The following is a 72,089-nucleotide window of genomic DNA, read 5'->3' as shown; positions in this document are numbered from 1 at the left end:
CTCATATCTTCTACTGTAAGGTAATACTACATATCAAATACTAGCAGGGTCTGTTCAGTTCTTAGTCTGCTTCAGCTTTTATTTTCAATCTTTTAACTGACAGGTTTGTGTTAACCAAGACCAAGTCTTTCAAACTCTCGGGCTATGTCAGGCACACTCACTCTATCTTTCCTGTGTGCATTTGTCGTATCAGACCTTTGGCTGCAATCTCTGCAGTGAGGGCAGACCCCCGTGCTGGCACAGACACAGCACTTGCTGATGCAGGATCTCGTCACTTCTACTCAGCCTGTACTCTGCCAGCACTGCCAGCAAACCCAAGAGGATTGCCTTCAATTGACTGAAGGATTTAGCTGTAAAGAGAAGGCATAGGCCTTTGAGACAAATGGTTTGTCACACCTTCCACTAGGCAAGCCTTCCACATCTACAGCACTATACAAAGCAGGAACAGATCAACAGCAAATGAAGAACTCCCTCAAAACAGCAAAGAGTAAAAAATAAAGTAGTAAGTCCTGGGAAAACTCTACTTCCTTTATAGGGAATTAAAGGGGGGAAAAACATGAGTCATCTTCATAAAATGGATAACTGGTGTGCATTTCAAATGTAACCCCAATTTGACTTTCCATCCCATATCATGCCTTTGCAGAAAGATCTATCACACACAGGTGCCACTTCACCCCCAGCTGATCCCAAGTGTACAGGTGCCCTGAAATGTTGGACTTGCACAATGAGTGTTGCTGATGTTGCTATTTTACTCTTTAGGTCATCTGTGACCTATTTTTAAGCCTCTCCAATAGCCAGTACTTCCAGCACCTTCTACATGTACACTATTTTTAGAAAGCGCACTTTATACTTACACTTACATCTGTCATCAGGAGATCTACGGCCAACATCTTATTTATGTTACTGTACTTTCACACATTGTCAGACCTGCATTTCAGCTGAAGTTTGATGCTAACGTTGGAGGTCATGTCTTTGGTAGCATTTGGACAGGCAGTCTTCTAATGCAGGCCCTGAACACTGATCCTACCCAGCTCCAAGTGCACTGACTAGGGAAGGAGCCACCACTACCCTGCCACCCTCACAGCACCAGGAGGAGAGGTGAAGGAAATGACCAAGTACTCTCTTTGAAACAGTGAAATGTGATGGGAAGGGCTAGAGCAGTATAATTTGAGAGAACTAGAACTCACCTTGGGTAGCCTTTGAACAGCTAATGAGAAATGACCGGACATAGAGATTTTTCTTTGTAATTAAAAGTGTATTTTAAAAACTCAGAACTAAAAAAGCAAACCTACGGGAAGGTTACACAAAATTTGTCAGCTTTAAGTAGAACATTGTCCTTTCCAGAGAAAGTGCAGTCCTTCACAGAAGTCTCCCAAGAGGCAAAGGGGGGCACTCATCGCAGATGAGTAAGAGACACAAATCTGACTTTCCTTCAAATAACATTGATGCAATGTGGCCATCCATTGTTATTTGTGTAATTCAGAGAGGATCTGTGCTCCTTCCTTTATATTTTGCCTTGAGATTTGTATATAAGGCTAGACATAGGCCAACAGGTAATACAGAAAACCAAGAAGGGTCTTTCATTTGCTTCATCCCTGTAAGCAAGCAGCTGAGTGCTGATTGAGACAGAGATGTGGCTCTAGGATTGAGTTCTGCCTCTGTGAGGGAAAACAAGGGGTGGTAAGAGCAGAAGTCTAGCCCAAACCCAGCGTATCTGTCATAGCCATCATCTCCTTAGCCAGGAAAGGAAGCAGCAGTCCCAAATTCCTCCCACAGGGAGACGTCCCTCATCCTGCAGCCACCACAGTGACACTGCTGCCTTACACCCTGTCGAGGCCAGCAAATAAAGGACAGTGCCACCTATGGCTGCTGGCCCATAAGACATACAGAGACCAGAGGTGTATGAGCCTTTTGAGTGAGAAGGAGCTCTTCTGAGTCCTGGTTCAAATTCAATCACTTGTGTCAGGCTATGTCAGTTGACTCACCTGTTTGGGATGGGCTGGCCATCAAAAAGCATTTACCTCCACCCCCTCCTTGTTAAGGACATTTTGTCTAACTTGGATATTAGGAAAAGGTTCTTCCCCTAGAGGGTGGTTGAGCACTGGAACAGGCTGCCCTGAGAAGCAGTCACAGCACCAAGCCTGACAGAGTTTGAGAAGCATTTGTACATCGCTCTCAGGTATGTGGTGTGATTCTTGGTGTTGTCCTGTGCAGGGCCAGGAGTTGTACTCGATGATCCTTGTGGATCCCTACCAATTTAGGGGATTCTATCATTCTGTGATTCTTTGGTGAACCTCAGTGCATTTCCTAACAGAACTCTGACCTGGTCCACACTGAAGGACAGAGGACAACCAGGTCCTGGGACAAACTGGGACCTGGGATAAGGACTACAGGCATGGGTAACCCAATCCCAGGAGACTCCTGCAACACATAGAGTGGATAAAACCACATCTTCATCTTAAGAGCAAACACAGCCATTAGCCCCATTTCCAAGAGGAGGAGGCAGAGGCAGAGAATAATGGTAAGGAGAGCTATCATGGATCAGACCAAGCATCCATCTAGCTTTATTTGCTACCCTCTACATTTCTGGTTTTGGGAGTTACACAGCAGCAATAAACCTACCAATAGGATTTGTAACCATACCGATAATTCCAATTGTCGGGCTTAGGAATAGTACAGAAAGTACATCAGGACCTGCATATGAAAGACCAGTTTTGTTGCATTGCCCAGGATTTCAGAACAAGTTCTTTAAAAACATGCAGACTTAATGCCTGTTCATTGCTATGCAGGTCTTTAATTTAGCTCTGTCCTGTGCATAGAAACAACTAGATAGGATAACTAACCCACAGTATAAATCACTACCACGAGCTCGGTGCTGCTGATGTCCGGCAATCAGTGTATCTGGCTGAAGGAAGGCGGCAAGATTTGCCTCTAACCACTTATCCCTTTTCCTGGTAGTCACTGCCGAACCCTTATCTCCCCCTCAGACGACAAGCTATGGAAACTACCACATGCAGGACTCTGTAGCCTGGGAGCTAGTGTGTGTGGCTGCTCTCCCAGTAAGAAATTTAACAGCTGCGGGCTTACATGACTATCTACATGTAAATCATCCTGTGTAAAAATAAGGGTGTTTCATCCAGTTTTTGGAAACAATGCAGCACATTTTAGCCATGGCAACTGTTTGGATGGCTGGGCAGGTTTCTTGTGTCACGCTCGTGGGTGGAAGTGTGGGCAGAGGTGAGATTACAGGGCATTGTTTCCACTGTTCCTGCCTGCCATATAACCTCACCATGGCCATCCCCCTGTGTGGGAAAGCTTGGCTGAGCAGCATCTCATTGGGATCTTGGTTCAGTCTCTCTGTAATGCTGATTAAACACAGCAGGCACGTGTGCTGGATCAACCACTTCTCCTTTGTTCCAGATAGCCAGTCTTCATCAAAAGCTATTCCCCCAAAATTCACAGGCAGGGCCCTGTACACAGCAAACCATGTCCTGCCTCCACACTCGTTCCTCAGGGTTCAGCCCCAGGAACAGCTTTTCACCATTTTCTGAAGGACAAAATGTTCAGGTGCTAGTAGACCAGGAAAAAAAATGAGAGTGACAGAGCTGAGCATAAGAACTGTGTTAAAGCTCATCAGAACTTTTCCCCTTCCCCCTTTCCATGGCATCCAACCTGCAAGGGCTACATCATCCCCAAACACGTTTTGCAGGCAGGAGGAATTCATGTCATTGTAGCACCAAGCAGGGCCCCATGAATTACTGCCATTTTATGACACAATGAGAATTACATCATACCCCTGAGAAGCATTGTATTTTCACAGATTCCTTTGTCTAATTTGAAAAGCCAAACTATACAAATATTCACCTGCAAGAGATGTCATAGGAGAGAGGGGCAAAATCTGTCTGCCTGGTTTAAAGCCTGGGTTTCCCTTGAGATGGAAACCCTTTTTGAAATGGAATTGCATCATGCTAGAGAATAAACATTAGGGGATTCAAAGGCCAAGACACGGGGTTACCAACTGGAGATCCTTTTGTGAATCCCATAAATGCTTTACAAGGTGAGAACAAATTATTGTCCTCTTCTGTTGTACGGAATTCCATAGCTACATTACATCCTCAAATATCCACCAAAAAGCACTGAGGCTAAAAAGCCAAGTACTCAAAATTTGGTTGGAGAGAGAAATTAAAGTAATCTTATCTATTGTAAGAATCTTTAATTGCATGGTGCCATGTTACTTTTTTCCCAAGCCTCTGTTTTATTCAAGAAGGAGCTATTGAGGCAAACCTTCCCCTTCTCCCACAGACCGGATGTCCCATATCTCATCTACCAAACGTTGTGACTGTTTACCTGTGGTACCCTACACCAGGTCTCTTCACTGAGATTCAGCAGGATACAGGAACCCAAAAGAGTTCTCTGCCCTTCAGCTGCAGAGAGGCTCAGTGGGTCATCCCATAGCATTCAGTGAGCAGAGTATGCTGAGGCCCAGTTCTTCACTCCAGACTCTGCAGCTGCTTTATGGCAGCAGAGGACAAAGGCTTAGCATTTCAGACCCTGTGCAGGCCATGCTTTAGTGCTCAGGTCATTCTGTCTTGTTCTTTCCTGGACTCTTTCTAGGCCAGGTTTCTTTACTCTCTGCCTCTCACTTGCTGACTCCTTGCTTATGTTGGGGTTTTTTCCAGATTCAGTTCTGCCTCAATGCACTCAGATCCCTCACAAGCCCCTCCATTTTCTCTAAGTTCACTGTTCCTGTACCATTGTCCTCCTTCCCCCAGCGTATCCCTGTCTCAGTGCTTTCCTCACCAGGTCCTTGCCCCAGACTACCTCAACCATTCTTCTTAGAGGAAGTCTTTGCCTTCCCTTAAATTTACACTTAGCCTATAACTTTGGTTTATGAAAAGAGAAAAGAAAAATGTTGATTTGGGGTGCTTTTTTTTTGAGAATCCTTTCTTAGGTAATGTAGCAGGCACAGGCAGCTGCAGCTGTCCCTCAGCCAGCACTGCATGAAGTAGTCTTCCCTTTATCCTCAAAGGTTCACGTGTGGGATACCCTGGTTTCTCTTCAAGTCACCACCAATAATAGGTGTAGTGTATTCCCTTTCCCAGGGCACTACGCATGGGAGGTGGATCTGAGTTCGGCCATCCCCCAGACCAGGGGGTTCTCCTTTTAGCAGCACCAGCCAGCGCTCCCGCCGACTGCAACAGCTGCAGAACGAGCCTGCGGGAGCAGCGCTGAGCTCTGACAGGCACAAAAACCATCACCCAGAGCAACACCCTCTGCATCACATATCCCAACCAACGCCATGTACGTGCCGGGTGAATGCTGAGCATTTGGGGAATCTACCGCCACACAAAACCTGAGCGTTTTCTAACCTGTCTGTCTGGCGCATGAAATATTGGCTTTACAATTTATCACTTAAAACCATCTCAGGGGCCATGAAGCAGCTGTGAAGGCACCTGGCTGGACTGAGCAAGCCCATACATGAGATGTTTGTTTAGCTTCGAATCCACAATATGAAACAAGCAGTTGAGGATTAGAAGGAGCAGACAACTGCAGACAACAGAGAATTTCCCTGAAGTAGCCAGATCACAGCCCTTTCTCTGTCCCTTCACCCAGTTTCCTTGTGCAGGCAGAAACAAAAGGCCTCACTTCTCCAAGCTCCAGTCTCACCTATTTCTGGCTATGGCAGAACACACAAGTAAGAACCTATATAAGCAGACAGTTCTTTCCCCAAGACTGATGTCTTTGGAGGTTTGACTCCCAAAGCCCCCAGAGTACTTCCTGCAGGCTAGAGTGTCTTGAGAAAAAATTGGGGTTTTTTTTGAGAAACTCCTACAAGCATCTACAAAGTATCTCAATTGCAGCACTCTCTTGCCAAGTTACCCAACAACCTGACAGCTTGTAGGTTGCCCTAGGTCCTCTGTAATACTGATTACCATTTTGTTATTCCCTTGTGATCTCCTGCATGTCTTGAACTATTTTGTCTTGTACTGTGGAGTTTCTTAGTGGTGAAGTTTCATCCCCACAGCACCTACTGTGCTCTGGGGGGAAGTAGACAGTGATATTACATCTCCTCCCCAGGTTTTGCAAGGGAAAACTCCAAGGGAACATCGCAATTGTTCACTATTGCAAAACTGACACCTCTCCATCAATATATTTCATCTTTTGTAGTTGTTCCAGCTGAGAGCTCACTGACACAGAGGAGCAGGTAATAAACCACTGTCTAAATGTCAGATGATGCAGCAAAGAGCTGGCTCCCAGGAGGGAGTGTTACACAAAGCAGCTCCCACCTTACCTGCACTTTATTATCAGAGCAGTCTGCTGACACTGCACCTGCTGCTTCTAAAATGTGTTAGAGGAAATCTTATAATATACCCAGCTATTACATTACAACCCACGTGGCACGTAGCAAAGAATTGCACAAAGCCCCCAGCGACAGATTGCTAGGTTATAAATAGGTACAGGACCTACATAACTGGAGTGACTTGTAGCTGCAGAGCAGGGCTCCAAATTAATGACATTTATGAAGTTTCTGGCTGCAGCTGGCCTGCTGGCTGCGAATAACTGGCTCTGCAGAGTGGGCAGCAGCAGCTTCCCTCCAAATGATGGCAGAGAAAGAGACAGTAACGGGTACATCCAGTCAAGGCAGCTTGATGGAACATGCGCAAACCAAATTGAGGGCCTACAGGTAGGGGGAAAATATTTTATGCGATACATTTCTCTTTCAGGGAATGTTACATTCACAGCACAGCCTGCATGCAATGCCAAAGCTTGTACTGTTTCTACACATGATGCCATACAATGAGATAGTCCCAAGAGCAACATGGATAGAAAATGAAGGAGTTTGATCTATTTGCTCAATCCAATCCTCATCTCTTCTGCCTGCTCAAATGGTTCTGACTACTTCTCATAAGTAATTTAATTTTAAAAAGGGAGAAAAAACAAACGAAGTGATTTCTTCATAGCATTTTAGCAATGCTTACACCTGAGATCAGCTCAGTTGGTTGGGGCATGGTGCCAATAACACCAAGATTGTGGGTTCAATCCCTGTAGGGGCCATTCACTTCAGAGTTGGATTTGATGACCCTTGTGGGTCCCTATCAATGCAGAATATTCTATGGTTCTTTGATAAATATGCATGACCCATGTTCAGGGAGCATATTCCCTGAATCACTGCTCTGAGCCGCAGCCGCGTACCCCTCTTCAAACACTCCTGGGAAAAGCACACTGGGCAACAGTTGTATCCACCGGATTCTTTTTTTTTTTTCCTGCCAGAATTACAAAAATAGAAAGTTTTTTTAAATACCAGCACTGTCACATTTCAGAGTTTATAATCTGCTAAAATAGGGATTATTTTATGGCTGATGAGTTGTTCCCAAGTCTGTGGACTCCAACACAGGACAGTGTGGCATGCCAACTAATTGGTAGTAACTTTCCTTGGGCACACTCCTTCCTCGAACAGTACATAGTAACTGAACTAGTTAAAAAACCAACCAAACAAACTAACAAACAAAAAAAACCAAACCCCAACCAATACTACAACCTAAAACCCCACTAAACTAACTTAAACCAGCTTGTATTTGCTGTGAGATAAGAGCAAGCCAGCAGATGGCTATGACAGATTAGCAAAGAAGAGGCAATCTGCACTTTTCCAAACTTTATGTAATACAGCTTCATATTTTGGCTGAGGTTTTAACACCTTCCTAGCTCCAAGAGTTTGCAGCAGCATTTTGCCTTCATGGGATACATCCTTTGAAGCCAAGTCTCTGACTGAGGGAAGCAGACATTTCTATAGACATAGTACTGGGAAGTCTCAGATGGGATTCAGTCACATTGTGCTGTGGCCATATATATTTATCTTCCTGGCTGCAGTCCATACCTCTATATTCTTATCCTGAAATACTGGTTATCTAAATAGCATGTCAAGTATACTCTGGTTTCTAAGAAAGTCTTTCTTTGGCATTTAAATTTTACATGTTACGTAGGAACTATAGATAGCTGGATTGCTCGGAGAGTTCCCATATGCCATGGATACCAGCACTGGAAAAGGCGGGTAAGAGTACTTGAGTCTCTCTAAGATTATGGGCCTAACTGATCCAGCAACAACCATTGCAGGACCTTTATACTCCCTAAATGTTTGTATAGTATTTTATGTAATCATAGGTATTACATCTTGCACATGCAGTCTCATTCTTTTTTTTTTTTTTTACCCCAAATTCTTGACTGCAAGTCTCTCCTTTGGCAAAAAGTGCCCTACAATGGACAGTGTCTTAAAAACAAATAAAACAAATTCCTGTTTTCCCAATAGTCAAATCCTAAGGAGGCTGAAACCAAAATTAGTCTCACATCTCCAGGCTAGCAGAGACATTGTGTTTATTTTCCTTTTCACAGCTTCCCCCCCCACCTTTTCTGGTTTTTGTTTTTTGGGGGGCTTGTTGGGGGAGAGAGGGTTTGTTTGTTGGGGTTTGGGAGGTTTTTCTGCCTTTTAGCTCTCTTTTGATGTAAAAGCCCTTCCTCTCTACAGCCCTCCTTGCTCATAGTTAATCCTTTTACCATCTCTTGATCCTCCCAGCACTAACCTATCCTATTTCTTTCTAATTCAAACTCAGGAACAAACATGTGGTCCTCTCTCTTACTCTATCCTTTACTTTCCCTCCTGATAACCCCTGAAATGTTTTTCCTCTCAATGGCCCCACTGCTTTCAGCTTCCCGATCATCTCCCTAAGCCCCTGTCACACACAGAATCGGAATCACAGAATGGCCTGGTTCGAAGGGACTATTAAAGATCATGTAGTTATAACACCCCTGCCATGGGCAGGGACACCTTCCACTAGACCAGGTTGCTCCAAGCCCCATCCAACCTGGCCTTGAATGGATGGGGCAGCTACAGCTTCTCTGGGCAACCTGTGCCACTACCTCACCACCCTAACAATAAAGACCTTATTCCTAATATTTAATCCAAACCTACCTTCTTTCAGTTTAAAGCTATTACTCCTTGTCCTATTAGCCCTTGTAAAAGGTCCCTCTCCAGCTTTCTTGTAGGCTCCTTTAGGTATTTGAAGGTTCTAGAAGGTCTACCCAGAGCTTTCTCTTCTCCTGCCTATCCCAACCCACCTGCCCTTGCTTACTGAAGGCCATGACTATTTTATTGAGTGTTTTGAGTTCCCTACCAACTTTGGCATTGTCTAGCAGGCTATGCCAGAGGAGATGGAGCAGAGCTTGGCATTGCAGGCAGTGAGGGTGCCTGGAGGAGCCGTGCAGTGTGCATGCTTGGCTGATCAGCCCAGGAGCTGGGCACACCAAGCCAAATACATCACTGGGCTTGTGAAGCTAACACACAACCAGTTTTCAGGAAAGCTTAAATGCCTGCTGGAGAGCTGACAGGCTAGAGCTCACAGTGTTAATGGCAGGCCTAAAAATACTCCCCTCTGGGAATCCAGAGTGCATGGCATAATCATTAGGACTCCTCATTTCCAATAGAGTCATAAGGTGTTTTATCTATAAAAAACACCTGATCTCATGAAAGTTTTCAAAGAAATCTTCCGGCAGTTCCAGCTGTTATTGAAGTGCTTCAGATTAGGTTTCATGCAGAATGTAAGAATAGAAATACACAAACAAGCACAAACCCTTCCCCACGGAAATAGCACCTGCAGTGTCCTGTGATAAATGTTGTCCTTCAGCAGCCTGGGCTTCTCATTCAGTTATTGCACATACAACAAAAACTGGAACTAGGAATTGTGAAAATATAACACAAAGCAAATTTTGGAAAGGTTAGGATGGGGCAGATAGAGTTTTGAATCCCAGCTCTCCTCGTAGCTGGTAACATTACCTGGAGGCAGCCAAGCACATCCTCCAGTGGATGGACCTTTACCTCCCTGTAGCTCACTGGAGAGCAGCTCTTGGTAGCTCTCCAAGGAGCTGAAGACACCAAAACCATAGGATATACATTAGGTTAGAAAAATGCCTTTCAGCCTGCCAAATCATTGTAAGGCATCAAGGAGCATTTTAGATACTGGGATTAGAAAACACAGCCTTATTTCCAGTTCTGCCACTGATTTGCCGTCTAAAATTGGTGACTTGGTTTCCCCATTGGTGACATTTCTCTTCTCTCTTAAAAGCTCTCAAGTGCTGATAAAAGCATGTGATGAGAGCTAGTAGAGAGAGAGAGAGAAAGAGAGAGAGAAAGAGAGAGAGAAAGAGAGAGAGAAAGAGAGAGAGAAAGAGAGAGAGAGAGAGAGAGAGAGAGAGAGAGAGAGAGAGAGAGAGAGAAAGAGAGAGAGAAAGAGAGAGAGAAAGAGAGAGAGAGAGAGAGAGAGGGAGATGGAGAGGGAGAAGGAGAGAGAGAAGGAGAGAGAGAAGGAGAGAGAGAAGGAGAGGAAGAAGGAGAGGGAGAAGGAGAGAGAGAAGGAGAGAGAGAAGGAGAGAGAGAAGGAGAGAGAGAAGGAGAGAGAGAAGGAGAGAGAGAAGGAGAGAGAGAAGGAGAGAGAGAAAGAGAGAGAGAGAGAGAGAGAGAGAAAGAGAGAGAGAAAGAGAGAGAGAAAGAGAGAGAGAAAGAGAGAGAGAAAGAGAGAGAGAAAGAGAGAGAGAGAGAGAGAGAGGGAGAAGGAGAGGGAGAAGGAGAGAGAGAAGGAGAGAGAGAAGGAGAGAGAGAAGGAGAGGGAGAAGGAGAGAGAGAAGGAGAGAGAGAAGGAGAGAGAGAAGGAGAGAGAGAAGGAGAGAGAGAAGGAGAGAGAGAAGGGGAGAGAGAAGGGGAGAGAGAAGGGGAGAGAGAGAGAGAGAGAGAGAGAGAAAGAGAGAAAGAGAGAGAAAGTGAGAGAAAGTGAGAGAGAGAGAAAGTGAGAGAAAGTGAGAGAAAGAGAGAAAGAAAGAAAAATTTCTTTCATTACTATTTGCCCTGTTGCTTTTAAGGCAACCTCATCTCACACATCTCGAAAAAGATGCAAAGCGGTTGAAGGGAAATTGTTGTCTTAATTTTCAGCTAAAATATTTAATGGGGAAAAAATCCAGCTCTTTTAGGAGTGATTGCTGCTAACATCTCAGTGAAATCTAAAGCAGATGGGTCTCAGTGAATAGTCCACCTCAAAAATACAAATTTATAATCATTTGGGCCTCAGGCAATGCTGGCTACAAAATTTGTTGCAGGAGCTGACAGAAAATGTCATGTTGCTCTGGGTAGGGAGGATAACTAAAAATAAAGTAATATCAAAGCTGAGACTAGTGCGTCATGCTCTTTGGACATTGTTTTGATCTTTCAGTGCACTGGAAGTAAGGCTTATAAATTATAGATGTTATTGGGAAGGGCATGTAAATATCACAAGACAGAAACAGGTTATTAGAGAGAAAGCAAGGAACAAAAATTTGAGACAGCAGGGGGAAAACAGCAAAATCTGTCCTCGGCTACAACTGTGTATACAGAAAGGTTTTAATTGGAAGAAGTAGCTTTTCCTGTCAAATACAATGTTATGTCGTCATTGACATCCCACCAACAAATACAAATGCATGAGTCAATGTTCTGAAAAACATGCAGGACAGATTAATGTGTCATTATCTTCTACAGACCTCCAAATCATGCAAGTAGTCAGAGGTGATGAGCTCTTGAAGCATCCCCAACACAGCCTTCTCATTCAGCACTACAGCCGTGATTTTAGCACCAGGATCTTGTTTTGGAGATGTCAAACTGCCAGAACTAAAATATACACCCATGTTTTTTAAATTATCAGCAAGAATTTCAACTATTTCCTGCCTCAAAGAGGTTGAATCTTGGCTAGATCTAGCAAATAACATGGAAACACAAAATCAAAATGAAAACTAAGTGGTGACACTTTGATACGTGCAAGTGCTTTGACTATTCATTTTGGACATCACAAATGGACAGCCCAAAATGCTGATCTAACTCTACCTCCTACCATTTCACACACCTAAAGATATTTGATAGTGAGATGAAAAAAAGACATGTAAAATTATGAGCTATCATTATTTAGGAGCATTTTATTAAGTAACCTAGTAATGGAGACTCCACATTACAGAAAAAAAAATAAAATTCAATAATTTTAAATGCCCTTGGCTTGAAGAGAAGTGAGCAACTGTACACTTGAAACAACATCAAAAACCCAAGCTGTAACACGCAGCCAAGTGCAGGAGTTGTTAACTAATAATACAAATTTAAATCTAAAATAATAGATTTTAAAAAGAAACTAAATCAAGTACTAAATAAAGAGGATTGGAGTTTTCTGAAGATGCTAAGAAAGGGAAACAATAAAGAAACTGTAGAGCTATCCGTAATAATGAAGAAAATACAGTAGTAGTTAATAGATATTTTCCTGCTACTGAAATAGGTAAAAGAACATCTGTTCATATCATGTGGTGATGAAATATGGTATCACATGGTGATGAAAGACCTTGTGTTATAAAAATAACAGGCAAAGGTTAATGAAAGCTAAAGTTTTAAAATAGTTGTTCAAAGAGTTGTTTAGATCACTGAAGCTGAATCTTTAAACCTTTGAATGTTGGGGAAGCTCCAGGAGAGGAGAAGAACACGTATATTGTACCAGAAAGGCACAATTTTGAGCAAGACATGGCTGGTGTGGGACTTCATAACAGAAGGTTTTTACCCTTCTGCAGTAGTTTGCCTTCTGGACCAAAGAATGACAACAATACCAATCCATGTGGCACTCACCAGGTGGCTCTCAACCCGGACAGCCATCAGATCTGCAGCAGCAGTAGTCAATAAGGGACCATTTCCAAACACAGGTGGGTTTTTGTAGGCTTCCGTACCAAGCAATCCTCACCCGGTTTTATTTACTACTTTTCATCAGTTGCAGCACAAACAAAATCACTCTCGATCCAGGTTGACAAATGACAGAGAGATCTGAAGACCAGCAAGGAAGGAAGACAGGCAGTGATGCCTGTTGGCCTGAATTGCTGGTGTGCCTAGAATAGGAAAACAGCTTCTGTTCTAGGAGAGGCTCCTGAGCGGCTCTGTATCCCTGAGGGAGTAACCCAGGCCGTGCTCACCAGGGAACCAGCAACTATTAAAAAAGGCTTATGTTGATAGCACTTATCAATCCTCTGTGACTTACTGTGATCAGAATAATTAAAGCATGCAAACAGGGGAATATCAAGAAGCCAAACAACCTCTCATTTGGCTCTGTTGCAACTACTGCTGTGCTCCATTCTGGTACCCACATGCCTAGAAAGTAGCTGAGAAACTGTAACGGGTTCAGTGAATAATGAAAATAGTTAAAGAACTAAGAATGTACAGAACTCACTCTGTTCCATCTATGGAAAAGAATATTACAAATGTTTTCTTCACAGTTTAATCACCAATTTCTGGCACCAACTGCCATAACTAATAGCTCTTACATTCAGCAACCAAAAATCTAGCAGGAATCAATTGATGGAAGTTGAAGTAGGCAAATTCATCCTCAAAGCAAGAGTGGAATGACTGATCATTTGGATTATGTATCCCATCCCTCTCCCTCTCCAGGAATCTTAAATCAAGAAAAAAGAAAAAAAAGTAATCACCTGAAAGCCATGCTCCAGATCAGCTCTGAAGTGGACTTTGTGTTACAGTCAATTCTGGGGAATTGTTATGACCTTTGCAACACGAGAGCTAATCACTTGCATTCCTATGTATTTTCCAAACAATTCTGCTTGTAACTCTGAATATCAAAAATGGAAATCAATATAGTTCCCCTCAATTTTGTACTTTTAATCCATTTTGAGGCTTCTGTGCTATCCCATTACCTCATTTAGATATATATTTGTACACCTGTGTGGTGGTTTGGGCTAGGCCTTCCTTGGTGACCAGTCTGTAACCAAGGAAAGGTCCAGATTTACCCAGTATTCCCTACGATTTTTACGTAAGCCAGATTATAAGAGGAAAGGAGGAGAGGCCTTCGCTCTCTTTCCTTCCGGCGGCTTGGAGGTGCAGGTTCCCTGCTGTTGAGTCTGCCGTGTTGGGGAGCGAGGCCTGGTAGGGCCTTGTCGACCTTGGGAGGCGGAGGTTTGCCGGCGATCGTACCAGAGCGACTCTCGGTTGTCCCAAGGAGAGTGGTGGGATATTTTCTTTGCTAACTCTTAGTTACTAGATCTCGGGCTACTGATTGGGATATATATATATATATATATATATATATATATATATATTTTATTTTGGTTTTGTTCCCTTTCCCCTTCCCCTTCCCTTGTGAAATTCTATATATATTTTTAAATTGTATATATATTTCAATTGTAACATAAGTGTAAATATATTTATATATATCACTTTAGCTGTCTTTCTCTCGTTTCGGGTTTTCTTAGTTGGTTGGTTTTTTTTTTCTCTCCCTCTTCTCCCTGAGGTTTGGGGGGGGAGGGGGCTTCTGGTGGTAATGTTTGGAGACTTGGCAGGGAGCCAGCTTCAAACCATATCAACCTGTTATGCTGATTGCTGAAAGAGTAGTTTCTTGGAAGTAGCAGATATCAGCATTAAAAGTCAATATTTGGCTCAACTCCATCTCAACAACAATATCTGAAAAGACATGAAAAGAAAGAAATGAAAGAAAAAGGTGAATTCAGACAAACCAAAAAAATGGCCTTTCTACCCATCTTTGTTATATTTTGAGAGCAAGTGGGGCAGATTTTTGAAAGAACAATGGGCTACTCCATCTGAAGACAAGAGGCAGCTGTGTGTCTAAGGTTCTTCAGAAGTGACACTTCAGTTGGACCATGCCATGAACATCAGCAGAGTTAGTCCCAGCACTCTCTGAGCTGCTCTGTCCTGCTTCCCCACACCACTGTGCCACGAAGCTGGGTGCTTGTGGCAGCACTGCCATCCATTTCCCCAGCTCTCCCATGTTTTAGCTGCCAAAAAGGCTGCTGGCCACATTTCCATTGCTCCCAGTAAGAGTGTAACAGAACACCTAAGCTGGTAGACCCATTTTGAGCTCTGAAACCCTTCCGCTTTTCTTTGTGTTGGTGGATGAAGCACAAAGAGGGAGACATCTGACTTCGATTGTGGATTTTCCCAGGAAAGTAATTTTTAAGAACAGAGATCTTTTGGTGACTGAGGAGTACATGAACAACAAAGCATACACCTGTTTGCCATAGCCTGGTCACACTTAACTTACAGTCCAGCAGATTGGGATGTGTCCTTTCCTCCAGAGGGAATCCAATCTGCCAAAGCTCAAACTGGCTTTATCATGACAGTCTGCCAAACTCAGGTCTGCTCCTTCAGTAAATCTCTTAGATTTGATACTTTAATTTCTTGGGTACCTCAAGGAGACCCTAAAGCTTACCTGAAACCAAAACACACTAAGTGTATTTCTGAGAGCTAAAGGTAAGCCTAGGGTTGCTGTGATTGATGCTCTGCCAACTCCTCAACTCTGAGGAGCCAAACTCTTGGCTCTCCAGACAGCTGAACTCATCCTCTTGCCCAATATTCATTTACTCACCCCCAAAGTGAACAGCCGTTCTGAGCAATGTACAGCACAGTCAGGAAAACAGCATTCCAGCCAGGCAATGCCTAGATTCAGGTTACAGTCAAGAACCAGAAAACACACCAGAAGAAAATGAGTAGGTGAGCATCCATCCTCCAAAAGTGTCACAAGGGCATTGACAACACTGTACTGTTGTTCCACATTATGGATTTGTCCATGGCAGACCCAAGTCTCAGCCATAGTTTGCCCCTCTTTGGGTCTGATCCTCTGCTAAAATAACTCAGCTGAGCACTTATCTTTGAGTTGCTGCAGAAAATAGGAGACTAAAGCTACCACATAATTGTAATGAGTGAAAGGAATAAAAACCGTCAGGATTATTACTTGCCTCTAGAAGGATAATTGGAGATCTTAAAAATTGAGGCTTGGACGGCAGGAAAGATAATCTTGAAAATAAGACTCTATTTACTTTATTTTCATGTGTTGAAGGGACAGCAGTGTCTCTAAAGGCTGCCTTTTTAAGAGGGGTGTGTTCACTGAAACACATATGACTCACTGCTGCTGTGGGTCACGTATGGACAGTGTGAATGTCAAGGGCAGAGGTTTCACATCTATCCTACTGCACAAAAGACTCCTTGGGCATCGTGAACAAAAGGGAAGGGACAGAGTGTACAGGTAATGTCTGATCTCTTCCTGCCCTATTAATTCAAGAGCGTACATTATGTTGGTTTTGCTTAATGAAATGCCTATATCTGCTTTATGAGCCCATGTATGTTGTTTCCTCTTTCAGCATGTTGAATGCCTGCCATTCAATCAGTGGGAGGGATTTGCCATGATAGGCCCAGAAGAATTCCTGTAGTCTGAAGAGGGAGAAGCTCAGGATTCCAATCCCCTTTTTATAGTGGTGCTTCTGCTGTTTTCAGAGATGAGAAAGAGCTGTATTATCGTCTAATGGACCTTGAGGCCCAATATCGCAAAAATCACCAGGAGCAGAACTCTCCTCCAAGATTTGTGGAGTCCTTCTCCCTGCTCTTGCTGCAAAATATCCATTGTATATCCTCTGATAGTTCAAGTGAATTAAGTGCCGTTTTGGACAAATAGCAAATACTGCAGTCAGCAAAAAAGATGAAGCATGCATCTTTATATAAAGCTTTATTTAATGTCCTTTGAAACCAATGTAAAGCCTTACACTGACGTCAGTGAGCTTTCAGTCAGACTCATATCACTGTAAATGTAAATTCAAGCTTTGCAGTAGTAGAACTCATGTAATAAAAAACCCCATTTTTGATGTATTGAACAGCACAATCAGGTTCCCTTTTGATCATCCACAGCAATCTTCTGTGGGTTTTAAGGCATGTTATGAAGGGAGGAAAGTATCGTCAGCCTCAATTTACAAGTGAGAAAGAAGAGGCAGGAGGAGACAAAGTGATTAGCAAGGCTGGCTAGTACGTCATTACCGAAATGAGAATATAGCACAGGCTTCCTGACACCAAAGTGGGCTCTTATTAGATAAGTCACACTGATAAGAGGATCTAGTTTGTTACTGAGATATCAAACCTTCCTCTTTATCTTTCTAGGCAGAGCTTTCAGAAGGAATGAGCTCCAAAAGCTTCTGACACAAATTCCAGTCAATACAGAGGTTAAAAAGACACAACCAAGCAACCAAAATGACCCCCCCAAAAGTAATTGAAAAAAATGAAAAGGCGCAGAGTCCCTGTAAAAACCTTATGTGACCTCTGCAGGATTCAAAATCCAGCTCAGTCCACAGTGAAGCTTCATATGTGAGCCTTTTCTTTAACCAGCAAATGTTCATGGCAGCTATAATTTGAGTATTTCCTGGTTCATTTCTCCTCCGGGGGGTGGGCTCCCTGACCTGATGACACCTTCCATGATATACCCTTCTTCTTGAATCGGTCATCTCCATGCCTATAACATGTTCTCCCAAGAGGAGGTGGCCCCCCATTCCAACTATCTAGGAATGTAGGGTAGCCATGGTTCCAGTTTCCACAGAGAAGTTAACTAAAAGTCTGAGGGGGCAATAGTTCTGTGCACAGCCTTAGCCCTGCCCAGCTCTGGAGTCACCCATCCCCACGTTTATCTCCCCCAGCAGTTAGTGGCTGCTCTGTGGACTTGCCTGCATGATGCTCTACCCTTCAGGCATCATAAACCTGCCACTGGGCTATTCAGCTATGATACTGTGCTGCACCCCATCCTGGGAAATGCTCAGGGTCTGCTGGGGGCCTGCAAGCCCTCAAAGTGGAAGAGGGGAGAAGAAAATTTAGTTTCACAATTGAAATTTTTCATTGCTGTGGTCAGGTATAACGCCATGTGCTGACCTTAAACGGTGTATCAGGTATGAAAAGGAGTAAAGTTTTTATGCCAATTTATGTTAGATGAAGCAATCATATAATTATTCAGGGTTTTTTTTAAAAAAAATCAGATTCATTCAAATGAAGCACTTATCTAATATTTTACACATGATTTCCCCTGCTCAAAACCTACAGCACCGTCTTGCACCACTGACAGTGATTTGCAAGTAGTTTGCTTTCCCTAAATTTCAACGAACAGCATGAAGATAGTAATATCAGATTGCCTGCCAGAAATCCTCATCATTTACACAGAGAAAAGCCTGATTACTCAGTCTTTAAGCACAGAAGAGGAAAGGAAAGCAGAGCACTCCAAAAGAGACTCTGTGAGGAAATGCTATTTTTAATATAAAAGATTGGCTTGCAGTGCAGTGTTCAAAGTCAGAAGGACTTAAAAACTGCTTTCTATTTCTGTTAGCAGAGCAGTCGCAGTCAGGAGAGCTGGAGCCCACTGTTGCTTGTGCATCAGCAGCAAGCCTATTTATGTAAGCTGCCAAGCACTAATGTACACAAAATCACGGCGCGCACAGTTTGTAAACAGGCAGACAATGCTGTAGTGCCAGGGACACGCACACGCACATTCCCTGGCTCCTCTCTGAGAGGAGTGGGAAATGCCATGCACTGAACTACCTGAACTTTGCATTCAGAGGCGCCTCCACAAGTCAAATCTAAAGCTGCCAGATAAATGTTCCCTCGGATGCGTCCGTGCACATTGGTGTGACGTCCTGTGGCAGGTTTAGTTAGGCTCAAGCACTTGGTATTACCTATGTCTCCCTGCTGCAGCACCACAACTCCTGTCCTTCCCCCCTCTCCCAGCCCTGCGAGAACAGTGGCTGCCTCATCACAGTGTGCTGTGCTCAAGGCAGAATGAGCAGGGGGGGGTTGCTTTAATCACCTCCTGGCTTAATATCTTTCTGTCTTTTCTTGTTTGGAAGCCAGTGTTGCACTCCTTTTATAATCTCCTCTGCTGGGGGATGCAAGCAGCACCCCAAGCCCTCCTGTTATTTTCTCTTGCTGCCCTGCAAGAGCCCAGGTTCTGCCAGGGGACATGGGGCACTGCCATGCTGTTCACTGCTTATCACGTCATTTTTTAGTATTTCACACACAGATCCTGAAACAGCAGTGCATTTTTTTTGTGTCACAGGACATATACCACACTGCCAAGCTACTGCCACAGTCCCCTTGTCCCCAGCATTCTGTGTTTCTCTAGAGTGCTGTTAATCCTAAAATCCAGTCCACCCTCTAAGGTATTTCTCATTCCTCTAGAGGACCACAAGGAGTAGCTTTCCTCTGTGTCAGACGAAAACATTCCTTTAGGTTTTTGAGCTCTGTCTTGCCTCAGAGGGTATCTCAGATTGCTCGGAGACCTGGCTGGCAGCTTCACTGGCACGAAACACATGAGATCCTTTATGCAGATGGCATCTGAGATAACACTGGCTGGTTGGACCTAAGGAGGTCAACATCTTAAACTATTTTAAAAGAGGCTGTTGATATGGAGTCAGTGAACTGACAAAGTCCAGGAAGCCAGGTTGTGTCCCTTTCTCACTGGGTGGTGGTGATGGAGTCTGTTCACACCTCACGGATGAACAGTTTTTCCATTAAAATAAAAAATATAAAAGGTATCTCTATTTATTTGCAGGAGCACTTGCATAAGAACTGCCTGGAGCAATATTAGGACTGTGTCTCCATAGAATTTACTAATCATGCATAAAATAGGTACGTCGTTCACCTGGGACTTGTTAAGAGAGCTGGGAGTAGATAGGGCTGAGACTGCCCTTCTTCAGGCCTAGATGGAAAAGGGAGTTTTGCCTACTGGAAAGGCTTGGGAATCACTGCTGGAATGGGCTGTGATTTAATGCTACGAAAAACTGTATCCCCTTGGACTGTATCTGTACTTGGACTAGATTTTATGTAAGCAAACTCAGAAAAACCTTACGCATCCTTATGTCACTAATCCACGCACCTCATAATTTCCACAGGGTAGGGGGAGGAGAGGAAAATCGTCACATTGCTGCTTGCCAGCCAAAACATAACATTGATTTCTCACTATTTGGATTTCATTAATTTTCTCCAAAACAACAGTAGAATATTTACTAATACACAGGAAGCCACGCATATACTCTTGGAGGCATTTATTGCCTTTGCTCATCAATAACTGCTATGTCTGACCAGATGTCTCTGCACAGGCAGACACAGAGGCACAGCTTTTTTTGACATGCTACATTTTAATTGTCATAATGAAATGAAAGTATGTCAGTGGCTGCTGTTAGGGACATCATCCCTCTAATTTCTGTAGGGTTGAAGCTCAAACATTTTACAGATCAGTATATGTCTTTACGTATTTCTAGAGACAAGTCAGTCTCCCTCTTCATCCTTGTGCCTTCTCTGCTCTTGAAAAGACAGCACAGTCATTTTCTCCTCCGCTTTTCCATCCTTCCTTCCCTCTACCCACAAACACTTCAGAGTCATTGACTAATTCAGTCACTGCTTTCTCAGAACTGCCTCCTTACCCAATCCACTGTGAGAGCATACTTCTGAACAAGAGTAAATAACGAAAGAGCATCTTTGAGGAAGTAAGGGACCCTTAATGTACTATGGTCCCTTGATCATTAGGAATACACACACATCAAGCCCCAACACATGCACAATTAACAGAGTCATACTCGGGGACTTGGTAAGCTTCCACTCCATGAAGAAATGGATGTGTTTTTATCACCCACTGGCAGCACCGAAAGAGTGTCTCTGCATAAGCAGAAAAAGCAAATTAATTAGTTGCTAAGACTTTTCCCGGGAACCACATTACCCTCAGATGTAGTGATCTCATCTGCTTGTTGCTGGCTTTGTGGTTCTCCTTAACAGCTTCTGATTCTCTTGATCCTCTTTCCCTGGGAATGCTGTATTTTTCATACGCAGGCACATAATTGTCAGGGTCAAATGGTAACATCCACTCTACTTGAAGTTATTGCTCCACAATTACACCACTGTGTTATGAAAATGTCCCAGCACCCGCAAATCTGTCTTGTTCCTCCTTAATCAGGTCCTACAAGACTTCAGGACTACAAACAGCAAGAAGAAACTGAACAAACACATCCACCAGGCAAGCCAAAAGAGAAATATTTACCCAAAAGTTTCTAAGTGTTATTGCCCCTGGAAACTTTGGTACCAAGCAGGTTGTGGAAAGGAAAAGGTAATGTCCTGACCTTACTGTCCCATCACTTGCTGTTTGGTCAGACAGTCTCCCTGCCTCTTCAGCCAGGAGCAGCCCCCCCCCCCCAGATTTTGCTTTAGTGACTTCCCACACACAGATCTCCCTCCAACCAGCATCTGCCTCACCCACCCAGCAGTGGGAAACACCCATATCATCAGCCCTGACAGGTCCTGCTCACAGTAGCACTTTAACACAATACGGACAGTGGCACATAGAGAGCCAGAGGCACCCTCAGGATTTCAGCTGGCAACAGCACAGCTCTGCTGTCACAAACAGCAGGATTTCCTCCCTCCAAGAAAAGGAAGATGAGCACTCCTCACTCTGTGTCACACTGTGTTGTAACCCTCCAGGAAAACATGGTATAAGCTTAGGGAAACTGCACCCTGCATATTTCCTGCTTTATGTCTCCACAAGTCAGGGGAAAATGTGGACACGAGATCATAAGAACCTGAAGGAAGATGACGAAAAGTGCTCCCAGCTCTCCCTAGCCACAACCAGAAACCCATGTTTTGGAAGAGAACAAGTCAGTTTGGAGACCCTCCTGAGGAAGCCAGCTCCTTGTTTTCTGGAAACAGGGCACTGATAAATAAACAAAACCCCAAACCCAGACACCTGTAAGTAGTGCACACCTCTCTGACAGGTGTGTTTCACCACAGCTGCTGCTTTAGCCACTTCTAGCAATGAAGGCATGAAAACTGACACCAAGTTTCACAAGCTTTAGCTGTGCTATGATTCGCACTTTCCTGCAATTATTATAATTTAATGATTTCTAATTGTTATATTTTGATCCTATTACATCTAATCAGATAAGACATGGGTTTATGGCAAGACTGTTCTTTACACCAGTAGATGGCTATTTAGTTTTATGTGACATTCAGCATTTTAAGAATTTTAATTCCCATTTAATTTCAGCTTTATTCCAAGTTCATGACACATTTATAATGAAAGGCTGGATTCCTGTTTGCCTTTGGGGCTCTCAGTCTGCAGGCTGTGGTAGCACAGTCCCCTGAGAGCAGAAGCAGCACAGGAGCCACATCTCACCATCGTTGTGTCACAAAGGTTCAAGGTCAGGAGTGTCTGCAAACTTGCCACAGGGACAAGAGTCTGAGCACATGGTAGCACAGACTTTGGTAACTCACTATTGGCACTTCATACATGCATAAAACGGTATCTCACTCTCCCTGACAACCTTTCTTTACAAGGGAAAGCATTGGGAATGTCAGGATCTCTTAGAAAAACTCACCGTTAGGATGAACTAGAACATTTATCAAAGGATTTGGTGCCGGACATGTCCCAGACTCAAGACCGTTTCCAAGTCAACTTTTAAGTTCTGTGTAACAATTCCATCAACCCATCAATTCCTCCGATGGAAATTTTCATTTACAACTGCCCATTTCCACCCTTTCCAATCATTTAGAAAATGTTATTTCTTGAGCAATCTCAGTCATAACCTATGTCCTCTTAACCAAGTACCCCCTTCGAGATCAGCAAGGGACAGATGTGGAGAGAGGATCATGGCTCTGCTTATTATCCAGAAAGCCACTTATTCTTTAAATATCTTAAATTTGCTTCTTTTGAGATATTTAATTCAATGCTTTCTCAGCCCAAATTTTATGCCACTAGGAAACACTATTCAGTCCTGCCTGGCAGCAATTACTATAGCCCCAGTTTGCTTCAGGATTTATGAAAAGGCTTCTATAGATTCTGGCAGCAGATTTGTTTGTTATTTTTATGGAATACTCATAGACTGCAAGTGATCACTGTGGGCAAGAGTGTTACTGATAAAGAACTTCCTTCAGGTTGGCAGTAGCTCAGTTTCCCTGCCCATGCACACAGACCAAGAACAGCAATGCCTTTAATTTGAAACTGCGAACACCCAGCTGCCACTTATTAAATTTCTTACATATTAAAAAAAAAGGAAAGAAAAAAAAAAGGCAAAACCATATTGTAATGGGGGACTGCAAGTTTCAGCCTACAGCAGGATTTTAGTGATGCTGAAATCTCTTCACTACTGATACATTTCTCATATGCCACAGGTATGTCTCAGCGTTTGGAAACTACCTGGCTGGACTGGATCTAATAAGTGACCTGACAATACAGATGGACTTACCCTGTCACCCTTCTGCTGAGCCACATAGTTAGCATAAGCTACAGAGTTAACACTCAATACCAAATTAGTTTCTCAAGTAGAAACCATGCTGCCCATTACGGAGAGAGGAGACCACAGAAACACGGTGCTTCAGAAATTGAATTTGTCAGCTCAGAGTAGCTTCGTAGTAAGGCATTTACTTCTTTTCAACTCAGAAGTTAATTTAAGATATTCATCAGAATTTCAAAACCCAGCATTGCTATCAGGATTGTAATGCAGTAAGTATATAAAAACCTCAACGCAATTAAGGTAAAAATGTTGTAAAGTATGTTAATAAAATAATTACATTAAATAATTACCTCCTTACTTGCATTCGAAAAGAAATCCTTTAAAAGATTACTGAATAAGCTTGAAATAAAATTAGTCAATCAGCCAGCTAGTATGTGATTAGGAGGACAGAAGGCAGGCTGGCTAATTGTTTGTGGAGGGTTATTTCTGTGGCATTCAACTTCAGGGTCAGGTAAGGAGAAGATTATGAAGGAACAAAGCTGAGCAAACGCAAAATAGACAGCATGAACTACCAGTAGCAGGAAAAATATGCTGTCAGTGGTTTGAGGTTGACCAAATTGTGAGTGCAACCAACGGTTGTCACTGTCTGTGACTGTCTGTGGAGTCAGGGGCTATAAGCAAGTGGTAAAAAGCTGGTGCTAAACATGACAAGGCTTAAAAATCTGGGTTTAGAAGTAAACATTTTCAAATAAATACACAGATTCTGGCTTGACCTGCCAACAATAGTGAGTAATTTTAAAAGCATGGGTACAGAGAGGCAGACATATTTTGTAATAACTCCAATACTGTGATTTTGATAACTAGATTGGAATTTGAACTTTCACTGTTTTATTTTCTGGGTTAGAGTGGGGCTGATAAGGAAGAAAAAAAGGACCACCTTTTCTGAGAAATATTGCGTTCTGCCTGGAACAGGGTAATCAAGCGGTCCAAATATAAGAAGGGAGGATCTAATCTAAAAAAAAAAAAAAGAAAAAGAAAAAGGTTATTTTCCTCATGAACTATCTCGAAGTTTCCATTTACAGAACATTTTCAGAACCTGGGAAGAGGAGCAAGAGGAACCTGGTCTGTGGAAAAGGCATCAAAGCTTCCAGTTCCCTGAAAGCTTCAGGCAGCATCTACAAGGCTTTCAAGATGAGTAGTTTGAGAGGGTTTCACTTTGCAGGAGCTTAGAAGATTTGGGGATTCCAGTCCCAAGGCAGTAAAAGGAAAATAAGGTGTTTAAAAGCAGTTTACTCAGCGGTCACCTGGACTTTTTTAGAGGGCATGGAGCTGTAGATGTAGAAGCACCACACTCTCTCTTGAGCTACATCACTTCCCACAACTGAGTCTCAGTGGGGTGAAACACCATCTCTCCTTGAGAGCAGAGGGTGCCCGTGCCATCTCCAGTGGGTCACCAGCCTGACAGATGGGACACCTCAGCCATAACCTCCATTTTCTTGTTTCTAAACTTGTGTTTGCTCCTCTTTGCCATGCTGAATATTTGGACAAGTTCTAACTGGGGTCTTCAAGAAACCACATATATCTTTCCTGAGGCCACTGTTCAACATTCCTATGCAGAAAATGCCATAGCACAAAGACTCTATGTCTCTTACTTTCTTAAAAATTTACTCAAACTGCTAATTGCAAGGATGCTTTTGAGGAAATTATATTGTTAAATGCTGTGATCACAGGTTTGTAAAACTTTTGCTAGCACTGTTCAAAAAATGCTATAAACGTCTACAAAATAATTCAGAGGAGGCAATCCTAGTATCACCCATGCAAAACCAAAACTGTGCAAACAAGACACAGAATTCTGAAATTTACATTTGAATAAAGAATGTTGCTGGAAAATTATTTTATTATTTAAAGTAATACCTTTTACCTCATCAGTAGAATTATCTGTAGGAGACATAACAAATATCCCCGACAGCTGTCCTGCAAACAACATGCAGACACTTTAAAAAAAATAAGAGGCAAAATACCAACTAAAGAACACATATCTGAATTATCAAGATATTAAAATCTCTCTGAGGCATAATTTGCTTGCTTCTAACTCAGCCTTAGATGTAGGGTTCTCCACAGGATTATGGTTTCATCATAATTATGAACCATTTGGTTCTTTTTGGCACATATTCAGATGATTTTCTTACATTGTATTGCAGGTCTTTGTACCAGCTTTTACCGCTTGTTCTCTTTCATCACAGAGAAACCAACTTCAACATGATGCTTTCTTCCTTTCACAATTCTCTTGACTACATTAAACATCAAGCCTCCTTTAATTCAGTACTAATCTTCCCTAGTGAATACCTAAACCCTTTTGCTACATCTGAATGACCCAGGATAATTATACACAAAGGCACGAGGGTCATAGAGCAGAAAAGACAACAGGAACCTTTTTCTCCCAAGATGAATTAAATGCTCCGAATTATAAAAGCCATGTGTTGCCTGTATCCCTTGCCTGGTGCTCGGGCATACCTTGATTTCTTATTAGCATCTTGCAATGGGAATAACATGCTTTCCCTCCAGCTCGGAACAAGCACAGCACTTCAGGCATGCGGCTGTCGGCCCAGCCGAGCACAAGGAAAGCAGAGTTGAACAAGTCAACCCTAGACAATGTGAGGCCCTTGGCTTTCAAGCGAGCAAACTTGGATACTCCCTGCTTCTTGAATTGCTCTTTGGCAATCCAAAGCACTGTATTGACTTCAGTTGCATAATATAGTTTCACAAACTTATTAGTGTTCCTGATCTAATAATAAGCATTCCTATCCCGTTACAACATGCACCATGTTAAGTGCTTTCAGGGTGAATCCAGAGAAGTGCACCATGGTAGGAGTGGAAATAGATGATCTTTAAGGTCCCTTCCAACCCAAACCATTGTATGGTTTCTTGATTTTCTGCTTAGGCCACAACTTCTCTTGAAGGGCTTCCAACCTAACTTCTTCAATCCACACTTCCTGTGAGGAGAACCCCGAGATATAAGCAATTCCCTTCCCTTATTCTACAGATGAGAATACTGAGGATGAGAAGTAAGACCATACTTCAGCACATAAATACCTGCCTGCCCAGAAAGAGGACCAGAAACAAGGAATCCCCCCTGACATACCTGCAAGGTGAGATCTCAAGTAAGGGAGATCAGCCCCTGCTGTACACCCTGCACTGGCTGGTGGCCAGCCTCAGGCCAGGATGTCTTTCAGCAAAGGGCTGAAGGAGCTCACATCCCTCAGAGTGTGAGCATAGCATTGCTACAGCCACACACCCCCCGTGGCAGCATGATTTTCTCTTGATATTGGCTTGGAGTTGATAGTTTCCAGGGCCCCAAATGGGCTGGACCCTTACACAGAGATCCAACACTGAATGTCCAGCTTAAACACATGCCTCGGGTCAATAGCAAACAAGGAATGGCACTTCTCAAAACTACAAAGTCCTTCTCTTACATTTTCAGAATATCAAGTGAAGGCTTTTGCCAGCATACATAGCTGAATGCTTCTAGTCTGAGTGAGTGCTCCAGAGGGGATCAGACAAATAAACATTAGGAAGGAAGAAAAGAAATACCCACATAGAATATGTTGTAAGAAACTGTCATCTAGAAGGGAAGCTTCACTTCCCTTGAAGACTGGCAGGCTGAAGAGACTGAAGTAGTAGTTTGGGAAAGCCTGAAAGTCTGGGGAGCCTCTGTAAGTCAATATTTATTTTAAGGTCTCTCATGTGCATAAGAATATGTCATTATTTTCTATAAGGAGAACTTCACCTTCACATTAAGACTGAATTCAGGGATACATGTCTATTTGGACCCCCCTTTGGAACCACACAGTCTTGGTAGAACAAACACATCACCAACACTTGCCCTCCAGGCAAGGCACAGTCACCATGCAAACCCTGTCTGCCATTGACATGGACATTTTCCTTTCCCAGCCATAGCCCTACAAAGTCTGGTTTAGCAGCAGCATGACTGCAGAGCCCATGCTGTGGGACAAACTGCACAAAACCAATACAAATAGGACATGGGAGCCTCTTTCTCTTTTTTCTCTCCCACCACAGCCAAGCTGGACCCTTCTCTTACCTGACTCCAACCACAAGTGAAATCTTGGACTCACCTGGAAGAGCAGCAGCCACATTTCAGGATGTCAGTACATTGCTCTGACATCATTAACAGATCTGGGTAGTGGAGGTTGTGCACCAGTGGTCCGGCTGGTGACCCACACCAACCCCCACCAGGCACCTCCACACCCTCACAGTTTGAAGACTGTGAAGCAAACAAGACAGGCAGTCAAAGCTCCTCTCTCACACACATTTACTATTTGGTATTATTATCCACTACATTCCTTATTGGAAGAAACACCATCATTTAAAAAACTACCTGCACTGAGCCATTTAAAAAAATGTTCATTTACAGATAAGCAAAAAGTTTTGAGGAAAGTCAGAGCACTTCTTTCCAGTAGCAACTTTATTCATTTTAGATATGCATTCAGAAGATGAAGTCCTTTTTTGGGGTGAGAAATTAAACAGTTTCATTGCAAAAAAGGTCAAAGTGACACGATCTGACCTTATCAAAAGGTTTCTTTACAATTATTTTCTAAACAAAAACCTCAGTAGAATTATGCATTCCATGCAATGCCTTGGTGTTAATGAAATTAATCATTTTCCGAATGAAAATTCAATTATTTTCATTTTCCTAATGAATAAAATCAAAACATCCCAAAAATTCTCATCAGTTCAAATTAAAAGAGAATTACTTAAGAATACAATGGCAATACAGCAAATCAGCTTCAGATGTGCCCAAAGGGGTGCTCAGCCTTGGCATCTACCCAGCGTGGAAAATTTTAGCCCCAAATAGCTCAGGTTCAGTATAAGGAACTGAAACTTGAGCCTTCTTGTGATAAGTACAAGGAAACCACAGTGAGACTAACAGAGCCAGCAGGGTGATGACAAAGTGCCCTGCCCAAGTCCCTTACATGAGGAGACAGAATTTAACCTTCATGGCAAAAGAGCTGCAGGGAAGCCAAAATGGCTCTCATGTGGGCAAAACTGCCAATGAGCTGGACATCCAGCCTTGTCTCCCAGCATTAGGATTGCAGCTGGACCCAGCCAACTTTCAGTCAGCTAGCTCTAGGCCCTTCCTGGGAAGCTGGGGATCCAGGAGGTTCTCAAACCTTTGGCATACAGTGATTCTGTTGCCTTCTACAGGTATCCAATCTCAATCCAACTCTCCCTGTGGCCCAGAGCAGGGACTAAGCTGGACTTTTGGCCACACAGAAACTCCCTGTCTATCTGGTCACTGTTTTCATCTCCCTGAAGCAGGCCAATATCATAAACAAAGATGTGAAGCAACACCAGTGGCTTGCTCCAGCCCAGTTCCCAGGACCCAATTCTTTCTCTGATCAGCAGCTCATCTCAAGAGGTCCAGCTAGAGGTGATATTCCCAATTCTCTACCACTTGGCAGAGAGCCATCAAAGATTGTCAGAGATTGCCCCTCAAACCCAGGTGAGGAGGGACTCTCACTTCTGTGCCCAATTTTCCCTGTGCGTGCTATCGTTTGCTTCTTCACATCTCCCTTTCTTTTCAATAAAGTGGTTATGTCTTTTCCACGTCCAATCATTAAAAGCCTGATTTTTTTTTTTTTACCTTAAGGGTGAAAAAGGAAGCAAAGAGAAATACCATCTCCAGCTGAAACAGAAAGGAGAATTTTAATAAGCAAAACATCAATACTCTGTGAGTGAAGACCACGTGCCTGGAGTGCTACCAAAGGCACCTGGCAGACAGAAACATAGAATAGGAGAGGTTAAAGAAGTAAAAAAACTATCATATACTTCCTTGGAATCTTAGAATGACCCAGAAATCCTTTTGCCCAGTTTCTCCATACATGACCCTTACTCTGACAGATTGCACCAAATCATGGTTCCTCTGCTTTCTCATGTACAATGTGTGGTCATCTTAGCGAAAGTAAGGCAAAGGTAGCAGGAGTTTATTTTCTTAATTCCCCAGTGCTTTATCCAGCCACATCCCTCCCAGCCACCTCAGGATTTCAGCTGGGAGCGCCATTAGGTTGCTCATATCCTGGACTAGACGGCTTGCAAGAAGCAGCTCTGTAGAAGGTGGTCAGTGGAGAAGGGCTCAGTTCTACAGATGTTTGTCTTGAGATGGGCTGGTACTGACCAACCAGACACAGCTGGATGCCAGCATTCAGCCCACACATTCCCACCTCATCAGGGTGTGCTGTAAGATGCTGCTGTCTAACCCTGCAGTCTTCAAAGCCAATATGTTATGCACAATTAAAATTAAGAAAATAGTTGAGGAAAAAATTCCTAGCTTTCAACAAGCATTATTATCCTGTCCCCAAACCAAATCTCCTGCCTGCACAATACTTTGTGAGCTGCACACCACACGGGTGCAGAAGACCAGATCCCCCTTGAGCAGCCAAAGCAGTGGTACCATCACACCCGTGCTTGCCCTGCACTGTGGTCCCTGGCTTTGCACAACTTTCCTCCCTCCCGAAACACCAGGTAGGCAGCACTCTGCACCCTGATGGACTCACTGCACAGCCTCTGCCATAAGCAGGAATGTTTCCTGACCTACTGTCAGACCACTACTTCACCTTTCTTGTGTGTAGTCCCTGACTTCAAGCTCCTACTGTGAAGATTTCAGGATGATTGCAACAGTACTGACTGTTGCACTCAGGTGCAGTTTTCAAGAGGATCTCACATGTATCTCAAGAGAAAATTTCTGCAAACCCAGCTTAGACTGAAGTCACTGATGACAGCAAGGAAACACAAACCTGGCTTTTTAACAGCACTCACTATAGCCTCTGGAAAAGCTTTGTGTAAGTGTTGAAGAAGAAAGGGGAAAAAGAGTATGGAGAAGCAAAATAGCAGAGGCCCTTCACCAAACAGTGTTCTATGAATTACATCTATAAAGCAGAGGTTGTAGCAGTGTAAAGCCATGCCAGCTTTATTCAGGGGGGTGAGGGAATGCAACTCCCACCACGCAGGTGCTTGTGCTACACAGGTGATGGTCATTGGCACAGGCAGCAGCCCCACCACCCTCTCAGCCACAGGAAATTCCAGTGTGATGGTTTACTGCTCACCAGCGGTGGTTAATGGTCAGACTTGATGATCTTAGAGGTCTTTCCCAACCTTAACAATTCTACAATACTATGACTGCCTGCAGTGTAGTATCTGCCAAACCAGTGCTCTTACTGAGCCTAAAATCAGGGTTGCACAGACATCTGGATATACCCTGGCAGCCTCCTGAAATGCTGCAAAACCCCTCATGCCCTGGGTCATCTCTGCCATGGATGGGCAGCCTGGCCAAATGGAAGTCCCTTCGGGGCTGTGCTGGAAGCTCATCTTTTCCAAATACGTCGAAAACAGAAGGCCAGGGCTGGATGCAGGTTTGCTGAGATCAGGGCTATTCTGGTGCAGACAGGCTATGTGCTGCTGATAGGGAGGATTAATGAGCCAGGCTGCTCATCCGTTGCAATTAGAAACAACACTACAACTATTTTGGTGCCATTTCTCTGCAGAGTACTCAAACAGCTTACCAGCCCCTTCTGTATCTCCACATGATCGTGGCTTTGTTAAATATAGGATGGTAACAGCCACACATATGCGATACTGTACGTTTGGAGCTAAGGTGTGGAGGACCATTTGCTAATGCTCATGCAGCAGAGAAAGGGGTTTACTGAATGGCACTAATAAGCCTTCATTGTCACTTCATGGAAGCTAAAATTGCTCTGGCATTTTCAATGCATAGAGGACAGCCGGACACAATGAGGACCTAATTTGCTCTGGCTGCAAGAAGGGCCTCAGTGTCTTAAGCTGCAGCTAATCACCACATTTATCAGCAACCAGCTGAAGTTTTAAGAAATGGCTATGTGATGTTAGTAAAGTAAGAAGAATTCTAGCTCCTGGCTTTTGTTCCTTACTCTGACCCGTGACTGTGGACATGCCTCTCATCTGTCCCAGCTGCAAAATGGAAGGGACAACATCCATCTAAAGGATGAGGTCTTGCCTCCTGCTTCCACATTGTCTGCTATTTACAAGCGTGGGTGATAGAGGCAGAGAGGATTTCCAAAGAAACCCAGTCCTCTCTTATATCCAATGTACTGTATACACACCCTACAGAGATTTAAACTTTTTATCAGCCTAGATTCCCTGACAAAGGTTATGTATTCATGACCTTGCAACCAAATCCTCAATACAGATCAAGATTCAGAGTAGGAACTGACTGTCTTCAAACTTACTGACGCTTTTACTGATTCTTCATGGACTAGAGTTCAGCCAAGACAGCTAGAAGCAAGTGCTCACCCAGTACACTAGTTTCCCTTCCAGGCACTGTTATAGATCCCAGCCAAGAAGAGCTAGGCCCAGAGGGGTTTCTCCATGAGTTGCTCTCCAGCTGGATTCCACACCATGACCTGATGGTCACCGCAGCCCTCATCACTCAAGGAACGCAGATGAAAACCAAGGAGGGTTTGGAGAAGGGGCATAGAGCATAATTGTGCCCCTTGGCACCTCACTTGGGGAACAAATCCCTACAAGCTGCTATCAGTAACCGCATAAGTTTGGTCTAAAGTGTTGAGGTGTTAGATAGAGTAAAGCATTTCAAGGCAGATGCACAACACTGTGTCAAAGCTGGATGCCTTGAAAAGAACTTTCAAATGGATGCTAGTAGGGCAAAGCTTGGTTCAGGACTGTCAAATCTTGTTCAGACCTCTGAAAACGTGAACGGCTCCAGGCAAGCTCCTCAGCCAGCTGCCAATATCTAATAGTTTTTCAGATGGAAGCATCCCCTTCCATCACTCCAATGGATTTAACAAATGACCTGAAGATGCTCTCGGGGAAGCCGATGTCTATGCCTCTGACTGGACATTTTGTACCTGCATGTGTCCTGGACCAGAGAGAGATCTTACAATCCAGCAGCTCTCTATTCAGAGCCCCTGCATCACAGATAAACCTCTGCCCATCCTTATAGCAACTTACTACTCTGCTCTACAATGTGATCTTCTTTAAACGCTCCACTGGTGTCTGCCAGAAGTGCAACTTGATATGAAACCCACAAGTGCCAGACAGCTCCTTCATCTCTCCATGACAAATAAATCTTCATGATAAATCCATGCTCTCCAATGTCACCTCTTATATATAGACAATCAAAAAAGCTAAGGTACAGAAGTGTGAAGACAAGGCATATGAGTCAAATTATATTTAACCTCTGGTTTAGTGATTCTATCCATCAGAAATACTTTGTTACATTTTTAACTTTACTCCCTGATTCACATTAAGAATTTTTTTTAAGTATTTCTGGACTGCACTGAACTCTTCCCCTCCAAGATGCAGCCATTCTTATCCTCAGGAATAAACCTTTAGGTTATTTTTCCTCATCACTAAAATGAACTTAGCCCTGAGGCAGGAGCTCAGAGGCTCTCTGCTCAATCTGATAAACTCATATCTCAGCCTGGGAAGACACTGAACAGATGGACATCTCATGGTGGAGGATTTAAGCCAGACTGAATCCAGCCAAATTCAACAGGACCTCAAACAGCTTCCAAAGCCAGGGACTGCATCTCTACATACTCCAGGATACATAAAGATGCAAAAAGCACATCAGTCACCAAGTTAATAGCAGGATTTCTGGCTGCACATTCGGTAAGTTCTGCTATGGCTCATGGCACACCTGGGTAGCACCAACTAGAGACTGACGTGGTGCTCAGCAAGGGATTGCAATATGCAATTTTGCCATCTCAACAGTGTCTCTTGTTCCTAGTAATGAGGCAGTTGCAAGATGGAATTTTTGCAGGAGGTCTTGGGTTCTGGGCTCCCTAGGAAAGATGCTGCCCGGATAATAACCAAATCAAACCACGAGCCCAGAGTCATTGGAAATATTCATCCTGCTGCAATATGCCTTAAAAATGACTGACTTTAAGTTGTTTTCCTCCAGTCTGAGGAATGACCGGAAAAAGTGCAGAAGACAGCTAAAACAAGACAAGAAAGGAACCCCCTCCTCCAGCTCATGCTCCACTGGGACAAGGACCCAACAGAAGGAGTGGAGATAGCAGAGGAAAGTAACCACTCAGCAAAAGGAGCACTGGACTGAGCAGAGGCATTAATACTGCATCCAGCAGTGAGAGGATGACATGGGCTGGCAGCACCCATGACCACTCCTGGGAACATGGCAGGGCTTGAACTTTGTTGCCAACAGCTGCACTCTCGTGGAGAAAGAAAATGGCACCAATTATCAGTTACTGATCTCAGGCTGCACTCAAACCTGGCTCATCAGTAAACTCCTCTGTGATAACTACAGGAACAGCAAGCAAACAGGCCACAGGAAAGCAGATACCTGCTAATGAGACAGCCATCTCGTTCCCTCTCTTTGATTACCTCCTGAACTCAGTCAAGAGATAGTATGCTTTATTTTTGTCTCCCCTACTGAATCAGCATCTCCAATTCCCAGAGGCTTTCCTGCTGCTGGTAGTACACACACCAAGAGCCAGCTTCACCATGGCTAAGCAGGACTGGAGGCCAAAACACTCCCCCATTTTCTTGGCCCTTTCCCACAGCTCTTGCGGCTCCCAACTCACTCTCTTCAGCTGCTGCCTGTGCTTTTGAACACACCTCCCTACAGTGAGTCCTTGGCAGATCTCATGACCATAAGGTGCTTCCCACAGGATTGTTTCAGCTCGGAACAATCCTAGCCTGTATCTGTCAAGTGTGTAGGGGAGGGACCTTTCACGCGTCTTTCCCCAAAAGATGTTGACACATTTGTGAAACATAAAGCCAGGTAAGCCTCAGAAAATCGTCTGCCAAGACAAAAGGGGGGATTCAGTTAGCCTTGGTGTGACCAAGAAGAAAAAAGCATATGAGCTGCTTAGCACAGAAAGTTAAACAATCTCCTGACTCTGAAAGCCAAACCCTTAAAATCGGAATGGTTTTCAAGCTGGTTAAATTGAACATGTTTTGTCTTAATAGAGCTTCACAACAGGTCTTAACAGTCCCACACACTGATAGGTCACCATTTGTAAAGAGAAAGTAAATTCACAACAAGAAGCAGCACTTGCTCTCAACACTTGCTCCCACTACCTTGCTTTGCAAGTTGGATCTCAGGGACCCACTCACAGGAGCTGGATCTCGAGGGCAATATTCCCAGAAACAAGCACTCAGGAGAGAAATGGAAAATAAGTTACGAAGGAACCAATTTTCCAGGACCGCGTCTATTTTAGCGCACTTCGCACAAAAGCGCACAATGCTGACGCTAAGCAGGGAAAAGCAGGTCCTGTCCTCACCAATGCCCACGTGCACAACAAAGGCTACTCAATGATTTTCCCATTTCTTTTTAGCCGTGCCTTATTTTGGAGCAGCTGAGGGGGGTGTTGCAGGCAGCAGTGAGAGCAGGGGATGGGTGATCAAACTTCAATTCTGATCTCAAAGTCAGAAATGACCTTTCTGGATGTTCCTGTGCCAAAGTAACACCAGTGTCTGCTTAAACCCCCTCACAACTGTGGCCCCCACCCCTTCAGCCTTGCTCCCTCCCAGAAATGAGGGAGCTCCAGCCCCTGACAAGGGAATGGGTCTGCACAAAGGAGGGTTTTGATCAGTCTGTCTCCGCTATCAACAGACCCACAGCAAACTCTGCTCACTCACAGCCTTGCATTGCCCTGCTCCATCATTTCCAAGGTAATCACACTGGAGAACAAAATCAGGCACTGCTTCTCACCGAGACAAGCATACAGGCTGACAGGATTCCTGCAGCACAAACTCCAACTCCACATCCATGCATACAAGCAGCAGCTGCACTGCTCAGCCTTACTGAGGCAAACACTTTGGATCCCCTGCTGCCAGGAGTTTACTCAAGGCTGCGAGGGCTGCTCACTGGCTTAAGAAAAAACTAAACACAAGTACTTACATGGCTGCAAACTTCATCCTAAACCATGGAAGCATGTGGCGGGCGAGGCTGAACCAGAGAGGATGCTATGAGTCATACTGGTGCAGCATACCCTTCCTCCCTCTCGAGATGTTCAGAACAGGCCATTTAGAACAGGAACAAGGAAAGCAGTAACATGGAAGATCGATTCTGAATCAAGTCCTCCTTCCCTTCATGCTGAGTCCCAGGCAGGCAGCTTGCATGCTCCCCTTGCTGAATAACCTGTTTCCCCAGCAGAGAACTGGCACTATTACACAGCATTTATGGCCACAAACACAGGCTGCAAGGCCAACTTTTGAGCCAGCCCTCGGCCCTATTGCAGCTGCTTTTGCTTCTCTGACAAGAGACAAAGAGGTTTAACCTCCTCCCTCCTATCAAACAACTGGCACCTGCAGTTCATGGAGAACAGCTGGAAGAGGTTAGCCTAAACACAAGGAAAGGGGGGAAGGAAGGGAGCAGAGCATCTTTGCTAAGGAACCTTCTTCCTTCCCAAAGCACAAGGCTCCCAAACAGCAAACGGTACCTTCTGTGTCCAGCCACTCTCTCCTTAGCCCCAGGAGTGCTCACAGTCCACGAGGTTTTGCTCCTGAGGGCATTTTTAGCCAAAAGACCAATAAGGATCATATAAAAGAAAAAAATTTTTAAAAAATCAACTCCAGTAGAAAAATAATTTAATAAAGGGATAAGTTTCAAGAAAATATCTGTATAGTAACAACATTTTAAGTAAAATGTCCACAAAAATATACATGTCTACTGTGATTATACATTAAGTTTTCCGACAGGTCCTGTTTCACACTTGGTTCAGTCCATCTAGGAAAAGCCTTACTGCTAGCAGACTTCCTGGGATAGATCAGTTTGCACAACAGAATCATATGATAAATGTTTTCTAACTCATTTTAGGCTCATATAAATGAACTTTGGAGTTCGTGACAGTCCAGAAGAGATCAGGTTATATCGTATCATTAAAAATTTAAAAAAAAAAGTAAATACAAACAAGGAAAGCAAAAGTCAGCCACCCAAGTGATGCTGTCAGGCAGAAACAGCAGCCTACAATACACACCACACAACAGTGACACAGCTGGAAAAGGAGGGGGACGAAGGGGGAGGATGGGTAAGAAGGAGGGGAAACTTCCAGGAAGAGGATTCCCAGGAATTGTGGAACTGCTAAACGAGGGGGTTATAGAGAGGCAGAGGAAAAGCACGCACGTGACCAACATTTCTAGAAACCAGACAATTTTTTAACATAGAAGATAAGCTAATTACAGGAATATGGAAAGGAATCAGTGGAGAACGTTTATTTCTTATTTTTCCAAATGGCTACTGAGCTGTAGAAATAACAGGTCTGTCCCAAAGAGACCTCACTAATAGTGCCAATTCAGCCAAACAGAAGAGAAAAATTCGGTTACAGAAATCCAAGATGCAAGAGTACAGTAAAAAGTAAAGAAAACATGTTCCACCACCAGAGGACAGGGACGAAACACTAAAGAGGAGATGCCAAACAAGAGATATCAATTTTGTCAAAGGAGATGTACAATGCCACAAAAAATAAACCAAAAGGAACAAAACAAAAACCCCACCCCATAGAAAATGGAAAATTGCTAAAGAAATAAAAGGACACACATTTTCCAAAAGATTTTTTTCTTTTATAATCAAATTTTTTTACATAGACAACTGAACACACCAATATTTTGTGCGAAAAATATTTTTAAATAAACTTCTCAATTTTTGTACATTCTGATATACATATGTAACAAGGTTTATGGCACTGTAACCAGGATCAAAATCATATAAAGGAACGAAATAATTGCTCTCATTTATCCTTTCTGAACCAAGCTGGCTGCTGCTGCACTATTAGACTAAAAATTATTATTAGTGGGCAGCCAACTCTAATTGGTTTGAACACTCAAATCAAAGCCCAAATTATTATTGCACAAGAAGCCAGTGAAGGCATATGGCATAGAATGATCGAAGTCCCTTACTGTTAAAACCTTACACCCCAAAATAGAAAAATAGAACTGGAACATGAAACACACCAAATAAACTTTTTTTTCTTCTTTAGTTTGAGTCAGGAGTGTGAAAAGTGCCTTGCAGACTTTTTAAGCTGCTCTGATTTCCTTTGCATTGGTGAGCATTTTGCTAGGTTATCTTTAGCAAAGCCTTTGCAGAATGAAGGCCCTTATGTTTCAGGGAGGGTTTTTTCTGCTTTGTTTTGGCTGTTTGTGTTTCGTCTTCAACTTAGGTTTCTTCAGTCTATGAACCTGCACAGACTACTTAGCCATAAACTCTACAAGTAGCTGGAGAGGTGGGAAAAATAAAAATTAAAAGAAAAAAAGCCCAATATTTCTTCTTCTTCTTCTTGTTTTGATTTTAAAAAGTACTCCTTTTGCTCTGAAGCCTCCCTGCTCTGCCGGTGTCTGAGAAGGAAATCATAACAGCATCCCAAACCCGGCAAAGTTCTTGGATCTTTTAAAAACCTTTCCTTACAAAAAAGGTTTTTATTCACAAAAAGTTCGCCACAAAACTCCCCTTGAAAGCTAAAAAGAAAAACCCACAAGCCACCCATCATTGCCCCAAATCAGGTGAAGAATAGGTTAACCCCTTCATTGACCGCCACCTCACAGCGTCGCTGTCACACGACAGTCTCTACGCCGATCAACTTTGGTGTGAGGATTCGTGGTGTGACGCCATTGTTTAGATCTTCTTCAAACTCCAGTAACTGCCCCATAAAGTTAAGGTTAGGGGAAATGATTGGTCGTTTGCCTTTTACAAATTTATAGGCATCCGTCATGGTCATGCGTGTGTGCTTCATTAAGTAAGCGATAACTATGGTGGCAGATCGGGAGACACCAGCCTGGCAGTGGATGAGGAGACCTTTCCCACACTGATGAGCTTCCTCTAGAAACAAGAAAGACAGAAGAAAGTAAGATTTTTGCCAGTTCATAAATTAGAACAAGCTCAGTGCAATTAAGAGTAACTTAATGTGAAAAGTCCCTTGATTTGATTACAAGCACAGCAGCATCTCGTCCCCCCTCCCTCCAGCCCACCTTCCTCCAACGTTTTAGAGTTACTGCACGTGAAACACCCAGTCCACTCTGACACTGAAAATCCTCATGTCCAAATCCTTATCTCTTTATTAGATGAACCACACAGTGAGAGATGCTGCTGCACTGCTCACACTGGTGCCAGGGAGCATTTATTTGGGAGGTCGAGGCCCATGATGAAGCATCGGGCTCCATTTCCACCTCTGCCGCTGCATTACATTGGCATCTCAACCTCCCTGTCTTTCAAAGTAGGGCACCACCTTTTTAACAAACAGGTATTTTCAGATTCAGTTCATAACAATATATGTGTTTCAAAGCCCTGTTCTTGGAAGCTTTTACAAAGCTATTCTTGAAATGAGCTTCAATGGTGCCTCCACAAAAGCAGGAGCTGGATAACACACACAGACACACGCTCTCCACCAAGATACATCGCTTAGATGGAGGCAACCCAGGCAGGATTTAGGAAGGACAGAGTCCTTGTAACCACCTCTTAACAGGACATGAGAAAGAGGAGAGTCAATACCATACCACCCTCATCTCCCACAGCTTGCTTTCAAAACAGGAGATAAAATTTTCAAGATGTTGACCCTTCAATCTACTTCTTTTGTTTTAATCCGCAGGACGAGCGTGAATTTGGTTTGCAAGTTTTGGCATCAATCCAACCCTACCAAAAGTACAGTTCATCCCACCCCACATGTTCAACCTCTACTGTGAAAGCATAAATGAAGCCAACTTCCCTCTAGACATCTTTGGCAGTTAGTATTTCAGAAAGCTGAAACTCTCTAATGTATTTTGACACACTTTCACAGAGAGTTTCTGATGATTTCACTTCCTATGGTTTTAGTCTTAGCTTAACCTGGGGTCGGCTGTAGTTTTTTCAAGACATATTTAAAGAAACATAGGCCAACAATCTGCTGTTTAAACACTTCCAAATCTTCTCAAATGCAATTTAAAGTTTACCCAGAGGAAGGTAAAGCTTTGACTAGTTATTTCCCCAGCTGGCTAAATTTGCTATGGAGAAAATCTCTCAGTGGAGAAATATTTGTTTATTAAAAACAAAGACAGACCCCCAAGCTGTAATTATTAAAAAGGAAAGTAAAATGGGTTTTGAAACACTTTCTAAACCTTTTCAGAGCAAAGCTGCTTTCTCTGCCCTTGGTAAGGTCACAAGCCAAACACTATCTTTCAGTGGCTTTGAGAGCTCTAATCCTTCAGCTCATAGGAATGCTGGGTGCAGAAATCTCCATCCTACTCCCAAAGGACCTCAGTAGAGCTTTGCAGTCTCTTTACGTAAGCTTAGCCTACTGCATCTCCCTATCTTGTTGAACTCAAAATTTAAGGTTTTATGGGATTTCTTGGTACAGCTTTTTTCCCAGAGGATCAAAGCTAGGTTCCCTCTCCCTTACCCCTCACCCAAAACGGGGTGTTCACCTTCCCATGCACATCGTAATCAGCAGCTTGGGGAGCTGACAGCACTACTGATAGACTGGGTTAGGAACACTGGGGAAAATTTGGTTTTAAACAGAGATTCTTTGGTCCTTCACATTGTAGGCGACAAGGGCTCCCAGTAGAAGCTCCCAGTGGTAAGACTCAGGCTTTAATGCTGCTCTCCATCTGAACTGCAGCACAATCAGTGATTTCTCTGTTCACCCTCACTAAAGTAGCACAGCTACAGGCCATACATGTCAGCACACCACGGTCCCCTGCCAACCTGCCAACCCAAACACGGCCAGGGGAGGCTCACAAGCCATCTACTTCAGAGTTATCTGCCCTGCCCAGGCACACAGCAGGGGCAGAAGGGCTCAGGAAAACATGCTGAGTTTGGACCTCCAGTCCTGGGACCCAGTCCCACAACTGGGCCCCAATCCTTGATGAGCCTGGGAGCACTCCACAGAGCCAGCACAAACAGGCTTGAGTTTCAGGAGCCATGAACCCATCCCCTGACTCAAAGGCCATAAACACTGATGGTCTGAGGGCAGGGAGGAACATGGCTCTGCATCCACTTCTGTATGGGGTCAGTCAGGGATCTAAGCTGGGATGCAGCACAGAAACACACTTCCCTTGTCTAGTCCTCCACTATCAAGCATGAAGTACTGACAAAGAGATTAGCCCAGCCTCAGCACAAGAAAGTAAAATTATATATCAGTGGTCCCCCCCAGAATATTTCAGAAAACCTCTCAGGGCACATAATTCTGCTGGAGCAGCACAGGTGGACATTCACTATGCCACAAAAGCGGTGTCCACAAAGAGGGCCAAGATGTGACCCTCAAAAGCTTTTGGTATCACATGCTGAAGCCCTCGCTTAAAGTAGCCATCTGGCTTTAGCCTAGCTGACCAACCAGAGCTGAGTGTGGCCCTAAACTTGGCTGAGGGCTGTCCTGGGTTGATCTAGCGAGGTTCAGAACAACATGGGCAACATTGGTGGGTCATTTCCTCAGCAACCTCTGCAACAATCTGCATGTCTCTGGTGAACTCTTTCACACAGCCTACAGGATTTAGAAGCTTATTAATGCAAGTTTCCATCGCTATCCACTCAACCACACACACACTTGGAAGCTATAAATCTAATTGTGGAACAAGCAAAGTGTGAAAGTTTGTCAGTTTTCTCATTAAGTTAGGAAAGACTGAGCCATCATTGAGAATAGTTACTATGAAAAATTGGCTGTAAGCCACTGTGGAAACTGGGAATGCAAAGGAATCAAGAAGAGGGGATGACAAAAGTCTCAATTTTCTCGGGTTTCCTGAATTTAAAGCCTGGAGGTAGGAGTCAGTATCAATGGATAAAAATTGTAACCCCAGGCTACTTAACTGGATACATCAGAGATGAGAAAGAAAAGACATATGAGTTGCTCAGCATTTCTGACAACCTAAACAAAAGTAAATATGGCCTTATTCAGCCTTCAGAGTAGTTGGAGAAGCATAAAATTCACTCTAAATTCTTACGACAGGTAAAAATAAAAAAAAAACCAAAACAAACAGGAGTATTTCCAGTCAAGGGTAATTACCAATGAACTCAAAAGCCTCTTCAAAATACTGCCTGAGGTTCTGCTTGTTGCTGTCAGTGGCCGGGAGCCGCTTGTAGTTGAACATGCCTTTCTCATAATGGTACAGGGGCAGGTGGGTGGTCACATTAATTACGTAGCCTATGTTCATCCTCTGCATTTTCTCCAAGTCCTGAGCATCATGCTCATTTCCGAGGAAGAGGAAGGGCAGGATGGGGGTGAGCTCAGCGTTCTCGATGTCTGGCGTGGTAGGGATGGACTGAGGTAGCATGGGGGGCACAGCGGAGGCACCGCCCCCTCCTCCCCCCTCCGGGCACTCTTGCAGTTGGAGGGAGTTATCGCAGAGGTTTTCGTGGTTCTGCTTGAAACCGCTGAGTCCTCCTGGGAAGAGAGACCAAGCAGATATTTTGGTTAGATACCCCAAGGTGGCAACGCTTTGGATCCACCTTTCTTCAGAGCACATACTGGGACCACCAGGACTGGAGCTGGGTCTACTGTCCCCACTACCACTGTCACAGTGACCAATGCTGTGCAGTCAGCAGCAAGGGTAGCACGAATCAGCAGCAGGCATTGTCCTCCCTTCTGCGAGGCACACGGTGCCAAGGAACAGGCTCACAGACAAACACGCCTCTGTGCAACATCAGTGTGCTGGGGCTGCCTCACCTACCAACCTGTGAGAGAGGGAAGGTATTTTTTCAAGAAGGAGAACATCACCAAAACTAGGGGCAAATGGCCTATTAGCACACTAAAGCAGAGCAGCAAGCCAGCTGGGACAGTCTTAGCTTTACCCGCCCACAGCGGATTTGCCTGTGGGAGCAAGCCCTGCAGGGCATCCCCCCATCCAACACTTCTGAGGATGGGTGCAGCTCACCCCGGCATCACTCCAGGGAACAGTACGTACACATTTGTGCACCCAAACAAAAGAAAACCACTCCTTGTAACCTAACAGAGACTGAGGTGCTTGCTTAACATGTGGCAAACAGCCCTCCTTTTGCTGCCCTGGCTGCATGAAAATATCTAGCAAGAGCTATTTTTAGGACATTAATATGGATTGGAAAATGAATCTGAGGGGGGAGGGAGAAGTCACTTTTTCAACTCATGCCTCCCCGACTCTATTGCATGCCTTGCTGGCTTTTTCAAGCACCATCTCCCTCCCTCTCCATTTTTTTTTTTTTTTTTTTTTTTTTTTTTTTTTTGAGGAGGGCAGCTTTGCAGAGCTGGAGCAAGCAAAGGGAACCTTCTTTCTACACCTCATTCGGGAATGACATCAGCCCCAGGCTCCCCACCTGCCTGGTTTCCATAGCGATTACACAAAGCACACAATGACATCAGCTGGCATGACATCAGCTCTTTGAGTGCAAACAATACAAGAACTACTACTTTGTGCGAGGCCTTTGGTAGGAGGCAGTGGCGTTCCTGGGAGCCGCTGATGTAATGCTAACAGGTGGCTCCTCCGAAAGAAAAAGGCAGAAAGAGGAGGAATGCAGTGATACATCCCCCCCCACCTCGCCCACAAAAGCGCACGTTGCTGTTGTACCAGGACACTTGAAGTCATGCTCCGCACTGAGAGGAGCCAAGTGTTCAGACTCAATTGCACTTTGTTAACTGCAAGCCAAAAAAAACCCAGGAGGGGGGAGAGCTACCCTGAAGTTACTAGAAAGAGCTACACTAGCCAAAATAAATGTTGAATGTCATCATCCCAATAATGTTATTTAAACAGAAAAATAAAATAAAATAAAATAAAAAAATAAAAGAGAGGCTATTTGTCTTTTCCGTGCTCTTTCACAGTGATCTAGTGAAGGTTTAAAACAAAGAAAAACATGCTGTCACTCAGGCTCTGGGTCAGACAGAGCAAAGGGCTCCAATGCCTACATTTTGAGTGTTGGAATTCAAATGTCTGTGACATACCTGCCCATAGGGTAGTACCCAGCCAGGGCCATTTCAGCACCCTATACTGTACTCCATGGGCACAAGGCACCCAGACTAGGCTACAACTGTCTGAGCCGCTCTAATACATCCAGACTCCTATTCTTCACACTCTGCTAGTAACTCATTTTCCCAGAAATCTTTGAAATGTCTACAAAATGTAGAGTATTTCCTCTTCCCTTGAAAGTGTGCTTGTCTTCAGCTGTTTCTGCTGTTTACAGGACACAGAGCAAACAGTTTTACCTTAAGGATCTGTACTCTGAAAATTGTTGCAATGAGGGATCAGGGGAGAAAGAAGAAGCAAGGACAAAAATCTGAGCTCAACTGCCAACTGCACCACATGGCCTCAACGGGGTCTGAAAAGTCTTCTCAACCCACTCAAGAAAACAAACAAGACAATGGTCTCCAAGCTGAAGATGCCTGAAGTCTCATCCAAACCAACAGCCCCAGTCTAGAGTCTGGGCTAAAGGCTAAGCCCTAACCCACATTCCCATCCTTCTACGTAGGCAACCAGTCCATTCAGCTTCAATACTGCCATTTGAACAATAACCGGAGCGTGCTGGGATTCTCAGGAAAACCCCTGAAAAAGTTGCTTTAGTGGCCCAGAGCTAATGCTCATTTTCCACCTCCCCTGCAGGCTTTAGGGAATAGGCAGCTGGAGGTAGGATCCCATTGTTTCATCACTAAGGTGGAGACACACTGATGGTGTGGCAGACACCATCCTGTTTCACCAGCTGCCTTGTAAGATACAGCACAGCTGGAGAGTCTAGAGCAAGTTCTTTCCTCACCACCCATGTCCTACTCTCAGGTCCTCTGCCTGCCCCACTGGCCAGAAGACACTATTACTCCTACTACCAACCCTTCCTCACTGTGAGCTTTGGTCCAGCAAATGACATGGAGGAGAGGATAAGAGACCATTACATTGTGTAGGGCTCCTCTGTTATAACTGCACTCAGAAGAAATCAAGAGGTGTAGGGCAATCCCCACCACTCCAGCAGCAGCACCAGGACAAAGGATGGGAAGGAGACCCCAAATACAGCATGTGGAAGATGCACAAACAAGTGGAGTAGCTAAATATATAATAGCTTCACCCACAATTTCTTTCCAGACATTTGCCAGTGGTCACTATTCCTAATGTCAGGCCACATCCCCCATTCTCCTTGTTCACCTCCTCATGTGGGCGCGGAGTTAAAAAGTTAGTTCAAGGAATATTTAAAGTACCATACCCAAGCAACTCTCAGAGCAAATGTCCCTGAAAGAACACATTACTGTGGAGAGGATTACCAACTTGAACTGGCTCAGACATGTGAACAAGCAAAGACTGCACCAGAACACTGGTATTCAGAAAGAAGGCAGCAAGATGCAGTCACGGAGAGAAACTGAAGCCTAGGCCAACAGCAGGAGCTGAGCTTGGATCTGCACTGCCATATGAGTCCTGCAGGTCCCAAAATAGGACCCACACACCTCATGAGTGCTGTTCCACTCTCACCACACACAATCCTTGTACCTAGCTGATTTATGAGGTACTACTGTAATTTAAGCGGAGCTCACGCATGCATAATACTTAGTTTTTCTAAAGTTTACGAGATTACTTCCTGAAGCAGGTCCAAGTAAAGTTAATTATGACCAGTCAGAAAGAGTGAAAGAGGGATAGACTTTACACATGAAGGTAAATACAATGTACAGGCTATTCAAATGTATCTGTATTCCTTTGTCAAGAAGCTGCTATTTCAGCACTTAAAGTCTTCATGTAGAAGGGGTAGAGGAGGTGGGAGAGGAGGCCAACACATAGTTCCGGCAAGCCTGGTCTAAGAGTTGATTAATTGAACTCAGTAAAGTCTAAGACATATCACTGCTGCTGACCACAACTCCAGATAACAAGGAAGCTCAAGGCATGGATGCAGAGACTCCTCTCGTGGTTGTAACAAAAGCTGTTTTGTGGCTGACGCTGCCCAAGCCTTCCCTACCCTGGGGCATGAAGGAAGCATTATACAGGGCAGTAACAGCGCCTGTGGCCAAGAGGCACAGCCTAGTAGAAGCTTCTCACTAGCACAGAGATAAGCTATATTTTAAAAGCAGCTTTTCAGATGGTGCAAAAAGCCTTCATCATATAGGGGAAGCCTAAGTAAAGAAGCAATATAATATATCCACCATGAAAGCCCATCAGCATGCAAGGCAGTGCTGTTTGAACCACAGCCACAGAGCCTAGTCTCAGATGTGCAGCCACCTTCAGTGACAAACCAAAATGCCAGCAGCCAGATAAGCCACCAACATTCATTTCAACACAATGTCACGCTCATAGCCTGTCTCTTCTGCCTTTAAACACACCACACAGCTGTAATAACCAAAGTACAGCAAAAAGCCTGAACTGTTCAGTCGGTCTGATGCAGCCCACATGCGGGTGCAGAGAACATCCCAAGTGCTTTTGTGCACTCTCTGCGCCAAAATGGCAGCTGGGCAGGCCTTTAGAGCAGCTGAACCTACCCATATCTAAACAAAGGTGGACATACAAGGATGCTCAGCACTCTGGGGAACCCAAGGGTCTCGCATAAGGAAATGAATCAATGAAGCAGGACCCTTCCTGGCAGATGGCCTTGCCTGGTATCTAGCAGGACACAACATAGGACTGAGAGCTCTTGCTCACCACTGATACAAAAACCAGGTATTTTTGCAGTTATAACTGCATGTCATCTTCCAGCATCTTACCCTGCCAGAACAGCTGGTGAGTGACAACAGACTTTTGATTGTCTGAGACTTCAAAACTTTTAGGAAGTTCCAAGTCAGCACCGGACGTGCTCCAGCTACTCACACTTGCTTGTTCGAGTTCTTCGCGGCCATCGGCCCATAAACATCTTGCTTAATGCTCCACAAACTCCCCCGCTGAGCAGCACCCAGGCAGCAGCTGCACACAGATTTCCCAGCCCCAAAGCCATCCAGGAGCCCAAGGCTTGCACCACCGCTATGAGACCAGGTGAGCGGCTGGACAGGAGCCAAAGCAGCTCTGAACAAATAAAAAAAGACAAGCAACATGGTGCTTGCATAAAAATCATGCTAAACACAGTGTCTGTCATTTGCCATCAGAAGAGGGCAAATACAATGCAGAGGAGGCACAAAAGGTAGAGCAGGAACTAGGCAATCAGCTTTTATGATTGCAGTAGAACCATCTTCAAAGAAAGCAAGAAAAACCTTACCTGTACACATGGGTTGGTTGGGGGGCTGTTTATTTGGAGGTTTTTTTTGTTGTAGTTGTTTTGTTGTAGGTTTTTAGTTTGGGGTTTTGTTGTTTGTTTTTTGAGAAGATTGAGAATTGAGTACAAGGAGTACAGTAACACCTGCCCTCCTCCTCTGTCTCTCCTTTGGCACCTCCTTCAACCACCACTGCTGCTCTGTAGCTGGGTGACTATATGCAAACTAGGATGTGGGCTTACAATATGCTTTGGGAGATTTGCAATATGTTTGCTATCTGGAAATGGGCTCTTACCCCACAGTCAAGGGAGTAAACGACCTTGTTCCCTCTGCAGTGACAGAGCTTAGAGGGAGGCAGCTACAATGAAATGCCCTCACAATAAAGCAACACCTTCGCATTACCTCATTGCTGTGGACATACTTTGTTCTGAGCGTGGCAGGTACTGGGTGTTCCTGCTACAACTGCAAACAGGAACATACTTTTATACATGACAGACTGCAGATGTGGGAGCCACATTTAGACAGAACACGTGGTCTCGGGAGACAACCAGACCTTTTATACAGCTTTCAAAGCTGTCCAGGCGGATTTCTGGATCCGCTCATCCTCGATTACAATACCACAAAGCCATCTCAAAAAAAAAAAAAAAAAGCAATACACACAGAGGCAACAAGAGTAGAAATCCCAGGACACTGGGAAGTGTCAGCAGAAAAGATGTTCGATCTGTAACTTCCCCTCCTCTTGTGTTGCTGGGCTCTTGCAGGGTGCACAGCAGAGAATTCAGCAATACCACAGTTCTGGCCACCCCAGGCATTACTCGCTCAGGAATGAAGCCAAGTTTTAAAACATCCACTCAGCATGTGCCCTGTCAGTACCACCATAGCATACCAAGCCCCTGCGGCTGCGTTTGAGTGTGTTTGAGGTTGAAGCATTACAGTGAGCGTTTGGGGAACAGGACAGACACTCACACAATTGGTGCATATCTGTTTAAGACGACGCTTTCAATTTGTGCAAGTACAGCCTGTTCCTTTAAACCTGTGACCTCATTTATTTACATTACTGCAGAAAAGCACTGCCAGAAGCAACAGCTGATGACAGTCTCATGTATTTTTCCACTAAGACAACAATTAAACTGCTCCTGTGTTATTAATGAACAGATGACTTTGTGTCAAGTTGATTCAAAGCACAGGATGCCTCAAGGTTAAGCAACTCCAGCATGTAAAAATAGAGGTTAGGTATTGTCCAGATGCTTCAGCCACCCAGTACTCTCCCCTTCCTCAGCCTGCCAGGAGGGTCCAGGTCCCTCAGCCACTCCCTGCCATGCTGCCACCAGTGTCTGGAGGTCCTGCTGCAGGGTGACACACTGGTGCTGAGCCACCACCACGATAATGCCAGAATTTGCTCCTGCACCATGGGCCTTCCACCAAGGAAAAATGCTGCTGTACAAATTAAAGCAGAATTCTGCTGTTATAGGCCAAATCCACTCCTGGGATATGAACAACCACCTAGACCAACTCTTCATACCACCCCACCTACACAGTTATGCATGCAGGTGTAGGTCTACTGACTAGCAAAGGCACTAGCAGAGAGGGTACAGAGGCACTGGGGTTGCACCCATAGGGCATGGGAGCTACTACCACCTTGCAGTAGAAGATCCAGCCATGACACTTGCTCACAGCTCTTGCTGTCATGATTTTAGCCAGAGCAAAGATGGTTCATGGTGCATACTGAGGATTATGCTCTGTTCATCCTGAGGTACTTAAAGAAGAGATGCTCGGATTTTGTGAATAACACAAGACAGACTTTCTTTACCCAACCAGGGCTCTCCTTGCTGTCATGAAGCACTAGAAGTGTGGGAAGGACAGTTCAGCAGGGCCAATCCAAGCAGGTCAGTGTCTACTCTCCATGCAGATGTCCTTCTCCTCACCACGCTACTGGTGAGCAGTGCTCAAAGCTTGCCCTCACTGCCGTAGAGCTCACTCTACATGAAAGCTTGACATGATTGAAAATATTGTATTTGGCCCACAGAGTGGGAAAGGCAACTCCCCTCTGTCCAAAGGGTGGGGACTTATTGGACCACAGTCACCAGGTGACATTAAGAGTTGTTGCTTTGATTTCAAGGATATTGTGGTGAGGTTTGTTTGTTTTCAACACTGGAGGGAGCTTTACAAGAGATAAAGCTGACAACAGAGGGGAGCCCATCCTTCTACAGTACAGGGAGGCCACAGTGACACCAGGACTGCTTTACACCTTACCATTCCTGCTGTTAAAGAAAGGGGGAGAAAAAAACAAAACAAAACAAAAAAATCTATCCTTTTACAATATAAGTATCCACATTTACCTCAACAACCCACATTGCCCCCCTGTTTCCAAAATCAAAGGCTTAACTGAAAGTTTTTTTTATTTCTGTTGCTGATAGCAAGTACAATAGGTCTGACTTCCTGGTCCTGTGAGTTTACTTCTCACCTGTCTGCAGGACATTCAAAAGACCTATGGCAGGGTTTCTCTCCCTGCCACCCGCACAGCATTCAGCATCAGCCTTGCCGCAAAAGATTAAGCTTTAAACAAACATAAAAAAGTAAAAGTAAACAGTTCACAAAGAACAGTTTCCACCTCGATACACTCAATCTAATCTAGTCTCTCCCTCTAATCGAGCTGCCAACAGCACTTCAAAAAAAGGCAAAACTCCGCATTCCGAAGAACTTGCAAGGTCAGGTTTTTTCCATGTGGGAACTATCCTGAGAGGTCAGTTTGTACACAAATTCTGGCCTAGAGAATTTACAAGCACATCCTTGACACAATGGCTTTGAGGTTCCTTTAGAAGTCAAGAGTGTGGCACCAGATAAAGAGGAAAGGTTTCCCCTCAGCATCGAGGGACACGCGCACACGATTGTGTGTTATTTCTAATTTTATCTCACTACAGCTCACACCCCTTGCCACAGCACATCCTCTCCTGCTGGTCTTTGAGGTCCCTGGTCCCATCTACTTTTATTTTTTATTTTGACACCAGGCACAGCACAGCCAGCTGTCCTAGAGACATGTCCCAGAGAGGAAGGAAAGAGGTCACCAAAACCTCCTTCCCCTGCCAGGCTGAGCCAGAGATGCTGGCTCTGTGGTATTTCAGTTTGATTCTTTTTTCTTAAATATAGTTTTTTTTCTCTTTTTTTCTTTCTTCATGCCTTTTTTCTTTTGTCTTTAATTTAGGTTTTTTCCTCAGACCCTGGACACCCAGGAAAATCCCACACATCCCTTCCCTACCTTACCTTTACTTGTCAGCTTCTTCAAGAGATGCCACTAACTTCTGGAGTACTCACCAGCCTGTCCAGAAGCTGCTCTGAATACTTCTGGACCACATCTCTGCAATCAAGACAGTTGTTCCAGCTTGTAACTGGAAATCCACCCTATGCTATGAGAGTGCTGAGTCTGCCCCTTTTAAAGAAAAAACTAAAGTATTCATGGGAAAATAAACCAGCATCCTTCAAAGCACTGTGTTATCTTTGGGGAGTGGTCAGGAAGGTGAAAGAGGAGAAGGCCTGCTCCAAATTTTGGTACAAGGATTAAACTATGTAAGATTGTAAATAGGAACAAGACAAGAAACTCCACATCCCAAACACACTACGGTGACAACTCTGCAGCCACAGAGGAGGATTGGACTTACCCTCCCTGGAGGGCAAGCGTTTATAGCAGAAACTCAAAATTAGACACATTACAACTCCTCATAGCAAAAGTATGCATTCCCGTGGGGATGTAGGCTAACATGAAGTCCAATTAAATAATCACTGGAAATGTCAGCATAAACCCTGAAGGAATACATACTTCTACTGTGAAATGCTCCCACTGGAAATCATATTAACAAAAAGGTCATCAAGAAATGCTAAAGCTATGTACAAAGGAGGCAAGGGGAAGTGAAGGGGGAGGGAACAGAAACTATTTTAATGCAATAAAATACCACAAATGGTTTTATATTGGCAAAGAGCTATGGGTCTGTTTTCACAGAGAGGGGTAGAGCTGAGCACATTTGCCCAGAACATCAAGGTTTTTTTGGTTTTTAATCTATTACCAGTTCTCTCCCTGCCCATCACCATGTGCATCTCTCAAGCAACTAGCCTGGAGACAGCCAGCAGCCGGTGCGACGGCACACGAGCAGCATGCAGACAGCCACAGCTCTCTGTGGCTCAGCATGTCTGAAGAGGGAGAACGGTCCCAGCACTGTGTCAGACATCTGTAATCCTGGATTTGTAGGCGTGGACCTTTCTGTTTAATTTGCATGTTTTCGAGAACACTGACATTTTCATGGTTCAGCCATCCATTTATTCTCTTTACCCTTTTAAGGGCAACCTCTTTAGGACAGCTTCTTTCTAATGACAGAGCAGGCTGCTTTGTTTCTCTTGAGGATAACACAGGCTCTTTTCCAATCCAAACCACTGCTCCTCCACTTCAGAAACACCAGCACCATTCACATTAATATGAAAGGAAAACAAGGTGCTGATATACCACACCAGCATTTGGGAGTGCCATCCATTCCTGCTGAAGAGCTTCTACCCTTTGGGCTAGAAATAATACTACTACCTGGCTCCAAATTGACACCTTTCAGCAAGGTATTTCAAACCCCATGAAGAAAAAACAGAACATAAAGAGTGCTGACTTGACATATCCCAGTGCCACATAGCCAAAAATAAAAGCAGCAAGCTACTGGAACTAGCATGGTGCATGCCAGTCTCCACTCTGACACAAGATCCAGGGCCAGCTCTGCTGACACTTAAATCCCAATCATAATGGTCAAGGAACCAAGTCTAAAAACCAAGGTCCCTAAAAACTCCATAGGGAAAAAGAAAGTTGACCCAGATTGCATCCATATACTCCAGAGTCAAGGGAAGAAAGGAGAGAAGGAGGAGGAGGGGGAAGGGAAGAAAAGAAAAAGTCATATTTACAGAAGCCAGAGCTAAATAGCAATAAAACAAGGAATATCTTCAGCCAGATCAAAATCAACCGTTGTCTCCAAATAAAATAACTCCTTGGTCTCCACAGGTGAGTTAACATTAATGTTTCCCAGGAAGCATAAGAACTGTGTTATCCCCGAACAGAGATATCACTCTGCTTTGCAGGACTAACACAAACACCCATGAATTTACAATTAACCTCACGTTTAGTAATGATAGTGGTTTTGTACCTAAAATATGCCAAATTCTAACCAGCAGCAAAAGTCTTATTCTTAGCTTTCATCAGCTGGACAGAGAGACTCCCATTACCTTAACAGAGACCAAGAGGAATTAGAGCCTATCACCAACACCATACATCAACTGCTTCAACAGCTTTGCTTTTAAAACATTAGTTTTCAACTGCTTACATAAGCCTTAATATCACACTTTGGCATAATGAACTGGAGACAACCAATGTGACTGATATTACAGAAGCTTGCAAGTTAGCTTCTATTTTCCAAGTTTCTTTAAGGTATTATAAAAAAAAATATATATGATAATTCATGTGTGGACAAGGAATAACATTTGTTCTTCTTTTTATTACCTTTAATTAGAAGCAGTTCTTCTTTGTTGCAGTGAATCAAGTGGGAATTAATCCCAGCATGCTGTAGACGTTTTAAAGCTAGAGCACGGTAAAAGAGACAGCCAAAAGAGAACCAATGTGTTCGCATCACTATTATTATTCTCTTAATTTAGTTTTTGCAACTTCCTCCTTCAAAGTCATGATCTTGGAAACAGGGTGCTGCATACATGCAAAGCAACAACTAACCCTAGCAGGAGCAGTGGCTCCCAAGCCTTCCCATGCCCTGTCCACATTTGTGTTCTGCCAGCAGCAGATGATAAGAGACTTACAGTTCCCCACAACCCCACTAACCCCAGACCCCTCCTGTGACAACAGCCCAGTGGTGACAGTCCAGTGCAGGGCCACAGGAGAGCTCCCACTGCAGGGAGTTGTGGATGTAGTCGAGATAGACAAGGCTAGCATTGTCCCAGGGACTAGATGGTACCTAGACCTACAAGGTCCCAGTTGCTCCCTGCAGATTTGCCAACTTGGGTCTCCTCTGCATACACTCTCCTGGAACATGCTCACTAAAACCAAGTGCCAGGAGATCAGAAGCTTGTGCCCCATTCTGGATCTTTTAGTTTCTTCATTGTGAGCAGAGCTTTCCTTCAAAAAGGAGGTAACCTGCTCACCCAAGCAGAGAAACACATGAAAATGAACCTTGAATTTTTAAAAGCACAAAAACCACCTAGAGGCAAATCAGAGCCTACAGTTTATCACTTTAGCAAAAACGCACCAGCAAGGGAAGAGAGGAAGGGGATGCTCCTCAGTCCATCTTCCCCTTTCTGCAACAGGCAACTGTGTTGTTCCAGGGCACCATTGTGACTATGGATGAACCTGGGTTAACACCTAACACCAATGGCAACAAGAGAAATGAGCTCAGTGTAACAAACAGTGCAAAGGACAGAAAAAAAAGCCCAGTCAGATGAAAATGAGTTCTCTAAGGCCTCACAGCAAGTCTGTTGTGCACGCTTAGTCACAGAGCAGGAGATTAACCATCACTCGGCCTTGGTCAGAGCTCACCTGGCCACAAGAATGCCCTGTTATACAGGCACAAAGCATCCCTCTAGTCAGATTACCTCCTTTCTGCACCATATGGGAGACAGACTTGCTTCTCCCAGCTCTTCCCCTTTCCTTCAAGCTCCAAAATGCTGCTATACAGTTGCAGAAACAGGTCAGACCACCTTTGGCAGGACACAGGCTCCTCGGGAATCAACATCTTTCAGAGCAGCAGCGACACACCAAAACCAACCTTTGGTGTGCTGAGATACTTCCGGATGTGAGGCTGCCTTCATCACAGATATTAACTGAAGCAAAGAGTTTCCTATACTAAAAAGTCACAAGGTTTAATAAAAAATCCTACGAAACAAAACAACAACCAAAAAAAAAAAAAAAAAAGTTTAGCATTGATCAGCCACCCTGTGCAGAGACCACGAGAACCCCAGGACCTCCCAGTTGCAGAAACAGGCCCACTGAATTCCTCCATGCCTCCTGCTCACAGCAGTCCCTGGTTCTGCCTCCACACAGGGTGTGCTGAGAGCACAGCAAGGACTGGTGGCTGAACCCAAAGGCACTAGCGCATGTTTCAGCTTTCCCACAGCATTCTTCAGCATTCAATGGATCAAGAGCAGGTGAAAGGCCTGCCAGAAGAAGCTGAAGCAAGTGAAATGCTCAAGACAGCACCTTTATCCAGCCTACTCTCAATGGGACTCTTTGCCAGCTTTTACTTTTAGGTGAGGCAGGGAAAGGTGATATCCATAATGAACACTGCTCTTTAAGCCCCAGCTTAGCCAACACCTTTGTGATTACCACAAATTAATTTTTACAGTACAGAGGTGTTTAAAAAACTGCTTGAGACAGATTCAGTCAAGTACCCAGAATCAAAGCTCCAGAAAAACAACTTCTTGAAGTAATTCAGGTCAGCCTTGCGATTTCTGTAGCCAGCACTCTCCCAGGCCCACCAGGGACTTCCCAACAAGGCCACAGCACCACGCATAATCTTATCTTACACACAGAGGGACAATGCACTAGGTCATCTTCAGATTACCATAATCTATTTTTTAAACAGCATGACTTCTATAGCCCTGCAAACTGATGCTGAATATTTAGAGGTGTTTCCCTCCTGGCTGACTAGTGAAATTGCAAAACAGACAGATATTATGATGTGTGCATGCTGCTCATATTTATGGCATTTCTTTACTTTCAAGTTGCCTGCATAAATAAAAAACCCTAAGTGTAATGGGGCTTTTCACAGAGTCAAGAAAGAGTTGTAGCCTAAAGACAAGTAGATGATCCCCCACTTTGAATGCAACAAAAAGCCAAAGCGATCTCACTAAAACTTTTTGTGCTACTTAAGTAGCACAAAGTCATAAAAACTTAGACTGCTCCTTTGGAAGGCAAACCCCCCACATATAGGTCTAAAAAAAAAAAAAATTCTATCTGTATCAGTTAAGATACAGCCACCCTAAGCCTCTTCAAGAGGCTGTGCTCACCTCAAGAGTAAAAAGCCAGAAAACAGACCAGCAGCAGTCCTATAAAGATTTTAATAATACAGCTTCTCACCTCTGGCAGGGTAAGGGTAAGGGCAGCACATGAAGGATTCAGCTAATTATGATCCAGCATCTACCTATCAGGAACATCACGGGGAATGTTCCCCCAGTTCACACAGAACTGGAGCAGTTTTTCTTTACAAGCATCAGAGACGTCTGCCTCATGTAACAGTTTGCTTAACTCTTAGTTTGGTTTCCAAGGGTAGGACAAACTAGGAGCCAAAACCAGGAAAACAAAACAAAACAAAGAAACAAACCTCCTTCCTGTTCCTCTTTCCAAGGTAGTCTTCCCCCCAAGGACAGTTTAAATGTGATAGGTACCCTGTAAGCCAGCTCTTCAAACTCTCAGATGCCATTATCTGGGAGGAAATGCCACATTTTCCATTAGTTTAGAGGTACACTACTCTGCAGAAGTATCCCCTCAAAATACAGTAAAGACCGTGGTGTCCAACCACACAATTGCCCCAATTTATCTATATGCAAAAGGTACAGACACACACAATCAATTTTCAAGTGTTATGGCCAAGGAGATTATTGATTCCAGTAGAAAGATACTTTAAGCTCCAGCAATCAGTCTGAAAACTGAAGGTGAAATCTCAGCCTCAACAGAGCCAGCAGAAGTTTTTTCCCTAGCGACTGATGGGGCCAGATTTCCTCTGCAGCACAGAGGGAACACGCTTTATTTTTAAATGTTAAGTAATGCATGTGAGACATCCAATGTGTTTAAAACTACACATTTCCCTATTACAACCATGACCTAATACTTATTCAGTGGAGATTTCTGGTGGAAATAAGTGCCAGGCACATGTTTTGTTGGTCAGCTGGATTTGTTGACCATTACATCAAGTTTTACTTTCAAATACTCTTGTGCAGTGTAATCCAATTAGGATTTAAAGCAACACTGACACTGTTGAATTATATTGCTAACAATAACAATAATAAATTATATATTTGCACAGATTATGACCAGGTCAGGTATTTCTAAGGCAGCTGCTCACAGTATTTTACACGAACATGGGGGAACATAAACCAGGTATTTATTCCTTGTGTAGGCACCTCAGGCCCTATGTAGTTGTTTCAACTCTGCTGATATGCGACTCTGGTGTGGTAAGAGATCTGAAGCTATTCTTAGACCATGGCAGAAAGCACGAAGTGGTTTGTTGGCAGGTCTTACCCACTATAATGAGAGCAAGTTGCTTCATTTATTTCCCTGTTAGATGAGCAGTGAGAAGATTGAAAGCCAGAGCATAAATAAGTTCCTCAGACTGGGAACAAGAACAGAGAATCAATCAGTTGTTGGGGAGGAACCAGTCAGTTCCTCTCCATCTCCCTTGCAGCAGTCCAGCCATCAGTTTACAGCATGTAAGGAGAAGAAAAAGAATGAATTATTTACCAAACTACATTTTGCACCTCCGCTTTTGAATTCAGTTGTTTCCCTGCAGTCAAACACAGAAGCCTTTACAAACTAAACACAAGACTTAAGCAGGTTCACAAAGGACCCACTGCCAGACCTCAAAGGTAGAGGAGGAATAACAAGATGGAGACAATACTACCAGATAGTGGTCAGGGACTCCAAGGCAACTCCTCTTGTGTTAAAAGCTGTCAAGATGTGTTGGCACAGATGCTTCCATTTTTCATTTTTGTTTCCTTTGTAGATTTAATTTAACTTGGAAAAAAAATGCTGAACTCCAAACCTAAACATTTTAGTTTCGGGTAAAAATAATACTTTTCATCTGAATGCAAATGAATTTCCCACTTTCTATATTTAGGTCCCAGTAGCGAACTCAAGCACACAAGCCTTCAAGACTCCAGGCCACTTCCTCTACGAGCCAAAGTGCTCAGGGAAGGTAGAGATGCCTCACCATTGGGTTTGTAGGAGGGAAAGGAGCACAATCCCACCGAGGAGGGTCAGGGCTGCTGATCCCACCCAGGGTCACAGAGCCATGCTCTTCCCCTCCCCAAATTCAGCAACAGCTTTGATGTTGGCCTCAAGCAGAAGGGACACTGGGCTCACATCATTGGTTTGCTCTCTCCTTTCCAATGCTAAGAAAAAAATAAAAATAGAAAAAAAAAAGGCATCCAAAAAAGTGAGGCCTTTAGGTTTTAGCAAGCATGCAATACCACGGTCTAGTACGGTGTGACTGGGTGTTGGGGGAAATATGACTTCTTCCTATTTTGCATATAAACAGGCTAAGCAGCAGCTTCAGCCCTGATAGCTCAGGCTGCTACAGCCTGTGAAACGCTTATGGGCTTATTTTTTCATAAAAGTAGAGGGTTTATGCCTGTCTCAAGTGCTGTTATGCCTTGTGAACAAAAAAAAAAATGAAAATCTTTCTTCTAAAGAACTTAAATCAAAATTATGCATATATTATGTTTATGACCAAAAATATGCTCTATGTTAAAGGAAGCAGCAAAGAGAGGAATGAACAGAAAGGGAGGAATACGGGTTTTAAAATCCCCCCATACCACAGCATACGTAAACCCTCTCTTGTCACAATGCTAGTTTATATATTGGTCTGATACATTAAAAATAAATCAGGCCACCTCTTTTTAACTTGAGCCTAATAAGGTGCACCATACATACATTTATCTGTAGATCACAGCCTGGCCTTGGAGAACAGCACAGAGTTTCTCTGCTGCTTAAAAAGACTGGGGCACCTAAAAACTAAACTCACACAGGGCCACGTCTCTACCCCAGCGTGCTGTAAGCCAAAGATGTAATCCAACCCTCGGCTTTGCCGATCGGATTCACCCCACAACGTGACACCGTGCCACAAAAACAGCGATGGGGCTACGGCTGACAGGCAGCACCAAACATGGAGAAGGTGGCACCGGATCAGGGGGACATAAACTTGGACAGCCTGGCTAGCAACCACTGTTTGCAAACACAACACGGGGGATCAGATGGGCCGGCAATAAATTAGGAGCAGATAGCAGAGAGCAAGAGAAATCACTCAAAATAACAAATGTAGGCAAAGAGGGCTCCCCTGTCACCCTCGGTTTCACTTTAGTGCCTGAACCCAGGTATGTGCATGTGCCAGCTCCCAGACTGCTGAAGCACGATGGAAAAAACACTATCTGTCAAGTGAAACTAAATAACGAGTGGTTCCAGCACCACTCCTCCCGCTCGGAAGCTTAATCGCAGCCTTCCTAAATGCTGCTTTATCCCATGCTCAACTCCATTTGACCCCAGTTTGAGCTCCACTTCAAAGAAGAGGGAGGGAGTTTAGGTGATAGGGGGAGCTCCTCACTATACACTCCCCCAGGTGAGGTTTGCTCTGATCCAGATGATCACTACATCCAAAAAACTAAGGATTTGGGCCTTCTCTCTCCTCTGGCATGCTTCGAGATCTGCTGGCAGACCAGTTTGGGGAAGAGATTTCTGCTAAGCAGGTCTCTTAGGTAACATTTCTCAATGGTAGAAAACCAAAAATGGCCCAAGGACTCTCACAAGCGGTCAAACCCAGTGCAGCACCCAGAGTTGGAAGGTGGGAGAAAGGGCTGGCCAAAACCTGCCCATAGCACCCAACAGCTCAGTGCTGCCCAACTACAGCTCTGCAGCTTCATCTCCACCAGGATCTTACTTCAGGTACTGAAAAAGTACCAGTCTGAGGTCCACAGAAGCTTCAGTGGTTTTCCCTGTGTTTCTCTGAAAACACTTTCAGCATACCATTTTTCTGAGGATAGGAAGGCTTGCAGACTACAACCATATATCTAGTTGCAAAGGCTGTAGAACAGAATGAATACCACCAGAAATACAGGACTCCAGCAACAATGTCCCTCTGCTAAGCACCTCATCTCCCTCTTTTACAGGTGAAGGTCACCACCGTAACCCAAGAGACTCAATAAAAGCATATAGGGAACCCGCAGCAAGTATCAAAGCAAGCCCAGCATGACCATACACTTGCTGGGAGCGAAGAGGCAGTTCACCAGTTTCAAGCTTCCACAAGATACACCCACACAGAAGTATTTCACAGGACCCTTAGCTCCTATAAAGCTAAGAAACTCAGCTGAGGAAAGGGGATAAACTATTAGCCCAATCCATTCTCCTGCCACATTGGGCAGGTTGGAAGTAGTAAGCTGCACAGAAAAATTTAAGCGAATTAAACACATACAGTATGAGCTAAGCAGCAAATCCTTCCATAGTTTCTCAGTGCCACAGCCAGTCTCTGCCAACCATGCCTCTGAACGGCATAAATACCCAGGGGAAAGGAAATTCAATCTAGAGGGCAGCATTGTTATAAATAGGATCTACAGAATGAAGTGAAGAAAGGGAACTGTCCTTTGATGCTGCCTTAATTGGTGGGGCTTGTTTCCACCAAAGCATTAAGGGATAAACCAAACACCACATTAAAACAGGAACCTTTACAGGAAAGCCATACACATATATAAACACATATACATGTAAACACAACACTTTCAGATCACTTTTTTCAGTATTTCCCTCTGTTCATTATTCTCACCTCATACCACCAAAACAAGGTTTGATTGCTGACTGGTCCACGAAAAAATGCCTCAGACCAAGTGACTTCCCTTGCCTTTCCTTCTCCAATCTCACTGCCCATCTCCAGCACCTATGACTTTAGTTTCATACAGACTAAAATAAGGCTGCTAAGTAAAGGTCAGTCTGACAAGATAAATGAGAACTAACCCCTCCTGGACCTCTGCTCCTTGGACTATAAATACTCAGAAGAAGCAATGGGGGAAAATTCTTTGTCTGCACAGACACCAGGAAGCACGTTTCCTCCTCCTTCCAGTTCCCATCCCTCCTGCAACTCAAGGACAACATTCAGAGAAAAACAAGCATCTCCCTGCTACCAGCTCCATGATTTGTCCACGAACAGCATTTGCTTTGCTGCTGGTGACTGGAGGCACGCAAGCCTCGCTAGAGATAAGCAGATGCTTTCAAGGTTCAGCCATCAGTGAGGCTGACAGCAGAGCGTACATGCTGCAAAGCAAACCATGAGCCTACATGCGGGCAATGAGGAGAATTACCTTTTAGGACTAGGGGCTCCTTGCCTTCTCGCTTGAGTGACTCTAGCACTATGTGGAGTGGCTGGGAAGGCATTACTCTGCTTGGCTCATTGGTATTCTCATCATAAACTATGATTTCTTTGGAAAATATTCTCTTGAAGGAGTCCTTGCCTTCCCGGCAGGAGATCAAGTCCAAGACGGTGATCTTGCCCTGCTGGAGCCTTCTCCGGCTGATCTTGTCAGAACAGTTAATGTGGACAGCCCCTTGAATGTGGCTCTTATTATACTCCATGAAGGGCCTGCAGTCAATGATGACAGGCCCCTGGTTCTGTTGGTGGCTCTTGCTGCATTTGGTCATCTTCTTGGCCAGATCATTGGGGTAAATGATTTTGATGCTAGTGAGTTGCTTGGTGGTGCCTGAGACAGGGCTCCCCACCCCGCCCAGCGGGCTCAGGCTGCCGGCGTTCTCATTGCTGTTGACCATTTGGTTGGCAGGGCAGGCGGTGGAGGCTCCGGCGTGGGTGCTGCTGGTGCTCGCTTGAGTTTGGGCCTGAGTGTCCTTGTCGTACGTTGCCACAGTGCAGCAACTGGCACTGCTGCATCCACAACTCAGGGAGCGTGCAGAGCCGTTGGATGAGGGCATATACGTGAGATTAGCAGTCTTTAGGGACACAACAGCTGCGCCGAGCAGACTGGAGTGGCTCTCACAGGCAGAAGAGGCAGACTCAAGATAGCTAGAGTCTAAACAGAGGTTGAGATCCTGAGGTCTCACTGGCCTCGAAAGTGCCACTACTACCCTGTCGTCTAGAGGAGACGGAGGCATGAGGAGGCTGAGCACTAGCAAGTTAAGAAGAACTCAAGATCACCCTGCAAAAGAAAAAGTGGAGGGGAAAGAAGAAAAAGGTGATGAAAACAGATCATGAAATCAACATAAACCTACAGATGCGACAACTTACTTTGCCTCGACCCATTATCCTCAACCTAACAACCCTTTCTGACAGTAGTTGCTAAAAAGCCTTTTAAATCCTGCAGCAAATACTTCAGCTATCTGCATGTGCACACATGGCATGCAGAACACACGCGACTAGCCTGGATGTGCAGTTACACCCAGGAGGAGGCATTTGGCTACATGCAGATGGTGCTGAGCTATTCTGAAACCCCAGGCTGCAAGGCACACCACTGATAATGACAAGGGCACATTCTCTCATCCCGCAGCTTACTGCAAGGGAAGAAACTACTGGGCTGACTCTACTACTGGGAGGAAGGCATAAGAGCTGAATAGCTGAATGTGTCAGTGGTGATACACAACTTTTCCAGCAAGATGGAACAAAATTAGCTTGTGAACAAATTTCCTGAGACAGTTACAAACTTGAACACGTGAGGCTAAACAAAAAATACCCAGAAGAAAAGGAGAAAATCAGGTCCGGAAATCCTTACAAAAAGTAAGTGCACACCTTGCACTTCCATTCCCCTGCTAGAGAGGCGAATCCAGCCCCAGTCAAGCCCACTGCTCCAGGCCCAGAAAGGCTGCTGTTCTCCAGCAGTCCATGAGGCAAGTTCCCTGCTCCCCACCACAATTCACAGCTTCTATAAAAAGGGGTCCCCTCTGCCCCAAGCAAGGTCACTGCCTGCTCAGCCTTTGCCTTCTCATTTGCTAAGACCCAGAGCGCAGGTTTAGAATCCCCCCATTTCCACTCGGGAGGGAAGGAAGACGACAGGAGGGAAGGAAAACGACAAGAGCAAAACAACCTAAGCCAGCCCTGACAGTGCCTCCCCTTCAGCAGCAACTTCGGGAGCAGCCGCAGCTCTCGCTGAAAAACACATCCCAGCACCAACTTCGCCAACTCCATCAAACCCCCGGAGCGGGGCGAGCGCTCGCAGTCCCACTTTGCCGCGCAGCCGGCTCCGCACCGGACCCGTCGGCAAGGGGCAAGGAGATGCCCCATTCACACGTCGGCGGGCCGGGGGGCACTGCCACCCGCAGCAGCCACCGCTGTACGGAGCGAACCCGCGGGTACCTCCGGAGCGAGGAAAGAAGCCGCGACCCGCCCGCCCGGGGCACGGCGGCGGTGCCGGGGCCGGGCAAAGCGGGGCTGCCGGCGGCTCACCCGGGAGGCTTCCTAGCCCGTTCTTTCCCCAAACTGTCCCTCGCTTTTCTTTTTAGGATAAGAGAGCGGATAAAAGATCCCTGAGCGCCTTCGCCTGACGCAACTGAAAAATTTAAATAAGCGAGGGAGACAACCCGGCTCGCTCAGCGAGGGCAAACAACTGAAGAGCACACGAGAAGCGGGAAGCTGAAGTTTTGCCCCCGAGCGCAGGGAGCCGGGGCCGCCGACGCCAAGCGGTGCTCCCCGCCGCGGCAGACCCCGCGCGGGCTCCCGCAGCCCCCCGCTCCGCTCCGCTCCGCTCCGCGCCCCGCACCGCTCCGCGCCGCTGCCCCGCACTCACCGGCGCGGCGCGCTCCGGCCCGGTGCGCGGCGATGGTGGTGGCGGCGGTGATGGTGACGCCTGTGCTGGTGGCGGCGGCCGCCGCTGGTGGTGCCGGTGCGTGTCGCGCCCGCTGCCCCGCGCGCCGCCCGCACCATCCTCGTTACTTTCTCTTTTGCCACCGCGTAAATGTACGGCCCGGCGGGGGCGGGGCCCGCCGCGACGGGCGGCGGCGGTGGCCAATCAGCGAGCGGGGGCGGGTCCGAGGGGCGGGGCGGTGATGTCATCGACAGCCAATGGGGAGGGCGCGACGCCGGCCCCGCGCCCCGGGGCAGCGGGCGCTCGGCGGGGCCGGGCGGGGGCGGGGGCGGCAGCGCCCCCCGCAGGGCGGGGAGCGCCCCGGAAACACCGCCCGGGAGCGGCCCCTGCGGCGGGAACGGCCCCGAACGCTGCTCGGGCAGAGCCGTGAACGCGTCCCACGGGAAGGGGCCAGCGAGACCGTCGGCTGGCGCCAGGAGAGCATCACCCGCGCTGCCGGGGCAGGGGACCGCGCTGCCTGTCCCCCACAGCCCCGCAGTGCCTCGGCAGTGTACCAGTGGCGCCAAACGGAGGAGGATGCTTTCTAGGTGCTTTTCCAAGCAGTCCTCCCCTAACAAAAACAAGCATGCATGAGATACTCGGAGCGGAAAAAGAGTAACTTCCCCGCACGGCAGCGGTAAATCAGGGGGAGGGCAGGAGGTGTGCCCTGCTCGCTGCTCAGAGACGGCCAGGACTGGAGGTCCTCGCCTGCCTGACCCCCCAGGTTAAAGATGGATCCAGTTGCTCCATGTTATGGAAATTCAGATCAAATCCAGCTTCTGGCACACTGTCCAGCAAAGATCATGAGTGCTCAGGTTAGACTGGACTCTCCCAGTGTAAAAAGGAAAGCAATACAGGCTTGAGGACAAGATTTTAGGGATCTGTTACAAGGACAGGTATAAATCCCTTTCATCCTTTCTGTCAGGTGTTGACATGGGTGAAATAATGAGCTCTCACCCTTGCTACATGTGCACTACAAGGCAAAAGGTGAGAATTGATTTTCAAGCCATATGGATCAGCTCATCAAACACTAGGAAGGTACCTGGCAGCAGCATGAGATTTTTGCACCCTTTCCTCCCCTGCTGTGCAATCTATTTTCACATTTCCTGGTTCACAACCACGTCTCACCATGTATCAGTCCATCACATATCAATCCACCAAGTCGGAGACAGGGAAAGTGCCATCTCCAGAGCGATGCATCCCACCATGTCCTCCCTGACCATGGGAGTGCCGGAGAGTTTCGCCTGCAACCGTGAATGCAAACCCTTTGAGCTAGATAGAGGAGGAAGGGTGAAGTGAGGGCTGATAAGAAATTGTCAGCATGATAACATTGAATCTAAATTAGCCCCCAAAGATTTTGTTTCTGGGATATATGGAGATAATTAGTTTTTCAACTGGGATTTTCAAGCCTTAACTACCAATCCAACTGCATCTATAGCAAAAAAATAGTCTAAATGCAGTAATATCATCATTCAGCAACTCAGAGCAAAAAAATCGCATCGAAACAGGTAGGAAGATTTCAGAAGCACTGAATACTTGATTTTTTTCATTAATGGTTCTAAGATAAACAGCAAGTCAAATCCCTTTCCTCATAGCCATTCCTTAAACAATCAGCTGCTTTCCTCTAAATGTTCCTCTTTCGGACAGTGACTCATCCAGCACAAATTCAAGCTTTTGGTTTCCAGTGTTGTGATGCCACACCAGGGCACAGTTCTCCCGCACACTGGGAAGGAAAGCGGAGCCGGGAGAAAGCCCTCACATGCAACAGCTTCACCTGCAGCAATCTGCTCCCAGTGAGAGCAATGTGGGCAAGGACTTGGAGCAATTAAGTCACAGAATGGCTTAATCTTCACACAGCAAAGACCATAATCTGGAGGTATTACCTTCTGAAAGCTTATAAAATGTAAGCCACCATGCTACCCAGCATAAAGGCAAACCAGGCTTCTAACAGTGGTGTGCAATTGCTGCATTAACAGTTGTCCTCCCCAGTGAGAGAGCAAAGAGATCAATGGAGAAATGCACTCGTCTCAGACTCCACAAACATTGTTCAGTTCCCCAGAGGTGCCACTGTGAGACACCACTGTAGCGTTTCCATGCTCTCCATTCCTCTTTGTCTGTGGCTTGCTCAGGTTGGCACTGGGCTCACTGCAGGAGAGGGTTAGCTCGTGCCTCCCTCAAAACGTCCCTTTCAGGCCATACTCGGGCTTGGAGAAGGAGCTCCCCATGGGCTTGTGTTCAATTCACTGCTTGAAATGGTCCTTCCAACCGGGGGAGCTGGAAACCATGTTTCTGGGTTAGAGCATCTCCCAAAGCTAGACATCTCCTAAGGCAAATATTTGCTGGAAGACACTTGGAATCATTCATTTAGCAATCTTTTACTTTCTGACCAAACTTCTCAGTATTAACAATGTGTGCACTGAGGAAATGTTTTGTGACTTGTTTGTGGAGGAGCTCACCTCACAGAAGAGCTGTGCAGAGCTTACTCACAGCAAGCAATTCTCCTTTCTGAACGATACTCAGCCTTTGCCAAGTTTTTTTACAATACAAACAGAGTCCAAATGTAATTTTGCTTCATATTTTACTTAACTTTTTATTTTTCTAAGAATGTCAACTCTAGGTTGCTATTCCTCCCCAGTTTCAGAGGATTTCCTACAGAACTTGTACTGACTTCATGCTTAATACATTTTATTAGCCTATGACATAAGATTGGCCTTTTTCCTGCTCTCAGAAACCACAACCCGTTGTGATTTTTTTTCTGAGCATATTCAGTGGAGGCTTTCTAAATGCCTTTGCTTTCTGTAATTCAACACCCAAAACAGACAAGACTTATCTATTCCCTAAAAACTAAACTTCTATTTTCTGAAAAGCACACAAGAATTCTTACTATGAAAGCTGGCAGATTATAGCTAAATTCTCACTTCTAGCAGTAGCAGGACATGGGATTTTGACATTTATTTTCCTCAAATGCTTTTGCCATCATGATGCACTTGCTCAGATATTTGAAGAAAACCACAAGCAGACAAAGAGAAATCATCTCAGAATTGAAGCAAATCCTCACAAACTCTCACAGTATACTAACTGCATAAAATCCAATCAAACCCGTTCAACCTCACAAAAAGGATAAAGATTGCTAAAAACACATGCTGAATATTTAACAGATGTGAAAAAGAAGCCATCAAAATTCTTGACAATAACACAGACATCCCTTAAGTGCTCTCAAACTAAACAGTTCCTTGTTATTAAAAGATTTCTTCCAGGTCAACCATTCTTCCGCTCTACAATCATGGACTTTTTCTCTCATTTAGGATTAAAAGAAATCCATACTTACTTTTTGCCAACACCGCCATGTACAGAGTTTGCCCTGCACCGAAGCAGAGAACAAGGTCTGCTGTCCTATTCCAAGCCAAACATTCAAATCTCTGAAAGTTCCCAATTTTACTGGCAGAAATGGGAAGCAAGAGGTTGAGGGACTTGTCTAAAGATACGCAACAGCTTATACTGTAGAGCAGAAAACTGGGAAACCTGGGGAAAATAAAGGTGCTAACCAGCACGATATTTAAACTGCAAACCAGTATCTTGCACTTTAGCAGGTATCTCTTGAACTGGCTAAAAGCAGATTTCCTGGGGGCCAGACTGAACTTTTGTGTGTTCACTAATGAAGTTTGCCCATTTGTTTTTTTAAGCACTCTTTGATTCTTGATAGGTTTTAATGCACCGCATTGCACCTTCATTTGTCCTCATTAGGAATGTCATTTCAGTACACTGGATAAGGTGAGAAACCAATGGACTTAGTTTCTGTTAGCCTTTTGCAAGAAAAGGATACCCCTTTTTCTTTTTCCTTTTTTTCTGAAGTCTGTCTTCAAGGCACCTTCCTCAGTAAAATATAAACTTCCCTCTTAACTGATCCTCTAGTACAAGAGAAAAGATAATCTGTTTTAGACAAACAATTCATCTTCTAAGTAAGGGGGTGGGTTTAAAACCATGCACAAAATTAATTTATAAGGAAAATGAGATCCATAGTAAACATAAAGATGTATCCTTGTACTCCTGCTTGTTTTTTATGGCTTATCCCCAGTGGGGAAGCTGCTATAAAATGACCTAAGTGAGAAACTACAACGCAACAGCTATTTGGCACTGTAACTCCACATGGGTGCTTTTGCTACTCAGTAACCAGCCTGCACGGGGTTTGGTAAGACCCAGGCGATGCTAGGTGTCCCTTTCCTGGGGCACACCACAGGACAAGGAGGTCATGGCGTGAACAGCATCCTTCAAACAAAGCAACAGTGCAGGCAGTCAGACAGATGAAGTCAACCCCTATCTGCTCACCTCCATGCCTGCTCCGGTTTAGCTCTCGGTTGCTCCCGTGGGGCTATGGCCAGATGCTCACCCCACAGCTGTTGCAGACATCCTTGCTTTCCTGGACCTTGGTGGCAGACCACAGCTCAAGACCACCGTGCAAGAACCCTGAACTGCTGCAGGTGGGATGGGTTAGGTTGATGAAGTAGTGGACAAGCTAACCTGGGGGAATTTGCCTCCAGCAGTCCCATCAGCACCCCTGTGACTCTTCTGTCAGCTGAGTGTGGGGACAGCTGAACACTGGAAGGAGTGGCAAATGATTCAACACCTTGAAGACATAGCGCTCGAGTGAGATGATATGTGCTCACAGTCTTGTTTATACAATTTCATTAAACAAATGCAGCTACAGATTGACATTTTAATTCCTCTATATGACATTTACCCAGGACTTCAAAATAAACATATTCCCACTTACCTGGCAGTATATGCCACCTTTAAAGCAACAGACAAATGATTAAATAGGAGTTTGCTTCAGTAAAGTCAGCTAGTTTTTCAAACCTGCCTGGGTCCAACTTGCTCATTTTTATCTAAGCTTTTCTAATCATCTCTGGCTGCAGCCTGGCCAGGAACCTCAGCAGGACAGACACAGATTATTATTTTTTTAACACTGTGATTTTTTATCACTATGATTTCCACACTTAAGCTGTGGCTGTTTGGGTGAGCAGGCAGTTACTGGCCTCCCCAGGGTACGTGTACCACAGAGAGCAGAAGAGACTGTGGTCACAAGATGTCTTCAGCTGTGTTCCTGCAGCCCCCACACCACCAGCATGAACCAATGCCAGGAGTACATCAACAGGATAGGACAGGAGGCACATCTCTGCTGCCCAGGAGGGGCCATGAGGGCCAGGGAGGGAAGAAATAAAAGAGCGTGAAAAGAAAAAGGGAACTGCTTTCTGAAGGTCTTCATTTATAAATTGCCTTTAGGCCAGACATGGTCTTACTTCCTTTTCTTAGACATTGGATGAGATCCCTCGCACTGTCTCTCCTTAGGAGAGCCAAAGGGGAAGACACTGGTGATGAGGAGCAGAGCAAGAGAACTGGAGAAAGTCCAGCTGGAGTCACTCCTACAGCTCTGTTCAGCAGTTTGGGGTCATAAAGGCTAGTCCCTCCTGGCTTCAAAAAGAGATCAGGGAAGGTGAATTATTCAAATTGGCCCTGTCAGAAGATAAGTGCGTGAATAGTCACTGCCCTGACAATAACTGTGAGCTGAGAGCACTGCAGTGCTATTGACAGACAGCTGGGCCAAATATCTCTGTCACACCCAAACCACCCCGATCGATCCAGTTGAGAGCAAATATTGCCTTTCCGTGCACTGGCACAAGGTCTCCTTCCCAGAGGCAAATATCCGATTGTCCTGTCCTGGCAGCCTAGGAACTGCAGGCAGACATGCACAGGGTAGAGGAGGGCATGCTGCAGCTGACACTGCGGGACAGGGGACTTTTGGGGGTCCTTTCAGGCCCTCAGCTGAGAGAAACTGTAGGTGTGCTCCTGGGCAGACCTGAGCGCTACTACTCCTCTGCAAAGCCAGGAAGGGCCAAAGCCTTTCTTCCTCATGCCATGGAGGATGACTTTCTGCCTTCTAGAAGTGACAGCTGTTACCTTTTGGGCGCTCTCCCTCCTGGTTTTTCTTTCATGGACCAATGTGGCTCCTCCCTCCTAAGCCACAACAGGGAAAATACTCAGTCTTGGATATTTCTGCCTCCACCCCCATAAACAAAAGGGGAAGCAGGACAGGAATATGACCTTTATGGCTTATCTGCACTTGAAAGTGTACCAGAACAGATCATCAGAGATACTGGTTTCAACTACCACTGTAGCTGCTTCAGCAGCAGCCTTGTACAGCCCTCCTTCAGGAAGGATAGACTTACGTGAGAAGGTTCTCATTCTCCAGAGCAAGCTTCCACATTAGATCTTCCACCTGGACCACATTTTTGGTCCTGTGTGGCTGGAAACTCTAGCCAGGCTATGAAGGTTGGGGGTGTGAAAAAATGCAATGCAGATGAAGCCCTGCTAGACAGCAGATTTGTGTCGATAGCTGAGTGACCTCACTTTCGGGGGTCAAATTGCAGCCCAGATAACTGGCATTACCTGTCCTAATTTACAGTCAACTTTTTAACTCAGCCTGTGTCACTTCCAGCTGCTTCTCCTGCCTCGCTGCCTGCTCTGCGTTGGACTGCACATGTGTGCAGATGTGGCACAGGGGCTCATCCCACTGAGACAGGAACCAAGAGAAGAGACACGGGTGCCCCTTCCTCTACCTCTCCTTGCACCAAGTCTGTTCTTGAATTTGCACCAACACTTGTGCCAGAACAGTGGAGAGGCACAGAGCAGAACTCCACGGGCAAAGCATCGCCCACTCAGGGAAACCACCAGCTCCAGTTCTGTGCCTGCATCAGCCTTTTTCAAGGCATGACTGACACGGTTCACCCACTTAATTATCCAGGTGGAAGGATGACAGGCTCCCAACCCTCCCTCCAGCCCAGGGGAGATGAAGGGATGGAGAACACGAACAGGCAGGCAGGCTGCACGGGAAAGTGCATCAATCAGCTGTCAGCAGTGCTGTGCTTTGGCATTTGCAGGTGTTTCGGAGGAAGCTAATTGAACTACCATAAAACCACTCCAAATGTTTGTCCTAAGAGAACATCCTAGCTAATTTGTTTATGGTGGATGCTTTGTACTGTAAGTTACTGCTCATTTAGATTAGCATTCAGTGCCAGTTTCCACCCCACCCCATTTCCACCTGCATTAGACAGAGCTGTCAGCATCTCGCCTCCAATGAAAAGAACATCAATATTCCTTGGCAGCAGGCAGGGGAGGCTCTATGCAAAGCCAGAGTTTTAACAGTTCCATGGATGTGCAGACTTGCAAACCTGGAAACTTTTGCTTGGCCAGATTAGATGGTTCAAACAAATCACCTCCCTCCTTCAGTGCAGCTGGTGCCAGAAGGGAAGGAGAATAGGTCATTTTCTGACCTGGGTACCTTCTGTGTGGCCACACTGATGGCTGGATGGGAACAACCCCTGAGCCACACAGACTCTCCCCAGGGGCTAGAGATGCATTTCTTAAAGTACAACTTCAAGCAACTCTTCTCCTCCTGCCTGGGTCTCAAGCAACTTTCCCTCCATGGGATAAATGGCCTCTTCCTCATCTTGATTACAGCAATCCTAAAATTGGAACTGAGAAGCTAACAGGAAGAAAGAGCTGGGATCTTATTGAGATCAACTCTATTTCTGTCATGTTGACTGAAATAGGCAGTTGACCTTGTTCTACTTATGACTACCACAGCGCAAGCCACAGCTTGCTTTATCACCATCATGGTGCAAGCAGGTACAGCAGAGGCTCCTGGGCACCTTCTGCCTGTCTCACAAATCCCATGCCTCCCACTACTGTCAAGAGACCAGCGGTCAGCCCCATGCAGCCAAGGTCAGGCAAGAGGGAAAGTGGAATTCATGTTAATGGGCTCCAGATTTTCAACTCATTAGTGAATGAGCAAAGTGCTCTGGGTCACAGGACAAGCTTTTCTCCCTCCTCCTCTTCTGCTTCCCTGAGGCGGTTTGCAATAATTACTCTCACCATCTTCCTTATGCCGATATGACAAACCAGTTTAACTGCAGAGGGTGCTTCCCTTGCCAGTCTATTGTGCCAAAGGCTAGTGAGCCCCACTTGCGTTTACACAGCTTTCATTGAAGAAATTTTCCTTTTGAAAGGGATGACAGTTTAATCAAAAGCATCTCTGTCTCCGAAGAGCCTCTCTCTCACCAGAAAACCACTCCTTACTTCGTTCTGCTCCCACAGGTGCCAGTTGAGTCCCACAACATGCTTGGGATCCCCCTTAATTTTGGCCCATCAGCTGTGATGCCATGGGCTGCCAAGACTTGTTGGAGTGGGTACAGGAGGCCAAGCCCCTGCTAATCCCTGCAGGTGAGGTGATGCAATGCTGGTCACCAGCTCACATGTTGCTGATGCTAAGTTCTTCCCTTGGTAGGTCACCACCACTTTTATCTTAGTGTGATGCTCTGGCCTTGCTGAGCCTCTAAAAAGTGTGCTGTTCCAGGGGGAAGAGCACATGCTCTTACCACGGTTCAGGTGTCCCCTCTTCCCTTAGGAGGTGAATATATATCAAAGCCACCAAGAGATGAGGGAAGGACATTGGGTGTTAAAGAGGGTGGGAGAAAACTACAGATCAATTTGGCTCTTACCAGATGAGCCTGTCTCCATGGTTCATGTTTGCAACCAAACTTCAAGCAGGCAGACTGCACTCTTACCACCTAAATCAGTGACAAAGCAGTGGGGCAGTATAATCAGCTAATCGGTATAATCAATGCTTGCAATTGATAAACATTTTATGGCAAATCGTGCTCAGTTGACTCACAGGATTGAGGGACTTCCTAAGGGACTTCTACCAGTCCTGGTAGAAAGAAAACAACATGATGCAATCGAAGGAGAAGAGAAAGCTGGCTCCCTTGTGCCCACTTGCGAGAGCACAGCAAGCAGCATTTGGCCATAAATACAGATCTTGTGCAAAGTGCCTGCTCTCACTTAGCAGGTGGATTACCCACGCTCGGGTTAGGCTGGCTGCTCCTAATAGAAAATCGTGGTCCCCTTCTCTTATATAGCAAGGTACTAAAAATAAAACCGAGTTTATTTAGGGTTAATATTAATGTCCCAGGCATTTCTTGTGACTTCTGTTTTCCCATGCCGATGATCTTGCAGCTGATAGATTGTGAAACCACAGTGCAGGGACTCACACAAGAGATGTCAGCAGTGGAGATTACACACTATGAGCTTGCTTCCCCAGCCCACTGAGGATTATCACCACACCTACCATCAACTTAGATACCTTCTTGAGAGATTAATGCGTTGGTTGGAGCAATAATCATTTTCCCCCCTGCTACTCACTGAAAGCAATTTGGCATGCAGCCACAACCTGACTAGTTCTTTTTTTTACTCCAGGTCAATTCTTGTAGTTCTCCTGAACTCTAATGATCTCCTTTGGTCCTTATAAGTATCCCATTCTCACTAAGCAGCCACATGGCTGCTCCTGGCTTGGCTATACAATCCCTATGAGCAAGCAGTGGCCTGGGCTCCAGATCCCAGAAGCACTTTGCCCTGCAGCAGGTGCAATGTATTGGAAAGACATCTCGTAGTGAGATGTTCATGCCACAGTTTTGGGTTACATCTCTCTGCTCTGCCAACGGGAGTCTCTCAATGAGCACTTCTCCAGCTCCACTTCAGTGTCTGCTGGTAGGGTTGGTCAGCTCAGCCCTTGTTTCTATGCTCAGCAGCAAACTACAGATATTCAGAGCTGGATGGGCAAGCTTTAATTACAGCCCCCTTCCCTGTCTCAAAGCAGCACCTGAACCAGTCCTCCACAGCTGAGACAGTGATGCCCATCCCACCTACATGACAACCACAGCAACCCCCAGGCTGGCCTCTTTGCTCACCACTGAATGACAGTTTAGTGTGAAGTAATAGCAATGGATCTTGTACATCCTCAGAGCATTGACAGCACATTGACCAGTCCTCTGCGCCACCTGCATGAGACAGGGAAAAGAGGACTTGGCACTTTGCAATCCAGTCAGAGGGTGTCATGCTCCACAAGTGGCCGTGTAGTCTTCAGAGTGATCATCTGAGATATAAGATCCTGTCCAAAGACAGGTCATTGGTAGCTTAGAGATCCCAGGTGACTTAAGAGTAGACTGTTTAGGACATAAAAGGGTGAGAAGCAGACCCAGAAAGAAGAATCCAGATGTCTCTCGGCCCCAAGATCAAACCAGTAAGAGCATGCCAGGACACCCATCAGAATTTCAGTTCTACATGAATCCTGCATCAGCAAGAACACACTAAAATGGGCTGATGGCATAAACAACGCCTGGGTGTTTTTCATCATTGCGTTCAAATTCTGCTCTTCTTCCTAAAGCCCCGATTAATTTTGCTTCTACAAACACACTCAAAAACACTGCTTCCTCTCCTTCT

The 72,089-nt window shown here is 45.0% G+C and overlaps 1 protein-coding gene across 1 annotated transcript; it reads right to left on the bottom strand.

Moving 5' to 3' along the window:
* Window positions 1–36,656: 36,656 nt before the first annotated feature.
* DUSP10 (dual specificity phosphatase 10) lies at window positions 36,657–61,761 on the bottom strand. The gene is made up of 4 exons (XM_032683870.1): window positions 61,701–61,761; window positions 59,274–60,119; window positions 41,082–41,459; window positions 36,657–37,930 (listed from the first exon to the last, which is right to left on the bottom strand). Exons 2-4 carry the CDS (start codon window positions 60,073–60,075, stop codon window positions 37,665–37,667), a joined length of 1,446 nt encoding a protein of 481 aa, XP_032539761.1. The 5' UTR covers window positions 60,076–60,119; window positions 61,701–61,761; the 3' UTR covers window positions 36,657–37,664.
* Between the last annotated feature and the right edge of the window lie 10,328 nt (window positions 61,762–72,089).

This window comes from Chiroxiphia lanceolata, chromosome 3 (genome assembly GCF_009829145.1).
Source record: "Chiroxiphia lanceolata isolate bChiLan1 chromosome 3, bChiLan1.pri, whole genome shotgun sequence".
NCBI lineage: Eukaryota > Metazoa > Chordata > Aves > Passeriformes > Pipridae > Chiroxiphia > Chiroxiphia lanceolata.
The sequence above is the reverse complement of the archived record's forward strand: the minus strand, read 5'-3'. Positions and strand labels throughout refer to the sequence as shown.

What these genes read in the sequence shown, in the direction of transcription:
- DUSP10 (XM_032683870.1), bottom strand. Translation starts at nt 60,075, where the DNA reads ATGCCTCCGTCTCCTCTAGACGACAGGGTAGTAGTGGCACTTTCGAGG. An exon ending in GGAGCCCCTAGTCCTAAAAG is followed by an intron (nt 41,460 to 59,273) that starts GTAATTCTCCTC and finishes CTCTCTTCCCAG; the next exon opens with GAGGACTCAGCGGTTTCAAG. An exon ending in AGAGGCTTTTGAGTTCATTG is followed by an intron (nt 37,931 to 41,081) that starts GTAATTACCCTT and finishes TCTTGTTTCTAG; the next exon opens with AGGAAGCTCATCAGTGTGGG.